Genomic DNA, 72089 nt, shown 5'->3' with positions numbered 1-72089 from the left:
CAGCATGAATAATTACTTACCACAATTTGTTGTGAGTATCCATCTTCTGCGTGATAAATAAAGTATGTCTTGTTTTTTAGTCTGCTGCTGTGTGTGTTCAGGTTTTGTAGCCTCGAGTCTTTATATCAGTTGAGAACATCCTCAATTCTTCTGGGAAATTCATGGGCACAGGACCTCTGATTCCTGGAAAAGAAAAAAAAAACAGGATAAATAAATAAATTGTGAAATCTCTGCTGTGGTCATTTTGGACACTGGCCTAAAGACTGACTAGCCTCGTACCCACCCTCTTCCGGAAACCATTTAATTTACTGGATTACGGAAGTTGGTCGTTTACTAGGCTAAAGCCTGACTGCATATAGCTAAAGAACTGTGACCTGTTATAGTTGAAAAGAAAAACACTTTACCCCTAAAGGGTTAGCACAAAAGAGCATTCAACTCATAGCTTGCCTTATATGACAAGGCAGTACAGTACCTACAGTACGTTTGCTGACAAGTCAGATCTGTTGTTGGATATTCAAGATTCATGATTCATCCCTATGATGAAGTACAAATATAGCAAGGTGAAAGTATGTACCCTCTATCTGCAGTGCTCGGAATGTCACACCACTTTGACACTTTGTTTTCAGTTGCGTTATCTTTGTTGATTACATGTAAGTAGTCATGGAGAGGTGAAGCCTAATGGAGTGTAAACATGGAGTGTAAACATCAGAAGATTCACACACAAGTTTCTGTGTGTGTGTGTGTGTGTGTGTGTGTGTGTGTGTGTGTGTGTGTGTGTGTGTGTGTGTGTGTGTGTGTGTGTGTGTGTCTGTCTGTGTTTGTCTGGAGCTAATCTCACATGTTTTGGTCAATGGTTCTGTATGGCCAAATAAAGGCTGGGTTTCCAAGGCTAAAGGTTCTGGGATTTACAGAATGATGACATTAGGGATTTACACCAGGTATTGCATAAGCAGAGGGGCATGTGTTCCCACTGGACATGGATCGGTGCCCACTGGGCATTACATTGGACACAGATAGACGTAGATTGTCGGTTTTGTCGTCCTCGAGTTACGCAGGGGACAGACAGCAGGGCTGTGCAGAGAATGTTAGAGGCAGGGGCTGAAAATAGCCTTTTGGTGGAAATATTGAAAATAGCAGACCTCCAAGCTCACAACGTGTCGCTCTGCGACGCGTTGTGAGCTTGGAGGTCGGATATTTTCGGTGCGTGATATCACACTAAACTAAGCATAATCAAGTGCTCAAATACTGGAGATGTGTCGTAACGGCATGGATTTCTACACAGGGAGGGCAATTCTTTCAACATAAGATGCTGCATTTAAATTCTCAATTCTTTCAGTTTGGACGAGGCTTCTTGAAGATCTTGAATGCTGCCTTCAGGTATGGCATGGAAAGAGGGCATTTGCATTTCTTTCACCATAGTAAAAACTGCATTCATGGTCTGGAGAGGGCACTTTTTACAGACGGATAAAAGGGCAGGGCTCAAGCCCCCTTTGATGTCTATGTGTACACGTGCCTGGCAGACAGACAGACAGACACACACACACACACACACACACACACACACACACACACACACACACACACACACACACACATACAGTACTATTGGCTGGTCTTCAGACAGACCTACACGTACGTGTTTGAACTGTCTGTACTGTAGCAACGTATGTAAGCAGAAAACTGTTGTTGTGATCTATTGACTGTAGCCTACTCTGTGACTCAACCTCTGTGATGCTGAGGGTGGGTGGCTATGGAGGGAGGCAGTTCTGCAAGGCTAGAATATAATGTCAGAACCTGCTGGAGGAGTCATGGGTCTTCAGATTCAACACACACCTGCCCCACATGTGAAAAAAAAAACATGTGGATCGCGAATAGCTCTTACTACACAGCCACATGACGTAGCATGAGCTGATAACCCCCGAACCCCTGGGAGGTATGAAGTCATCTTTGATAATGTTTTTAATTGATTGATTAAATCTCTTCTGTCGGGACGAAACCTCCTAAATCCATGTTCAAGTGGAGTGGAGTTAGGAGGTAGCAGAGAGATGGCCAATCGGGTGGAGTTAGCTGGTTTGGCAGAAAGTGTGGAGTTAGGAGGTTTTGTCCCAAGAACTTTTTACTACTTTCCATTGGTTCAATAAGGGTCCTCAATAGCCCTGATTCATGCCAAAAAATCCCAAACCTCCAAAATGGAGTTAAGAGGTTTTGGCTAGACAGTGACAAAATGGTAAATAAAATGGTAAATGGTGCATTTATATAGCGCCTTTATCCAAGGCGCTTTACAGAGATTGTGCATTACATTACATTCACCCATTCACACGCACATTCATACACCGATGTCAGGAAACCATGCAAGGCACCAACCCGCTCACCGGCAGCAACTAGGGGTTCAGAGTCTTGCTCAAGGACTCTGCGACACAAACTCTGGGGGAGCCCGGACTCGAACTGGGAACTCTTTGGGAACCCTCCGTGTTCTAATGACGGTTTCTCTACCCCTGAGCCACTGCCGCCCCCAAAAAGGTATTGATTGATGTGTGTAATCCCACATTACAGGTCACATTTGGAGTTAAGCGAGTGTGAGGTAATGGGAACTTTTGTGGTAAAACCACTGCTGGACCATGACCCTTCAAGCATGTTTCTTGCCCTCTTCTCGTTCACGGTTCACACAGCATTATTAACTTCATCCCTCAACAGAGGAAATGAGTCATTGGAGGAGGAAGCTAGTTGGTGTCGGGTCTGACGACAGCTCCTGTCAATGCCATGTACAGAATCCTTAAAGGTGAGCCAGTCTGTCAGTGTTTTTATTATTCATAACTTAAGCCTTAGCCACAAACGTCCTATACTGCAGTTTCCCGAAGCATTCAGCAGCACGCTATAGAAATTCGTTTAGCGAACCATGGCATAGAGCTATAGAAGACGGACTCTTGTCTTGGACAATGCACTGCTGTATGTCATCGACCAGAAGCCAGGTTGGGCTTTATTGAAAGGGACGGCTGTCATACAGTGTACTGCTTTAGCAGGTTCATGTACTGAGGATTATGTTATATAATGCTGCTACTAAAGCATATACAGACAGTATACTGTGTGTTTATATATATATATATATATATATATATATATATATATATATATATATATATTTCTCTTTTTTTATTCACTGTAACGTGAACTTCTGTTTCGGTCACCAATAACATGCAGATTATATCTGGGATCATGATCAAATATGGGCTTCTCTGGGGGCAGAACATTCACTGGAGCAGGCACATGCACACATAGACATCAAAGGGGACTTAGCCCCTGCCCTTTTACCCGTCTGTAAAAAGTGCCCTTTCCAGACCATGAATGTAGTTCTTACTATGGTCAGGTGAAAGTAATGCAAATGCTCTCTTTCCATGCCATGCAGCATTCAAGAGAATTGCCTTGTCCAAACTCTCCTGAACTTGAATGCAGCATCTTATGTTGAAAGAATTGCCCTCTCTGTGTAGAAATCCATGCCGTTACGCCACATCTCCAGTGTTGACTTGATTATGCTTAGTTCAGTGTGGTGTCAAGCACCGAAAATAGCCCAATAGCTCACAACGTGTCGCAGCACGACGCGTTATGAGCTTGGAGGTCTGCTATTTTCGATATTTTCACCAAAAGGCCCTTTTAGACATTTCAGACCATGCCTCTCTAACATTCTCTGCATGTCCCTGCACTGGAGGGCTGTTTCCTGGAGGCAAGAGAGAGGATGTGACCCGTGTGCCAGAAAGGATCAAAGATTGTGCACAACCCAGACCTCGAGGACAACACTGAACTCATGCCCGCTAGTGAATGTTCCTCTCTCTCTCTCTCTCTCTCTCTCTCTCTCTCTCTCTCTCTCTCTCACTAGTGGGCATCATCTTTTCAGGTTGTCTATCCGTCCATTTGTTTGTCCGACCCATTCTCATGAAAGCGTCATCTTAGGAACACCTTGAAGGGAATTCCATTACATTTGTCACAAACATCCTCTTGGACTCAAGGATGCACTGATCACAATTTGGTGGTCAAAGGCCAAGGTTGTGACCTAAATGATATAACTCAATAAAAGGAAAGTTAACGGTGAAGGTGATATGTCAGGAACGCTGGAGAGAATTTCATCTAACTCAAAGATTCACTTGGATTCTAGGAAGAAGAACGGATTAGAATTTAGTGGCCAAAGGTCAGGGTGACTCTCACAAAATATTACGCTTTAAAAGGAAATATACTTATACCTTTTGGTCTGGACAGAGATGGATGGTTGGCAGAGGCATAAAACAGCAATGCAGTATTTCTACTGCATTACAGTTTTTGCTTTGTTTTTCCTTGCCCAACTGAGAGTAAAAGCCCTTTGCAAATGAGAGAAATATAGTAAGAACACATACACGCACGCACACGCACACTAACGCACAATCACACTCCAAGCCATTTGGGGTGGGGGTGTAAGCGGGGAAGTGGAGCCTGAATCATCTGGAGTGAGAGAGAAAGAGAGAGTGAGATAGAGAGAGAGAGAGAGAGAGAGAGAGAGAGAGAGAGAGAGAGAGAGAGAGAGAGAGAGAGAGAATGAGAGAGGGGGGAAAGAGAAGGACAGTGAGGTGGAAAACAGAATCAGATTGATGAAGAACTAAGGTGTGACAGGCTTTAACATGGGGCTGTGTTGTGTGTGTGTGTGTGTGTGTGTGTGTGTGTGTGTGTGTGTGTGTGTGTGTGTGTGTGTCTGCAGGGATCTCCTCTATGCTCTACTCTTCATAGGATTCACATGAAAGGACATGGATGCGTTTTCATTCTCCACAGAGGCTCGTCTTGAACAGTGACCATGCCGGTAAGCATTCTAAATGGAACAGTGTGTTTACAATATGGTTTTATGTTATCATGCAGAAACTATTGTAAATAGATTGTGATGATGATGCTGATGACGACTCTGAACACATCATTTGAAAGGGGGCTTCTTTTTTTGCTTCTATTCACACACAGCAAAATCCTGTGTAAAAAAGAATCTGTAAAGTTGTATCTTAGGCACCATACTGATATACTGTAACAGTAATGTGTATAATGTGTAACATTAACATATTCAACAGTTAGGCTGGGTTCTTCTGAAATGACAATGGGTTGGCAAGTCATAACAGTGCTTTTATACTGTAAGTGCTTTAAAGAATCGGTCAACTTTATGAAATTAATTTAAATACACTGTACACTTTACAGTACAATTAGAACAGTAAGTTAGATAAAAGATAAAGGAGTATTTAGTCCTTTTTGATGTTATTCAGAAGAACACGAAGATGTCCTTGAAGATATACTGTATTTATACTGTATACTGTCTTCCTTTACAACCACACTGTGTTGAGTGCAGAGAAACCTTATAGCTGAACAAGATGAGTGTCACACATGTTCGTACGCACACTTGCATGTGCCCCCCCCCCCCCCCCCCCCCCCCCACACACACACACACACCTGCACAAACGAACATGCATGCTGCACACACAGACAATGCCACTAAAACCAATAAGACTCCCTCCTGCAAAAAGCAACCTCATGGTGGCGCTAGAAGAGGGGCATGTGAGAAATCAGGGCGGAGGTTGTGGCTTGCCAGCCAAGGAGTGTGTGTGCAAAGTTTGGCATGGATAGGGGCAACGGTGCCGGAAATAAGAGTAGGGCCAAAAGTGTGACATGACATGACATGACGTGACGTGACGGACAGACAGCCGGTGGAAGTTTTGATAGTAACTGCGACTTAACGGTCGCAACAATTGTATAGACCCGTTTCTTGTTTACCAGTAAGGCTCCCTAATCGGGAGATAAGCGACCGTAGGTCACTTATCTCCACAAATAGGGCAAAAATGTGTTTTGCCAAAATCTTCCTGATACATGTTGATGACATGAGTGTAGACATACTGTGTAGTGATTTTCGTGATTTTAGGGCAAAATCTGTAGGAGCAGTGTCCAAAAATGTGTTTTTAAAAATCGGCCTGGAGGTGGCGCTATATGGAAGAGATTCATGTTGATGGGATGAGTGTAGACATACTGTGTACCGATTTGCGTGATTTTAGGGCAAAAATTGTAGGAGCAGTGTCCAAAAATGTGTTTTGCAAGAATCGGCCTCATGGTGGCGCTAGAAGAGGGCCATGTGAGAAATGAGGGGTGGGGTCTCCGCGCCGGCAAGGCGGACGAATAGGTACCGGCCCCGGCTGTCCCGGTCGCTCCTAGCCGGAGTTACGGCATTTTATGTGAGCTGCAGTGTAGGGGGTCCTCCACTGGGGGCGCCAGCACTTTTGCATCCGTTCTGGAGCACCAGGAGTCGGTGGTCCCCGGGAATTCCCCGTGAGCAGCCCCGTTGGGGTGGTTATTTGGTCAGTTTAGCACATTTGGTCATTTTTTACATCTGGGGGTCCCCCAGGGACCTGGGGGTCCCTGGAGCTCCGGGGGTCCTTGGAGGTTGTAGTTTGGCAGGTAAGGAGTGTGTGTGCAAAATTTGGCATGGATCGGGGCAACGGTTGCGGAGATATGAGCAGGGCAAGAGTGTGACGTGTGAGGTGTGACAGACAGACTGACGGACGGACTGACGGACTCACTCACACTTTGTGCAGGGTTTGATAGTAAATGCGACCTACGGTCGCAACAAACGTTGAGACTAAATGCACAGGTGACTGTATCATGTAATCAATTCCCACCAATCCCCAAACCTGTTGTTTTGGGGAGCGCTGGTTTCATTGGCTAATTTTGGTACCGACCTCCGTGCGCATCTAGTTCTTATCAGTGTAACGTAGACCAGAAATGCATATTGCAATGCCTATTTCAACAACAAAGATTTCATTCATATCTGAAATGAGTTTGTGTATAAAACGGTTGCTAAGAGAGGATGTTATCATTCACATTAGTTCAATTCAAATGGTTTCATGGCTAAAAGGGCTCAGTCCTCACTCAAGGCCAGCAGTAATAGAAAACGTCAGAACGAAGTGTTGCTGTGTAAAAATATCAAAATGATTAAACATTTTCCTTTTGCTCGTAGCACGGCACAAAGTGGCACGCTGCAAGCTTATCTGATATTTTCATACAGCCAACTTATAAATGGATAAAATGGTGAAATGACTGTGACGCTATGTTAACTAATTTAGCTGGGGACCCCCTGGTACACCCCCCCACCCCAAGAACCCCACTTACTTTGAGAAGCAATGCTTTAGCTGGTACAGTAGGCCTATGTGTACATTATTGCTGCAGATGACCTCTCGCTGCTGACGCTTTAATGTTGTCCACACCACTACCACTACCGCCATCATCACCCCTCTGCCCACCTTTTCACACCTCAATGAGAACCGGTGCCTCGCAGAGAGCAACCAATTTAGAAAAGCCCTCTAGAGCAGTAGTTCTCAACCTTTTTACACCAAGTACCACCTCAGAAAATATCTGTCTCTCCAAGTACCACCATAATAACTGATGTTAAAGGTCCGCTGTCAGCCCCGAAATTATAATAGTATGATACAGTAGTTCATGTGGTCTCTCTCCAGTGTGGATCCTGAAACAGTCTGAAACTGTCACAGTGTAATCTGCCCAACAATGACCAGTACAGTAAGTAGTCATACAGTCAGGCTATACAGACAATTAATTTGTTTGGTTTATAATTGTGCATCTCCACAATGACATCATAAAAATATTAACTTGTTTTTTAAGATGATTCTTAAAGTGACAGCATAACCCTTTAATTTTCAGTTTTCGCCACCCAGTGGCGGAAAAAATTACCTCTGGGAACTCAGATTGCCCTTTAGGTGACAGGCCCCTTTTAAAATACAGGTGTGTCAACCTACCCCATACTATATAGCTGTGCACAGTAACACAGGAGGCCAATTTATTCCTTGAATTCATGGAGATTTTTTAGTGCTTTTGCATTCCTATGCTGCTGCCTAGACTCTGTTAGTCCGTCTGATCAACTGCACAACTGATGACATTTCTAATATGATTAATCAGTTCTCAAATGGCTAGGTGTGCTGTCATGCTCATTACAGCACGACTAGAGAGCGTATTTCAACAAATTGCTTGGTCAGAAGAACTACCTGTAGTATAATATAAATATTTCACTCCACTTATGTCTTTTTTCTTGTTTTTTTGGGAGACACCTCTGTGTACAACCACAAGGGGGCTCAAGTACCACCAGTGGTACATGTACCACAGGTTGAGAACCATTGCTCTAGAGCAAGGATCTTCAGCAGGGGGTCCGGGAGTCCGGGACCCCTAGTTACTACAGGAGGGTCCTCCAAATCTTTGTGTGATAAAAACATTTTTTCGAATTTTTTATATTACCTGTAACCATTTGAACCCTATAGCGTCCGTATTCTGAGAACTTTAGCCAAAAATAGCCGATCTACAAGCTCACAACTCCTCGCGCTTGTAGATCGGCTATTTTTGGCAAAAAGGTTTGGTGTAGAGGGGAAAAAGAACAGACTAAGTACAGAGTGAAAGGTCGAGTTTATTAAGTATTGACGGTTCAAGTGGTTAAATATCAGAAAACACAAATTGACATGAAAGCAAAATACACTGATGATCGCGCTGTCAAACGATGAAACTATGAAAAGGTAGTGGGGGTCCGTGCTTCATCTTTCTCTCAACTAAGGGGTCCTTGGCCTGAAAACGTTGAAGACCCCTGTTCTAGAGCATACAATTAATAGTAAAACATTTCTATAGATGCAATGGCTGAGTGGTTAATGAGCCCGCCTGGGTAGCCCTGGCTGTCACAGGTTCGATTCAAGGCCAGACCAGAAATGTGTCGATAAAGACTCCCCAATCACCGTAGAATGGCTGCTCACTGCTCCTAGTATAGTTATAGGATGGGTAAATGCAGAGGACACATTTCACCTTCTGTATGTGCATACAGAGACAAAAAAAACATAGGAGTGGGGGACTAAATTATTCTCATACCGGTATATTTATCTATTATTATTCTAATGTTTCAACACAGAGCATCTTCATCACAAAGACACTCTGTGATCAAAACTTTAGTTTATTATACCAGGGGTCTTCAACGTTTTCAGGCCAAGGACCCCTTAGCTGAGAGAGAGATGAAGCAGGGACGCCCACCTTTTCGTTGATTCCATACAGTTTCATCATTTTGACAGCACAATCATCAGTATATTTTGGATTCATGTCAATTTGTGTTTTCAGATATTTAACCACTTGAACGGTCAACACATAATAAACTTGACCTTTCACTCCGTACTTTGTCTGCTCTTTTTCCCCTCTGCACCAAACCTCTTTGCCGAAAATAGCTGATCTACAAGCTCGCGAGGCGTTGTGAGCTTGTAGATCTGCTATTTTTGGCTAAAGTTCTCTAAATATGCTAGGGTTCAAGAGGTTAATATAAAAAAGGAGAAATTTCTCTCACACAAAGATTTGGAGGACCCCCTGTAGTAACGCTGAGGACTCCCTAGGGGTCCCGGACCCCCTGTTGAAGAACCCTGCTTTAGTTTATTATACTTATACAAACATACCGAACTGTAAAACTGTGTGCTTTAAAGGAGTAGTTCACCCCCAAAATGACTTTTTTTCTACTGATTATTCACGCCATGGAGACTTGAGTTCAATAATATTTTTTGTTTTTTGTTGCATTCCTAGGACAAAAATGTGATTACCATAGATTTACCCCCATTCGTTCCGGATGGGGACCCAAATGGATTTGGGTCCCCATCCAGAATCAATTGGGGTAAATTTACTCTAATCACATTTTGTCCTAGGAATGTGACAAGTCTCCATGGCGTGAATAATCAATAGAAAAAAAGGCATTTTGGGGGTGAACTATTCTTAAGACCTCTTTCCTCCATCACTCAGTGAGCCAGCCAGCCCACTTACTGAAAATACATGATATTGTAGATGGTAATTTAGAGAACACTTGTCGGCACTTTGAACATCAGGGACAGATAGGGACAATTATCTGGAGCTCTGCACATCGACACCTCAGTCATATTATCAGTAAATAACGGTATGCCGTTTTTGTAAAGTGGCATACAGTACCAGGGTCGTCGCACCAAATTCTGGGCCCTGGGTACAAGGATTCACTGCGGAGTTTAACCCATTTAGACTGGATTATGCATTATTACGCATTATTTTGTGCTTTAACTATTGAACAATAGCAGATATACAAGCTCGCAGCGCGGCACTCGGCACTTGTAGATCTGTTAGTTTTGAAAAATCTTGAAAATTTGTGCAAGTCTTTGAATATTTCAAATCCTTCTAAGGTTTTTAAAAAAAATATATATATATGTTTCTATGTCAGTGGTGCTCAAACCTTTTCATGTGAAGGACCCCCCAGAAGCAAAATTTGAGTTACAAATACAGATATTCAAAGATTTGCACACATTTTCACGGCTTTTAAAAAAAAGCAGATCTACAAGCTCGCATCGCGGCACTCGGTGCCACGCTGTGAGCTTGTATATCTGCAATTTTTCAATACCTAAAGTCTAAAATAATTAACGCCCCTCCACTTTGGGCCCTAGTAACTCAGTCCCACTTTCCCCCCCCTTGTGACGCCCCTGTACAGTACCACATACTTTTGGAAGTATTTCCACTGGGAAATGTTTTCATAACTATTACACAATTCGAAGACAAAGCCCAGCTTGTCCTTTCCTATAACAATAATGCCTCCCTTCCTTTAAATGCTTTGTGGTATGTGATCAATACTCGTCCTTGAATGTGTGTGTTGCCTCAGGCATCGCTACAGGTGACCCTGACTACGTATGGGAAGGCTGAACCCCTTTCATGAACATTATCTTCTATCCTCCCCAAAAAAAAGGTTCTTTTGTTGTACCTGTACAACCAATGGTTAATCGAAAAGGATTCTCAGCACATTTCATTAGATATGTGACTGTAATACGGCTTGATTAATATTAATACTATTAACAATAATAATAATTATTATTATTAATATATGATTATTATTATAAAAGGTAGCACCATACAAACGAGTAAAATAAAAATAAGACTTAAAAAAGAAAATAGCCAAAACTGTTAAAGCACAAACAATCAATAATACAATTAAGTGAAAAAAAAAGAAGAAGAATAAATGCTTAAAATGTAGAGAAATGGTATTACTGTATAGACTATAAAGATATATTTTAAAAATGTTTTAAAAAAAAAAGAAAAATGTCTACAGCATGTCTTTACACCTTGGTCTTTATGAGGTGCTCCATAATTTGGGAACATAAATGAAGAAATCTGCTTCTCCAGTTTTCTTTGGGCTAGGGTGGGTTATGCATATTTAGGAAGCTTGCAGTAGAGGATCAAAAGGCTCATCAAACAGGCCTACGTCATATCACTCGTATGTGACCCTGGATTCTGGAAGACAAAGTGAACCAGTGAGTGCAGAGTGATGGGTTCACTCTGTCTTCTGAATAGAGACTGATTTATTCTGCTTCGTACTATGAAGCATACATTAAGCGTAAACTGCAACCTTGCAATGGACTTCTTAGGAAGACCAGTATCAGAACAGACCTTTAATGGTCCTGCAGGGGAAAATCAGGAGCCAGAGGCAGCACAGCAGTCCTGTTACAGATACAGTTTTGTGATGTATGACAGTGATATTCAAATTCGGCCCCAATGGAGTTTTCTTGTGGCCCTGTAACACATTCCAACTGGAACACATTCCATATTCCCAAAATATATTCTGGATGGTTGGTTTTACAGGATGACGTTTTCTTAAATACTTTTCATAACTGTTAACCAAAACTTGTGACATATAAGCATGTTGCCTGCTATTTTGTTGCAGTTGGCTACCATAATGCACATGGTGCATTACTGATTGCATCATACCGTACATTTACGCATGTGCCAGACCTTTTTAGTGCGCAGGCTTTGATATTGAATTTGAGAAAACAGGAAGTATGCATTTCAATGTGTTCTGTGTGAGGATCCCTGCCACGGAAGCGTCTTTGTGAGAAGAGTATAGTGAGGGGCAGGATGACATGGTTCTGGAGTGTTTCTATGTTTGTATGAATGAAATGTCTTTATATTTGAGTACCTGGCTGATAAAGGCACAGGATCTTATGATGTGATTCATGGACCAATATTTGGGAGTTAGTGCATCATGACATATGAGTCATCGTGTGCATTACGGTGTAAAAACTAATGGATGAGATGGAGAATTCTTTCTTTGATGTGTTGGACCAAAACCACTCAAAACTCAGAAGTACAGTAGCTACAAATGGAAGGAGGTGGTATGTAATGGACACACTGCATTCAAAACAAATTGTGTGCTCCCTGTTGATGTGTCACTGAAAATGTAGCGATGCAAATTTTGTCAAACTACCCTACCCTGCCCAGTTAACCTGTCAACCATGATTGTTTTTGGTGGCCCCTGGCTTCAAGTAATTTTACAACTGTGCCCCCCTGCCTAATCTAGTTGAATACCCTTGATGTATGAGGTACATGATCACAAAACAACACCAATGATGAATAAAGAGTGTACGACAGTATAAACCCTTTACAAATTGCCTGCTGCAGGACAAAAAAAATACACAGTCCCAGTGTCAAAAAATGTATCTCGCCTTTAGCAACAACAACTACTGTAAGCAGCACACAGTCAACAAATAACAGCCTGTACAATAGGAAAGAATCTGCAAAATCTGGCAACACGGGCCAATTGTAGACACTCGACAAAGCCAGATGCACAGTGGTGAATTAGAAACCCCAGACTCTGTGGTGGCAATGAGAACCCAGCCTCGATTTTGTCTTTTAAATTGCAGTTTTTATTTAACTTCAAGAGATCATTTAAGACTCATTCAGGGTCATGGATATTAAAGGTTACAGGTAGGGTAAATTATTTCATTTAATTCAAATAATGACAAAATGGGTCTATGTTCTGATTACTAGTTACTATAGAGTGTTGGTGCATATTTGGACTTCAGACTTATCCCCTGTGATGTGAGGAGAAAAAATCACACCCGTGTGAAGTGGAGCTGTGTGTGTGTGTGTGTGTGTGTGTGTGTGTGTGTGTGTGTGTGTGTGTGTGTGTGTGTGTGTGTGTGTGTGGATCATGTGTACCGATTTTTGTGACATTTGAAGAAAATATGTAGGAAAAGGAGCAAAAAGTGTGTTTTGGAGAAAATTCAAGATGGCGGAAAATCTATCATGGCGCAAATGGGCGTGGCCTATATGGGGAGATGCGTCATGACCCAAGGAATCCAGGGGAAAAATATTTTTAATTTTCCGACCTACGGTTCAAGAGTTACAGGCCAAAACGTAAAGTGGGGTGTTATGGCGCCACCATGCAGCCAAATGACACAATTATTTTTTATTTAATCCTTGAAATCATTATGAACCTCCTCTCCAAGTCTTGAAACTCTAGCCCCTATGGTTTGCGAGAGACAAATAATTGAATGTGAGTTTTTGCGATTCCCATTATAAGTCAATGGGGAAAATTAATTCACTAATAAATTAATATCAATTAAACTATTGAACCTTTCTCTTAGCAAGTTACTAGCCCACGATTCCCGAGTAAGCCGGTCGATTTGACATATGGCGCGAGTGTGTGGTGGCAAAACTGTGGGACTAGTAGCGTGCCGAAGTTTAGGAAGTTCAGGCTACATACAGACACACAGACAGACACACAGACAGACACACAGACAGACAGACCCACACGGCCACGTATAGGGAGCCTGTGCTTCACACAGCTCCAAAAACTGTTTCAGTATTGGTGGAGGAGGTTTTCCTCCAATCATGGTCGAGTGGGGGCACCCACTTGATCATGATTGGAGGAAGGCCCCTGCCGGTCGCCAGCAACAAAACTGAAACTGAAACGTAATTGAAACTAGCCCTTACCCGTTCAAAGATATGAGCTCCAAAATGATGTGCAGTGTGTGGGTTATGGGATGTGCACTGTGCATACAGTATATGAGGGATGGAAAGTAACTTTAACTGGTGCTTGCATGATAATATGTAGGAGCATCAATGTAAGAAATACCCGTTTCGTTTAATGGCTACCCCCCCCAGCCCGCCCGCCCACCCGCCTGCGCACACACCCGCCTGCCTGCACACACACACACACACACACACACACACACACACACACACACACACACACACACACACACACACACACACACACACACACACACACACACACACACACACACACACACACACAGAGAGAGCTGGTTAAACATGTTGCCTCATGCTAGATGCAGAATAGATGTGCCTCATGCTAGATGCAGAATAGATAGTAGATACACCATAAAAATGCTAATATACAGTATATGATTTGTGAAAGTGACAAACGGGCTTCACAGTTATGTTAGGTGTGTTCATATGCTAATGGTGATGCGATTTCAGATCAATTGCTCCAGCCACTGAGGAGAAACGCTGTTTCAGACAGACAGACAGACAGACAGACAGACAGACAGACAGACAGACAGACAGACAGACAGACAGACAGACACTCACTCACTCACTCAGACATTCGCAAAATTATAGTATAGATGGAATTTATAGACACAGATCTACTGTATCTGTCATCATTTCTCCACACTTGACTGCAGTGCTGCACCTGATTATTCATGCGTGTCATAATGAATAAACGTGTTCTCAACCCACGCTTTATCAGAAGGGTTGTACCTAAATAAATCAAAGACTACTCCTTGTCTAAATTTAACCATTTAGCCAGCAATGGCTCTATTGTAATGCAAGCCTACACCCTGCCCCAGTCTCTAGTGATCTCATTAAATGCAGCCCTATAGTCATCTACTGTATTCGCACATTCATATAGGGATCAGACATGAACGTTTAGAAATGATCATTTACAATTTAGGCATTTGGCAGACGCTCTTTATCCAGAGCAAGCAAGGTAAGCAAGGTACCTTGCTGTAAGCAAGATAAAAATCACACCCGTGTGAAGTGGAGCTGTGTGTGTGTGTGTGTGTGTGTGTGTGTGTGTGTGTGTGTGTGTGTGTGTGTGTGTGTGTGTGTGTGTGGATCATGTGTACCGATTTTTGTGACATTTGAAGAAAATATGTAGGAAAAGGAGCAAAAAGTGTGTTTTGGAGAAAATTCAAGATGGCGGAAAATCTATCATGGCGCAAATGGGCGTGGCCTATATGGGGAGATGCGTCATGACCCAAGGAATCCAGGGAAAAAATATTTTTAATTTTCCGACCTACGGTTCAAGAGTTACAGGCCAAAACGTAAAGTGGGGTGTTATGGCGCCACCATGTGGCCAAATGACACAATTATTTTTTATTTAATCCTTGAAATCATTATGAACCTCCTCTCCAAGTCTTGAAACTCTAGCCCCTATGGTTTGCGAGAGACAAATAATTGAATGTGAGTTTTTGCGATTCCCATTATAAGTCAATGGGGAAAATTAATTCACTAATAAATTAATATCAATTAAACTATTGAACCTTTCTCTTAGCAAGTTACTAGCCCACGATTCCCGAGTAAGCCGGTCGATTTGACATATGGCGCGAGTGTGTGGTGGCAAAACTGTGGGACTAGTAGCGTGCCGAAGTTTAGGAAGTTCAGGCTACATACAGACACACAGACAGACAGACACACAGACAGACACACAGACAGACCCACACGGCCACGTATAGGGAGCCTGTGCTTCACACAGCTCCAAAAACATATATAAATCATATAATATATACATTTTATTTCAACCCTTTGTAACTCACTATATATTTTGTATCTTCATTCCATATTCAAATGTATTTTCTCTGTGCACCGCTTACAATTCTCATGGGGAGTTTGTATTGCTTTTCTTTTCTTAAATATTTTGCTTAATGACCTAGCAGAATTTAAATTCTCTGGGAAGACTGACATTCAGTCATTCATTCTTTCAGAAACACCACTATGTGTGTCATAACAAGCTATGTATGACTGTAGGGGAGCAGCAATACTTCATTTGCCTGAAACCAATAAATCCCTCGCCATGCTGATGTCATTCAATTATAAACCCACACACTGGCTTTAGGCACCTTCTTTCAATGCTTTCATTATGCCACTGCTAATCCACTCTTTGTCAAATCCCGCCCCATTTTGCTCTGTTACTAGGTGGGACAAAAAAGCCAGGGCAGATTGTTTTTATAATGGAAGTGAATGGGGGGGGAAAGATTTTTCATAGCCTCATTATTGCTATTTAAAGTACCAAAAGAAAAACATCTACGTGATATTAATAAAAAATTAACAAAAAAGTACAGTAGTTACATTGCAAAACAGGGGTTTTCCCCTGAAAATACATGTTTTAAAGGAGCTATAGTCAACTTTTTCATTGTAGGGCCGACACTTTGTTTACATCCTAGTCTATAGACTAGAATGTAAACAAAGTTCTGACAATGGCCAAAATGATTATTTTATCATTATTTTACACTTTTTGTGGTCATCTTTGAATAGAAACACATATATGAAGCTTATTTTTTTATAAAATATTTTCGAAACATTTTTATTTTAGCATCCGTTTTTCAAGAACAAGTTGACTATAGCTCCTTTAATTAGTTTAAGATTCATATTTTAGCAAGAATGGTGCAGCAGAGCATTCTTGTCCATTCGTGTCCTCACTTAATTCCTTGAATGTGTGACCCCTCATGTTCTCTAGCTGAGTGAACAGTGCATGATTGAAGCATCAAGTGTTCCAACTGAGAGACTGAGCTTAGTGGGCCTAGTGTTCAGCTTGGGCATGGACAGTGATCCTCTGAGGGAGCGATACGGTGATTCCGATTTTTGCCTTCCTCTTTCACAATAATTGAGCTGATGCAATGATATTGCAATGTTCAGACACAAGGCAAGTGAATATAATTAATTTGCCTTGAGTCCAAATGGTCTGAACCCACGATTCACAGCTGCATAACTGTATGTGAACTGAGCCTTAAAAAATAAAAAATAGAAAGGTGCAATTCTGGGAAATTGTTTGGTTGCACTGTCGTGAGTTGCGAGGAATCCACTGGGAAGTGGGAACTGAAATCCATCTATAGCATTTATAGAAATTGTACAGGAAGATGGCATCACCTGCTAGGCATTGCTGCCGGTCGCACCTCCTCCAGTGCCCATGGGTCAGCTGCAGGGTCATCAGCCAGGAACCACCATTGACCAACGTTTCGCTCCTTTAATCCTGGAACGTCTCTCTTGGTGGCGGAGCAGTGACAGGGACAGCTCTCTGTCACCCCTGCAGCTGATAGGCTTGACTGATACAGTAGGTGTTACTCCTCCCTGCAGCTGCATGTTGTCGGGGTTAGTTGTTCTTTCCCCAGCGCTTATCCTTCCTCCTAACCCAGAGCCAAAAGCTCCCCTTTTCAGCCTCCTCTGCAAGCTCCTTAGTCGCCTTCCTTAGATCTCCTACGGTCAGCGGCCAGCTCTGAGTGCTTGGCCTTCTTGCGCTCAAAGGCGGCCTCGATCCTCTCCTCCATTGGTACTGTGAGCTCGATGAGGAATACATTTTTTGCTTTAGTGGACCGCACCACTATGTCAGGTCGGAGAGATGTGGTGGTGATCTCGACTGGAAAACGGAGCTGCCTGTCAAGGTCCACCCTCATGTCCCACTCCTGGTCAGGGGAAAACGGCCTTGCCTGGTGTTTTTCTTGGCCTGGTGTTTTTTCTTCCCCCACACTCCGTGACAAAGCTGATGCGGCTGTGGTTCCCTGCTGGTATATTATATAGGGTTTCACTTTTCTTTAGGTTAAAAAAAACTGGTTAACTTTGCTGGCAAAAGATTCTCTGACAGATATGGGACACGGCCAGGTCCGTCTGTGTCCCTTTTGATCCCTGACCATGACATCACTAATGTCAGACTAGCCTCTGTGTACCATGTAATGGCTACTGCACTGTACAAGCACTCTGACAATAATTACATTGCATAAACAAAAATTGCATAATTATTGTCAGTAGTTGTTGTTTGATAGCTGATGATTTATTTACACATCATGCAAACAAAACCACATTGTTTTGAGAGTACTGTAGGTGTAAAAAAAAAAAAGCCTAACTAAGCATGCAGTTAAGTTGCATTTGGATTTGTATATTGTGGTAATGGGTGAATTCAATGCCTCCATATGCTTTTATGTCTTAATAGGATTATTTAACTGCCCAGGCGACGCCGGTTTCCAGGAACTTCAGGCTCTCCTAAGAGACCTAGCCACCCACCCACCCATGCCAGGGAGAGACAACACTCCTGGGCCATGATGACTTCCCTGTTTGCTAATATCAGTGTTTCAGGAAGCACCACACTTCTGCAAGACAAGGTTATTATAGCTTTCTTATTCAAGGTTATTCCAGACATTCTATGAGACCCAGAAGGGCGGGGATACGAGCTGCTGAATCTCAGCGGCCAATTGCATTTGTTCACTCTGGTTTTTTTTTCAGCAGGAGCTCGCCAGAGCTCTTAATTGCTCCTTTCAACTTCAAAGGGGTTGTGAACTGAGGTCATTGATTGGGCCATAAAAGTGTCAAGGGTTCGTTAGTGATCTCTCTTATCAATGAAAGCATCAAAGACAATGACCTGTTTGAGTCTGTCATAGAGCGGAGGGGGAGGGGGGCCTAGACTCGCCTGATTGGCTGAACCACAGTTACTGGGGGCTTTACAGGCTTTTCTTTCTTGAATAAAATGCCTTGATCCCGAGGCTATAGCTTCTAAAGCTCATTTAGTTTATAATAAAAAAAAATGCTTAGTTTTAGTTTCTATTAGTTTTAGTGTTTTATTAATCAGGTTAGAGATTCAACAAGGTCAGGAAAATCTGCAAAAATTGCCAAACAGTTTTAGTCAGTTATCGTTTTTCTTTTTGTTTAAAGATTCATTTTTAGTTTCAGTTACCTAAAATGTTCTGTCAATTTCTTTAGTTTTAGTTAACTACTGTATAACAACCCTGTTGCAGGATACTACAGACACCCCCTTCAACCTGCTTCCATCTGCCCGGTCACTGGCTCCTCTCTGCAACGTGTGTTGCTGTGGTGTTGTCAGTCGTACCCTGGCAGTGGTGTTCATGGCCGGCCTGGCCTTCGCCATTGTGGTGGGAAATGTGGTCACCCTAACGGTCTTCATGCAAACAAGGCAATCCCGCACACCACAGGGATACCTGAAAGGTAAACGGTTTATATCGCCATAATATTGTCGGTCATCATCACTAATGCTCACTATAGCGGTGATTCTCAAACTTTTACATTTCAAGGGTCCCTAATTCAATATGCATTATGCCACAGACCCCCCATTTTATCCGATTTTTACAGACCCTTAAGGGTCAATTTGGAATAGACGTTGAGAAACAGTAGTGTACCATTTGTGTCTAGTCGCTCTGTGTCTCAGAGGAGAGCTGTGGACAGCTAGCCTGGCTCCAGCCAATAGACCCGCCCACTCTCTGAGTGAACTGCATCTCTTGGTCTGGATGTGTCATATGACGTGTCTCTTGCTACCGAAAGCTTCTCAAACCAACCGAAACCGACCAATGAAATCAATGCAATGCGGAGGAGGGGTGCGTCTAACTTTTGAAAATCAACAGAAACAGTGGAGGGAGGGGTGGCTGCGTGGCTCACCAGAGTTCTTAATTGCTCGAAAGGGCTCCGAACTGCAGTCATTGATTGAGCCATACAAGTGTCGAATAGCTCGTTAGTGATTCTCTCTAATCAATGAAACATCAAAGACAATGACCTGTTTGGTGCATGTCATTGAGGGGAGGGGGAGGAGGGAATGTTTTGTGTGCAAAAGTCAAACACAACCCCTCCCACCAGATCTCTTGTGATTGGGAATTTCAAATTTTAAATCCCCTCCCCTTTTCAATCAAATAGAATGACCACAACTTCAGAGTTCAGACTCAAGCCCCAGCGTAGAGTCTGAAATCAGGCTAGTGGACAGCTCCATCAGAATTCTACCTGCTGATGACATCGTCGCTAAATGGAAACTGAAGCCTCTCTTCCTGCATACTGCAGCCTACAGTAAAGTTGTGCAGTAAAATAATGGCCACGGATGTTGACAACAACGACAAGACAAGAAAAGAAATAACCCATCCACCCCCCTCCCCCGGACCAACATGGCATTTATAATAGTGCATGCTTGTGCCAGGCTATTACCACTACACTACAGTATGTAGTGACTTCTTGAATCATATCATTGAGCTTATTTGCAATGCCCAACCATATAATAATGTTTTCCTCTTTCGCTCTGTGTAATCTTGCTGTTGACTGCTCTAAATATACTTATACCCTATCTAAAAAGGTTAGAGCCCACTGGCGAAATGTTACGGTATGAAGAGGGTTCCACCGCGTAGCAACCATCTTCTTAGCCGCTGTTAATCCAGCAAAGAAGATGCGCTTGTGTATATTATTTAGATGCAACTGTGAGACGTCATTTAATAAACAAATAAAGGAGAAGACGTGATATTGACTCTAAAAGATTTGAGGCAACCATAATCCAAAATGAGGACACATTTGGGCATTCCCAAACCATGTGAAGGAATGTACAAATACTATATGAAGTGCAGAGAGTGCAGTTGGGATTATTCAAGATCCTCATAGCACATAATCTGCGGGGAGTTAAATATGTTCGATGTACAAAATGTAAATGAATTTGTTGGTGGTCTGGATTTCTATAAGATAGCCTAATATTAGACCAAACTGTGTCCCAACAAAAATCAGGGTCCACATTTAGTGCATCACTCCTCCAAACAGTATCCACACACAGATAGGGGCCCATAACTAGAGTAGAGTCTAATAAAAAATCATAAAGGGTGGAAACCAAACCTCTTGCTCTATTAACATCACAGATAAGCTCATGAAAAGGGTGCATTCTAAGGGGAGTTTGCCATGGGACCCCTATGGGGTCCTCATGGACGTTTTCAGTTGTAAGTAGAAAAAAAGGAATTTCCAGGTAGATTGAAAATATCACACAGATTCTGAAAAGATAATAAACCATTTCCATCAAATAAGTCCCCCAATGTGCGAATCCCCTTAGCTCTCCACCTTGGAAAGCGAATGGGGCGATCACCCAATAAACGTCTTGATTATTGAACACTGGGGAAAAGAGGTTCCATTTAAAATCAATTTTACACATCTTTTCAGCTGCTCTCCATACTGCCACTAACTGAGAAATGACTGGGCCAAAGCGAACTTTGCATTGACTTGTAGTTATGTTTGAATAGATAAGATCTCTCAATTCAACAGGCTGCACTAAACTCTCCTCAAGCTCTCTCCAAGAAACCTCATTCATTGAGTCAAAGGGGGCAGAGTGTGAAGGGCCAATAATAAAGTTGGTCAATGAAAGTCCGCCATCATCTCTGGCACGCTGTAACAGAGAAAGTTTAAGACGAGGGCGTTTCCCTTTCCACACAAACCTAGATATCGAGGAGTGAAGCTTTGTCCAATATTGCGGTGGCGGTGGCAAAGGGAGCATAGAACTTACAAAGTTGACCCTAGGGAGGACATTCATCTTTATGATTGAATCTCGAGCTTGGAGAGAGTTTTCTCCAGTATAAGGTTGAAGGGAAGGGAAGGTAAAAGCGACAACCTACTGTATTAGTAAAGAAATACGAGATAAAAGCAATAAGAGCAATACAACACTAAAAGCAAGGTCATTGACTACTGTATAAGGTGCATTGACTCTACATACAGTATGTCTTTGCAATATGTCACTCCACTGCATTCTCTATAATCAAGTTGAAATAACATGACATGTGCAGTGAAAATGAAATTGAAATACATAATTAATGCTCGAGTCATGACCTGAAATGAGCTGATGCGATAAGAACTTCAGTTCTGACATGTTCTCTAATCAATAGCACTGGATTCAAAGAGAGGATTACCATGTTGTAGAGACACTATACACTTTTAACCATTTAAACCCTATATACTTAGTTGACCGGAGTCCCCCAGGGCACTATACTTGGCCGCCTCCTTCCTTCTCTCCACAGGAAACCTCTTCAATGAAAATAGACGATCTACGTCGTACTGTGACTTACTGTGAAGTGAACTTGTAGTTCTGTTATTTTCGTTGATGGTTCAGAATAGGGTAGTAAGGGTTCAAGTGGCTAATTCCACAGTGAATTTAAATGAGTGAATAAACATAAATTGACACATCTCTCTCTCTCTCTCTCTCTCTTGCCACTCTCCTACTCTCTTCACAGTATCCCTGGCCATAGCGGACATGATGGTGGGGGTTGTTGTGGTACCATTCTCTGTCTACACTGAGGTCACCCTGTTGGTCACCAGCGCCCCTCCGGTTTGGTACCAGAGCAGTGATACTGCCTCCCCCTCCTCATTTGGAGGGTTGGTGGGCCCTTGGCAGCCCTGCATGCTTATCGGCCTAGTATTTGCTGGCTGCACCTTCGTCTCCATCATCACCATTTTCCTCATGACAGTAGAACGGTGTGTTGCCATCATGCGGCCGCTCCACAAGGACACCTTGGTGACGCGAAGACGAACCTTACACCTCATACTTCTGTCCTGGGCAGCGAGCTTCCTGTTGGCTCTGGCGCCACTCATTTTCAGCAACAGCTTTACTCTGGAATACAACGAGTGCAGCCGCATGTGTAACTACGCCCCACTGTGGTTGGGAGGGCAACTGCCATCCGACGCCAACATAATGCTGCTGTTCCCCGCCTTTGACTTCACGCTGCTGGGCGGGACGCTGGCTGTCAACATCTTGTCTTTCACCAGAATCCAACGCTACTCCCGCCAACGTAAGCTTCTCTCAGAGAGAAGCTTTGTTGATGGAGGGGCAGAGGGAGGTGGTCCCCAAAGGCCTTCCTTTTCAGACATCAAAGCTGCCAAAACAATTGGTATTCTAACGTTTGCCTTCACAGCGTCCTTCTCCCCTATCGCGGTGTTTGTGGTGGGGAACGTGGTGGGATACACCTGGTGTAACTTTTCCTTCTTTGCCTTCTGGATCCTGACGGGAAACAGCTGCTGTAATGTCATCATTTACAGTGTCAGGGACCAGCGCTTTAGGAGGGGAGTGACCCTGCTCTTCCAGAGGGAGCAGTCCCCCCAGCAGGGAGAGAAGTTCAAGTCACACAGTCACACACATTTAGTATCTGGTAAAATGACTTCGTGCGCCTTGACTTGACTTCTTGTGAGTTTCCATGTGTTATAAGTGGCTGAGTCTAAAAACCACAACATCTAACTATTCATTTACCTAATGTCTGTTCATCCGCCCTCTGACCGTCTGTCTGCATGCTGACATCACTGATACTAAACAGTGTCGCCAACATGGTAACAGCCGCATGCTGAAACAATGCCCAACCGACATCAACAGTGGTGGAAAAAGTACTCACATTCTTTACTTAAATAAAAGTATCAATGTAGAAGTACTCTGTTACAAGTAAAAGTCCAGAATTCAAAATGTACTTGAGTAAAAGTACGAGGTATTGGCATCAAAACATTAAAAATAGCAGATCTACAAGCTCAACGCTTCGCGATGCGAGGTGTTCTGAGCTTGTAGATCGGCTATTTTCAAACAACCTAGGTATACAACATGGCTAAAGTGGTTAATTTAATGTGTGTTTCAAAATATTATAACTTAAATCCGAAAAGTAACTAAATAAAGTTTTCATATAAATGTAGTGGAGTAAAAGTACAATATTTCAATCCGAGATGTAGTGGAGTAGAAGTAAAAGTGGGCCTATTGGAATTTGGAAATACTCAAGTAAAAGTACAAATACTTCAAAGGTGTACTTAAAGGAGTAGTTCACCCCCAAAATTACTTTTTTTTCTATTGATTACTCATGCCATGGAGAGTAGAGTTCAATAATATTTTTTGGTTTTTGTCACATTCCTAAGACAAAAATTTGATTCGAGTAAATTTACCCCCCATTGATTCCGGATGGTGACCCGTTTCGAAACGGGTCACCATCCGGAACGAATGGGGGTAAATTTATTGTTATCACATTTTTGTCTTAGGAATGCGACAAAAAACAAAAAATATTATTGAACTCTACTCTCCATGGCATGAGTAATCAATAGAAAAAAAGTCATTTTGGGGGTGAACTACTCCTTTAAATACAGTACTTAAAGGAGTAGTTCACCCCTAAAATTATTTTTTTCTATTGATTACTCAGGCCATGGAGAGTAGAGTATAATAATATTTTTTGGTTTTTGTCACATTCCTAATATAAGACAAAAATGTGATAACAATAAATTTACCCCCACTGATTCCGGATGGTGACCCGTTTCGAAACGGGTCACCATCCGGAATCAATGGGGGTAAATTTACTCGAATCAAAATTTTGTCTTAGGAATGAGACAAAAACCAAAAAATATTATTGAACTCTACTCTCCATGGCATGAGTAATCAATAGAAAAAAAATCATTTTGGGGGTGAACTACTCCTTTAAGTAAATGTACTTAGATACTTTACACCACTGGACATCAACAATGCCCAACATGCGGCTGTTACCATGGTGGTGACACTGTATCAGTGGTGTCGCATGCTCATCTCCAAATTTGGGCATTGTTTCAGCAAGAGCATGCGGCTGTTACTCAACTCCAAGTTTGGGCATTGTTTCAACATGTGGCTGGACATCAACAAAGCCCAACTGACATCACTGACTGACATCACTACAGTATCCAAATATGGAGATGACATCACAGACTGGCCTGGACACGGAACAGAACACCAAGAGAGCCAGACAGACGGATACGAGTATTGCACAACTGTATACCAGCTTGTCTCCGTCTGTGTCTGTCAGTCAGTCAGTACACATTTTTACAGTCTATGGTTCTATGGGTTTGTGTATGGTTCATTGGGTTTGTCGACATCACATTGTTGACTATCATGCAGGAATCTACATATATGGGTAACTGGTCCGATATACGTATATCACTGGCCAGATGGTCAAGAATTGGCACAACCTCGTCACATGTCGCCCTGAGGCGTCTTACTAGTGATTATTCTCAGTATTCTGCTCAACGGGTCTGGGTTCTCCAACATTACTTCTGAGACTCCTACATTCAACATACTGTGCACACCCCCGGGCACAGGACTAGTGAATAAATATTTAATGAATAATGTTTACGTTCCAGTTCACCACATATAGTGTTTATCTCTGTCAGTGATCTGTTACCTTGACTTTCATCCTATGTTCTTAATGATATTTTATCAAGGAGCATAAGAACTGTATAAAATATCCGTCAGCTGCATTGTATTACCGTATAGTTCCAATTAATGGCCCTTAATTCGCAAGATCGATTTGAACCCCGCCGGGTATTTGTTGCCCTGCGACTGTTTGCAATACTTAATTACATCCATTTGAATGGTGGTCGATGGGCAAAACGGTGTCAGACCCCCGGCGGGTAGCCTATTTGGTGCCCGGCGGCTGTTTGCCCATGGGTATGTGTCAGACACATTGTTAATTTTGGGGGAAGGCGACAAAATTGCTACGGTTTAGTTCATGGTGTTACTATAATATTATTGTGGCTTATATTTTGTAATTGCAAATGAAAGAATGGTTATTTTTTGTATTTCTTTTGAGGGAAAGATTCAAGTTAAAAGGTTGACACACGGAATTTGACCATATGCAGTATAGTTTACCAGGTAACGACATTGCTATATGAACTGAATAAGGTATTTTTTTATCATCACACTGACACAGTTCTGTGGAGTTCTGTATTTAAAGGGCACAGTTTGACATGATAAATGAATTCACATAAATTGATTAACATTTCCAGTCATATCTAGATCATATCTACATAGTAGGCCTAATTCCCATTGATATTATAGTAAATTCTGATGTATACACAAATGTATGTACCATAAGTGCCCTTTAAAACCCATTGATAAGAGAATTGAAAGAACACTAACATACTGCATACCAACAACCTATCTAGGGAAGAGTCAGTGTATATTGTGGGCTAAAATTATAGTTTTTGCATTTGTCATCATAGTTTTTATTTTTATTTCCTTTTGTGTTGAGTGCAATTAATGTGCCACAATGCATTGTGAGGTGAAGAAATGTCCTCATGACCACACAGTTTGAAATCTATTCCTTGCTTATACGCTGTAAATAATTGTAAATAAATGTATTTGGGAACATTTCATTTCATTGAATAATTTGAATAATTTCACAAGTTAAGTGAGTCGCAGGTTCACTAGCCCAGTGGTTCTCAAAGTGGATTCCAGGGACTCTGTGGGTTCCTTTAGGGGGGTCTAAATTGACCCGTACAAGTCTGTAACTCTGACAGTGTACAAATGGAACCGTTCATTTGGTTCCGTTCATTTGGTTCCATTTGTACTATGTCAGAGTTAAGGGGAGAACTTGAAATTCGAAATTTTGAGAAACACTGCCCTAGCCCTACTATCTTTGCTACTTGTCACTCACCGTCTCTCCATTTCCTGTTTTTAGAAACACGCGGGAGGAAGTTGAATAGCTTGGAGGGAAGTCGCCAAAGATCATCAAGATTGTGCACTTGATGACAAGTTTTAGATTTTTGGCATAGTGTTAGTGTGGGCGTAAGGTTTTCGCAAACAAGTTGGGCTCGCCCCTTTGTGGTCTGTTTGCAATGAAACCAATATTAGATAAGTCAGGTTGAAACCCCAGATAATTGATGGAAGAGATCTTTTAATGGACACCAACACCATGGACGGGTGTTTTCGATGAATATATCATGGTTAAAATAGAGTTTGGAGTTAAAATGGGTTTGTGAAGTAGGGATGGGACGATAAGCGATATTATCATTTATCGTGATAAAAAACACTCACGATAATCGTATCGTGGAGATTTAACATATCGTGATATCGTCCTCCGCCATGCACTGGGATCAATTCACCTTTTATTTGCCAAGCTGCATATCCGGCACCACTTAAATCCTCTACTGGTAAAAGGTACTTATAATATACATACGTTCTTGATACAGTCTTTTTGTGAGCTTGTAGATCTTCTATTTTTTGGCATATGTTCCAACCTAGTCGGGGGCGTTAGGGAGATTACATGGTAATTTCGTGCTAATTAGTCTAAAAGCGCCAAATTTTGCACAGATGTATCCCAGGGCATGCTCTAATGATTTAGCTAGGGCGCCCGAGTCTGCAACATTCGGGGTCGCCACAGCGGACAGATCAAGTTGGGCTCCCATCGACTTTCAATACAGGAGGAAAATACCCAGAAAAACACTTTTTTTCTGGGTATTTAAGTAGGATGTGAGGGGTCTAACTAGGGGTTTGTAACTCAGTCCCACTTTCCCTCCACTTGTGACACCCCTGCACACATCACTGCTGCAGGCAGCCGCTAATAATACAGTCATTTATGTGTTGTAACCTGCACTGGTCTTCATCAGGGTTAGTTTTGTTCACATCTATGTATGAATTTGACAGTGCTATCTATTACTTATGCAGTACAGGCACTGTCAAATCACAGATCTAGATCAAGTATAGTAGACTATAAGTGTATCTTTAGCCTATAGTATTACTTTTAAGTGTTGTTTTTCTGGTTAACAGGTCTCCATGCATGGACCATCTGCCTTTGCTGTTCTTTGACCATTATGAGAAACAGGCAAAACAAGGGTGTTGCAGACATACTATATGCTGTGTTTAATACATGTGCCATTAAACATACATGTTTAATGATTTATTATTTTATTGAGAAAATGGCACAAAACATTTCACATTATTGCGCAGTTTTCCAAAGAATAAATATGCCATTAGTTTCAATTAAGGATTGTATTTGTGTATAGGAGAGTGAAGATATTAGAAAAGATTAGAGCAGGAGTCTTCAACGTTTTCAGGCCAAAGACCCCTTAGTTGAGGGAGAGATGAAGCAGGGACCCCCCACAACCTTTTCATAGATAGATTCCATATAGTCCAGATAGTTTCATTGTTTGACAGCACAATCGTCAGTGTATTTTGGATTCATGTCAATTTGTGTTTTCAGATATTTAACCAATTTAACCGACCATAATTAATAAACGTGACATTTCACTCTGTACTTTGTCTGCTCTTTTTCCCCTCTACACCAAACCTCTTTGCCGAAAATAGCTGATCTACAAGCTCACAACGCCTCGCAGCGTGAGGCGTTGTGAGCTTGTAGATCTGCTATTTTTGGCTAAAGTTCTCAGATATGGACACTAGGGTTCAGGTGGTTAAAATAAAAAAGGAGAAAAAAAGGTTGCTATCACATAAAGATTTGGAGGACCCCCTGTAGTAACTCTGAGGACCCCCAAGGGGTCCCGGACCCCCTGTTGAAGACCCCTGGATTAGAGTCCTAAAGCGAGGGGGAGAGAGGCTGACAGCAAACGTCAGCAGCACAGCGATGTGATAAAAGCATATTCCTCCCCCAGCCCCTCAATGAAACGAAAACGATCTGACACTTGTATGGTCATGTGCCCCTCTAACACACAGTAAATGTGTACTTCCATAGTGAGTGAGAAAGAGAAAGAGAGAGAGAAAGTGTGACAGTACTAATGCATGGCCTGGGAGGCTCGAGGCGGAGGCCTGACATGAATCTGAGATTTCTGACTCACTCACAAATTGGTCATTAATTATTCCGCGCAAGGGAATTGATCTGAAGAAACATCTCAGATACTATCGTCGCTGTTGGGTGGAAACCTTGTATGTCCAAAACTGAAGAAAGAAGAAGAAAGAAGAAGAAAAAAGAAAAGAACCTGTGTTCAACTTCAAATGGACGCAATTTAGATCCTATTATTCAAAAGCTGCCATTAATACTTTTCATTGGTTCAATATAAAAGTCCAACACACCACTTTAATTAAACTAGCTAAAATTTCAATTCAGTTTTATTAAAGTGTCAAATCGTAGCAGATCTACAAGTGCATAATGCTCAAGATATACGTGTTGTGAGCAATTTTTGCTACTTTTGTGTGACACTATAGTTTGACAAAGTAGGGCATTTACCAAAGATATTGAAATATGGAGATACAAGGTTTCTGACAGCAATGCTATTCATAAGATCATGCCCATGGTGCTTTTATATAACTCTGTCTCTGTATCTGTTGAATTGAGTTTATGGGTGGATTAGTCACTTCCTGAGGCAACAGCCTTGGTAGTGTTAGTGTATCCCTTTGGGCATCTATTATCTCCAATTACAGTATGCACTGTATGGATGAAAAGGGTGATAATAAAAACACATTTTGAGAGATTATTTCTCCCGAAAGGCCCTGAAGCCCTTTCTGCTCGCATGCAGCAGCAGAACCCAGCAATGTACATGTCTCCGCCAGGCCGAAGGTGTGGCTGAGACTATGTTTTTCCCCCTGGCCCTATTTGTCTTTGTATGTGTCCGTCTGTCCGTCTGTCCATCCGTCTGTTAACAGTTAATCTCCTGCACATTTTTGGCTATAACTCTTACAGATTGTGTCCAAACATCACACAAATCAGTACACAGCATCTGTGTACTGTGTACTGTGTACTGTAGTGATTAAGACAGCTCTGTCATCCTTCCTGATTGGCTAAGATTGCTTTCCAAAGTTTGCACAGTGGTCCATTTTAAACAAAATGCGTTGATTGCTGTGATTGCTGCATACGCATTCCCACTGGGCAGAGGAAGAATTGCCACTCCCAAGTTGCTAATCCTGTTCCTCATTCTAAAATGAAAAGAACAACAATTTTGCTAAATTACTGACTATGACAACAAGCTACAAACAAGAAGGAACCATTTCTGTCTTGTGAAAGAATTATTTGCAAGTAAGAAAAAGGCTCTTGGTCATTTGCTTCTCAGACATTCATTTGAATCTTTTTTGCATGTTTGGAACAAGTGTCTCTCAATCATTCTGCATTAGCTTTGGATTTGGAGTGGTTTTATATGCAGACCATGTTGCTATGAAGGCCATGCACCCAGAATTATAAGCTAAAAATAAAACTCAATATGCCAATGAGACCTTTTATTTATTTATAACTTCACATTCTAATTCAAATTAATTCGATGTAGTAGACACCACATGATGCTTAGTCTGACAAGTTCTCAACCTTTTCTGAGCACTGAACCTCTTCTGTCTCAAAGGTTCAGGTGAAGTATACCTCCTATGATTTAACTAGAATTGTAATATTTCAATATTAAGCTGTTTCGCTTGTCGTTTTCTTTAGCATAACAAAGAATATTAAATTCGGCTACACCAATGTACTTGACTGTTTTGCATTTCTGTCTAATAAATTATTCAATCAGTCAATTTACTATGCTAAAGGCCTAATCACGACCCACTCGTGGGTCAAACATTTTGTACTTTTACTTGTAACTAAATGTTGATGCCAACACTTTTGTACTTTTACTCATATACATTTTGAATTCTGGACTTTCACTTGTTTTCTATATATTTCTATATTGCAGTGTTGATACTTGTTGGTCAAGTAGCCTATTATTGCTATCAAAATATCAATGGCGATCATTAGTAGGCTATGATACCCTTAATTTTACATAAGGACAAAACATCTATTGTTTATAAAGTACCCGGAATGCAAGTACTTGCCTCATATTTTTTTTAACCATAAAACAACCATTTCTCTTGTGAAAACCAGGAAAATTGTTCTCTCATACGTATAGCAATACACACAAGAAAAGGCCATTTTACTCATCGCATAATGGTGTTGCTCACCGAAAATAAGAAGCTACACTGTCAGGCTAGGAAGTATAAATGAGCTTATAGCTGATTGGTGCTGCCAGGGTTTTGTGCCCGGGCCCGCCGGAGCTTTGGGCCCCAGGCTGCATCCCTGTGAGCCTGTGGGTTAATCCGGGCCTGCCTGTGGAGCTGACCACGTGCTCTGGCGTCTCTATTCTGGGGCAAACATTCTGTGAAAATAGTTGATCTGCAAACTCACAACCATTTGTGTTGAAGAGATTTGTTATGTAGGAGGGGTAGTATATTAGATATCAAGGTTAATATTGAAATTTGTTAGTTTTTGTTTTGTTTGTTTTTTGTAAACTCTAGTGTTTTGTTGTTCAGTCTTTGTTTTCTTTTGTAAACTCTAGTGTTTTGTTGTATGATATTTAATTTGGTTTTGTTTGTATTATTTTGTCTCGTTCTGTTTTGTCTGTTTTGTCTTTTGTTTTCTGTGTGTGTTTATTTTGTGTTATGTTAGTATGTTTGTTCTGTTTATATTATTCTTTCTAGTGTGAAGTTTATTTACACATTTAAAGGGTAGGCACAATAAGCTTAGGCTTCAGCCTTACTCCTTTTGGTCTGATTTCTTTTTTGTCTTGTTTTAATAACTATACTGCATTGTTTAATTTACCAAAGACCAAATAAACTACTACTACTAAATTCAGTATATTTTTTTAATCGTTGGCATATTGATTTCTGATTGGTTGCATGGTCTTCAGAGCAACTGGACCACACCACACAAACCACCCCAAGGCCAAAATATTGCAGAATGACTGAGAGACACCTGTTCCAAACATGCAAAGAGATTTTCTGAGAAGCAAATGAACAAGAGCCTTGAGTTTGTTTACTTGCAAATGAATCCACAAGAAATAGAAATGGTTCCGTCATTGGTGGTAGCCTACAGACTTTTTGAGTGGTGCAAGGGCTCCCATGCTTGACCGAGTTTGTATTTATCTCTTTGTCCCTATGTCTCTTTATTTGCAGTACTATACTCACATGCCTCGTATGAGTAGCAACAGCTGCAATAATGCTGGGTGGTGCTGTTGAGCAGCCATTAATGGACAACAGAAGAATTCATATAGTAATGGACAACGTGTGCGCGCGCACACACACACACACACACACACACACACACACACACACACACACACACACACACACACACACACACACACACACACACACACACACACACACACACACACACAGAGAGTGAAGTGGAGCGAGGAGCAGCGCGACCATAACAAACCCTTGCCTTGCGCATGGGTTTGCGCAAACACCGATATCATTAATTACAAAAATAAATAGAACTTTGTGTCTTCTGCACAAAACCGGATTTGAGGTAGCTTGAATGGCGCATATATGTATGTTCGAAATTTGTGAGTGAAATGTAAAGCCCAAAGAATATCCTTTCTCAGATGGCTTTCATGAAAGCCAGTGGGGATAAAGCAGATTCTGGCTTTTGGCAGTCACTGCAGATGTGACAAACAGGCTGAGCCATGGTAGATACCCTGTTTCCAAAACCTATTACAGCTCTATTGATGGCAAGATGTGTGTAATCACACACAAAGTGCCACTCTGCCCTCTCACATGGCCTACTGATGCATGTTGTGAACTGTATCATCTGTATGTCAGCGATAAGCAAAAAAAGAAAAGCATAAACATACACATAGATTTCTTTTAGCACTTATGACATTTGTGTAGGCCTATATATTCTACATACAATCTGAGAACCCATTCAGAGGAAGAAAAACAAAGCCTCTGAAACAGGAACTCGGTTTGGCTCCTCCCCTGTATTAGTCCACTTCCGACCGAGTGCTTCTGCGTTTATTTCCTACTAATTAAACTACAAGACTTCAGGGCAGTGGTGCTTATAGATTCTGCAGTTAGCAGAGATTAGTGATAAAAGAAACTTATGACAGTCTTGATCCAAGGCTAACAGACACCCCCAGACCTAGTGACTCTCAGTATGATACAGTAAGCCTATCTTGGACACTGAGTGAATCCAATTGTCCAATGTAATTCTTCCTACCGATCGTGAAACTGCCATCCAGATTGCAAATACCCCGCAGCACCGCTCCCACAATTTTTGTTGTTGACCAGATTGCGTGTCTCGTATACCATCGTATACTGTATGAAAATACAGCTCAGGCCCTAACAATACAGTGAATCATAATTCATCAGTTAATGAATAGCTTATATTGTTATTTTCTAAATCTTCAAAGTATCGAGTAACTGTTGCAGTGAGTAAAAAGTACAATATTTGCCTTTGAGATGGTTTTGTAGAAGTACACAGTATCAAAGAAATTGAGCTACACAGTGACAGTACAAGTACTCAACATTTTACTAACTACAGTACTTGAGAAGTTACTTACTATCACATTTTCTAAATTATGTTGCCAAGTTGCCAATCCCAAATTAAGTAATGATTAGAAATAAGTGGACACTGAAAATGGAGAGAAACAAGAAATCAGGACACCAAACTGTGAACCGATTTAGAGAATTGGAACAGAAAGACAAATGACAAAATAGCATATTTCTTTAAATTATTTTCTTCAAACCATTCCACAATATTGTATACAGAACATTTATAACATTACATGGTTTATCACACTGACTAGAACCATGTCATCTATGCATGGCGTGAGCTATATTCATTCCAATTGTAATCTGAAGAACAAAGTAATTTATAAACTTGATAATACACCAAATAAGTGCCGCAACAGAGTGGGTGTCACTATAAATCTACATACACTACGGAAGGAATCAAAACTACTGTATTGCGCGCAGTGTCACTCAGTAGGTACCTCCATGCAAAATTTGGACTTGCAAGTAAGTCAAAGAGAAGTCACAAATCTACATGGACTTGGGAGCCACGCCGTTCCCATGTGAATTCAAGAGCCACATTATCCGATTTTTATGGCGTGGCTCTTAGATTTTATAATGGAAGTCAATGAGGCTTGAATGGCGAAACCTTGTCATACGTCAGAAATACTGAACGTCATAAGCAGACTGAGGTCAAAGGCTTGTTCACTGAGCTTGGAGATCTGAAGATCCACAAGATTTTTATTTTTTTTCCTCTCAGCACAACCGGAGACTATGATCCCTGGAATTGTGTAGTTGTCATTGGCCATTTCGTACCTGCGTACCGAGACCTAGGATTTTGTATGGTAGTTTGTACGCAAAATGCATACTAGCTGAACAAATCAGTGCCTAATGAGCTGTGTACAGAGCCAAAGAAGTACCTCCGTTTTATCACATTTCTTTTAAATATGTAATTTAATTTTAAAATGGAATTAATAGGACTTGGGCCAGGCTTTTGGATCCCGAGATCCACATGATTAGAAGTATTTTTTAATCAGAATAGGCAACCTCTATTACTGGTGAATGTCACCAACGAATACACACAAAAACTGTTCAAATGATTACAAATGGTTTTTAAGATTTACAGTATTAAATTTGGCATATCTTTCCAGCAATCATGAAATGAGTATTTATTTTACACATAAATCATACTTAGTTTGTGATGCTACATGTATGTTTGGATGGACTTGAGCAATTATGTAACAATTGCTACAGTATAATACTGTACATAATAAACAATAAACATCTGAAATAAAAGCTGCAACCACAGGGCAGCTTCCAAATAACAATTCATACATTCTGAGTCAAATACGGCAAGCAATCAACATTACACAACAAGTGTGGTAATAAAACTACCAGAAAAGGATTTGTAGTTACCTTGTCATGATGATTATATGAGATATATCTCATCATCATGACAAGGTAAATACACAACTCAAATCTTTACCAAGTATCCTAATCCTATTGCTTTAAGTTAAGGCAGGACGTTTCGTTATTGTACAGTATCCCTTTGTACAGTATACAACTTTGAGTGAGTTGCGAGTTTGGCTCAGCACCAAAGAAACAGAGGATGCGTGTTATATTCTTTCGGACCTCTGAACTCTTCACCTTGGGATTCTAAAAGAATGTATTCAACTAAAGGGAGCTGGGAACACATCTTTGAAACATCCCAACGGACAAAGGTTGATAGGTTCAGGATTTGTAGTGTGCCCCCCAACCAGTTGTTACATTGGCCCAGGGCAGTCCCAAAAAAAAAAAAAAACATAGGACAAGACAAAGAAGACTACAATAGGACAACAAAAACTCGGACACAACAGGAGTAGGGCTGCATTTTAAAGATTCCAGTTCTATAACGATTCTTTCTTAACGGTCCGATGCCTTAGCGGTTACCTTTAATGATTCCTATAGTAGGGGGTTCCAAATGAACCCTTACAGGTCTGTAATTCCTAGTGTACAAGTGAGTGTACAAATGGAACCAAATGGACCCATAAGTACACTCTCAGAGTTATGGTGGTCCTTGAAATGGAAATGGAAAACCATCGGTATTGTAATTGTATAGCAGACGTGGAGACCACATGCCAGCACTGAGAGTGAAATAAAACCGTTTCCAGAAATGGTTCCAAATGCGACGGAACCGATTCCGGTTCCTCAATGTTGGATCTGGTTCTTTCGATTCCGGATCCCAACCCAGAACAGGAGGGAGTAGGAACTAAAGACAACCCCCCCCCCCCCCCCCCACACACACACACACACACACACACACACACACACAGACAGACAGACAGACAGACAGACAGACAGAGAAGTGAAATGGTGATCTCTGGGCAATGGGCATACTTCCCAGAGATTGGCAGAAAGAGATTGGTACTCCAGTCTAATTACTAGTGCTGGCAGCCAGAGCGACTGGTTCTGCAGTGATCCCAATGTCTGTGTTGACATGTTCCTTGTCCCTGTGTAGACTGTGTTCATGTGCAGTCCCATCTGCTGCCCTGTGGTCAGCTCCTACTGCCTGCGATACACTGCTGAAACCCTGATCCCTGTGAAAAGATGGGTGATATGAAAGGCGAGAAGAATATAAATAGGCTACTATGATGTGAAACTGTTTTGAAGGTTGTTGAACCATATGTGACCCCAGAATTCATATTTTGGAGGGGGAACATTAGCCAAAACTAACAGATCTGATTTTTACATTTCTGGCTCTATTTCTGGCTCTAAAGAGATTTAGTGTACACAGAAAAAAAGTGGTCCTAATACAGAGCCAACTCAGGTCCAGTTTAGAGAGTTTAAGATGTCAAAAGGAAGCTGTACAGTGATGTGTACCATAGGTCTGAACCTTCTTGTAGATCTGCTATTTTTGAAAAGTTGTGAAAATGTGTGAAAATCTTTAATGTATTTTTTTTAAGCAAACATTTGTAACTCAAATTTTGCTTCTGGGGGGTCCCCGGAACTTAATATTTTGAGATGGGGGTCGGTGGCCAAATACATATCATTTTAGGGGTCCTTCACATGAAAAGGTTTGAGAACCACTGACATAGATTTCTCAAAAATAGCAGATCTACAAGCTTGCAGCGCGGCACTCTGTGAGCTTGTATATCTGCTATTTTTCAATAGTTAAAGCAAAAAATATTGCGTAATAATGCGTTCCCAGTCTAAATGGGTTAAACCCCCTCCCCCTATGAAGAACATTCAAGGGGGGCCCACAGTGAATCCTTGTACCCAGGGCCCAGAATTTGGTGCGACACCCCTGCTGTCTGCATCCTGGATATGTGGTAGGAGAGACGGTACCAGTAACTCCCACGCATTAACACTCACTTGAGAAGCTGTCCCAACTCCCGCTTTATCCGCCTCACAATGGGTGGTCCTTGATAGGTGAATGCGGTGTAAAGCTGAACCAATGAGGCACCAGCGCGGATCTTGTCCATGGCATCCTGTCCACTGGCTACACCGCCTATTCCCACAATCGTTACCCTACCTAGAACCACACACAAGGGATAAGTTGGTGTACTGTATACAGTATAATATACCAAGCTCATATGCACTTGTACATACAATGATGTTCTCAAGTCTCCATGGTGTGACTAATCAATAGAAAAAGTCATTTTGGGGGTGAACTACTCCTTTAACTCTTAACTCTCTCTTTTACTCTTATTTACTTGTACACAAAATGTAACAATAAAGCACAACTTGGAGAGTATAGGATCCCAGGACAAACTCCATTATTACTGGTAGCAGTGTTATTCACAGAATCAATGATGTAAATTAATGAAGGCAAACACATTTGAGCCAGTAAATGAGGTCCGTACCTTTGGTGAGGCTGTACATTTCACTGATGGCGTGCGTGGAGAGCTCCTTGAGAGGCTGACCACTTAGCCCACCCACCTCAGTCTGACGAGGGTCCTGCAGTGTCTCTGGTCTGGACACTGTGGTATTAGAGACCATAAGACCGTCCACGCCCAGCTACAAAACACAAACACAGATAGACCAGTAAGACTCCCTGATTGGGAGAAAAGCAACCGTCAGGTCGGCAACCTCATGGTGGCGCTAGAAGAGGGGCATGTGAGAAATGAGGGGCGGAGGTTGTGGTTTGCCAGCCAAGGAGTGTGTGTGCAAAGTTTGGCATGGATAGGGCCAACGGTGGCGGAGATAAGAGTAGGGCCAAAAGTGTAACGTGAAGTGATGGACAGACTGACTTACTGAGAGTTGGTGGAGATTTTCATAGTAACTTGTGACCTGACGGTCGCAATAAAGAGAGAGGAAGAGAAATAGGAATAGATTGGACCCCCATCTGAAAATAATTTTGCCAGTGAACGGAATTGCCAGCTTCCGTTATCCAGCTTTTGGGAGGTGTAGTTCCAGACTCTATATAGCAGGGGTCTTCAACGTTTTCAGGCCAAGGACCCCTTAGTCGAGAGAGAGATGAAGCAGGGACCCCCCACAACCCATAGATACCATATAGTTGCATTGTTTGACAGCACAATCATCAGTGTAATTTGGGTTCATGTAAATTTGTGTTTTCAGATATTTAACAACTTGAACCGTCAATACTTAATAAACTTGACCTTTCACTCTGTACTTATGTCTGCTCTTTTTCCCTCTCTACACGAAACCTCTTTGCGCTTCGAGGCGTTGTGAGCTTGTAGATCGGCTATTTTTGGCTAAAGTTCTCAGAATATGGACGCTAGGGTTCAAGCGGTTAATATAGAAAAGAAGAAAACAGCTATCACACAAAGATTTGGTGGACCCCCTGTAGTAACTCTGAGGACCCCCCAGGGGTCCCGGACCCCCTGTTGAAGACCCCTGCTACAGTATATAGCATTCGGGGGTTGTGGAATAGTTGTCTGGCTATGTGAGCTACAGCTACAGTAGTTCGACAGTACATGTCAAACACACAAATGCACGCTGTTGACGGGCTAATCAACTGCAGGCGTGATTATCTGCTGGTGGAGAAGTGGCGAGCATGGGAGGATGTGAGACGTACGTCTAGCCTCGTCAAGCCTGCGTTATGACGTGTGCCGTGCGGGGGGTAAACAGAAAGAGCCCTCTTAATGTTTGACTTTCTTTGGCTTTCTGTCTATTTCATCCATTCCATTAACTCCTCGTCTCTGTCGTGAACACACAAATACAAACCCTGCCTCAGGTTCTCTAACTGCAGAGTCAATTAAATGAACGAGGAGAGGAGAATACTGAAAGGAGAGAACTTAAAATAATCTATATAATTCATTTTCAAAAAAAACTTTTGGCATTTTATCGTCTAATCAGGCTTTTGGGAACACCCTGGACAGATTTTGAGTTTCTTCATTCAGTATTTAGATATTTGATATTCATTTCCCCCCTTCCAGAACCTTCCTATACAAACCCATTATAACTTCAAACTCCATTTTAACCATGATAGATTACATTTTTTATTGTTTTCTATTAATCTTTTGGGGAAATTAAAATTATTAAATACAATAAAAGATTATAAAAAATAAATGAAAAACACGGCCTGCTCACGTAATTGGAGGGTGTTAGGAGTCACCAGAAAAAAGGACAGGTGTTTTAATTGAATCTATCATGGTTAAAATGGAGTTTGAAGTTATAATGGGTTTGTATGGGAAGGTCCTGGAAGGGGGGAAAATGGGGGGAAATGAATATCAAATATCTAATTACCGAATGAAGAAATTAAAAAACTGTCCTGGGTGTTCCCAAAAGCCTGATTAGACGATAGAATGACAAAACGTTTTTTTGAAAGTGAAATATCCCTTTAAAAAATGGATGAGCTGAATAATGTTTGTGGCTGAGAGAGGCTGGGGTAAAGCCTGAAGCACTGCTGTGATGAGGGTTGAAAAAATATATATATTTTTTATATGAAAGCAGGTCTGCGAATTATACTTGCTATATACCAATATATAAGACTACCCTCCTCTTTTCAACACCCGTTTTTAGAAAAAGATTGAAGACCAAATCTTGTAAATTTGCATTGCAAATACTGTACGTTAGGAATACATGTTGCTACAGGCCAAAAGCAAATATTAGATCTAGAAATCATCAACCATTAATGTATGCTTGCTGACCTCAGTGACAACATCAGCAATGTCCTGTTTGTCCTGGGAAGTGAGGTCAGGGGCAATCTTCACCAAGACGGGGGGTTTATTGTTTCCTGGTAATGCATCACGCTCCTTCAGCACCTGAGGAAAACGTATTGGAGATGGAGTTAAATGGAGCGGTAGCAACATACAGAGTAAACAACATGAATGGAGATGAACCTGATGTACAGAACATCCAGTACAACGGAGACAGCTCAAATGGCAAAATTAACTGAATAGCGAATACCTGGCTGATCCAATCAAAAAAAAAAGAGAGAGGGAGAGAGAGAGAACTAACGCAACACAACAAGGACTCAATCTCCCCGACAGTCTCATTAAAAATGTCCATTTGCACACATAGGGGCATCACAAGGGAGGGAAAAGTGTGACTGAGTTACTAGGGCCCAAGGTGGGGGGACCTTAATTATTTTATACTTTAGCTATTGAAAAATAGCAGATATACAAGCTCACAGCGCGTGAGCTTGTAGATCTGCCATTTTTCAAAAGTCGTGAAAATGTGTGCAAATCTTTGAATGCATATGTACCCTTTATATGTATGTATTCTTTATTAACACAGTGGTTGCCACTAGGTATCTATACTATAATTTTGCGAATGTCTGAGTGAGTGAGTGAGTGTCTGTCTGTATGAAACAGCGTTTCTCCTCAGTGGCTGGAGCAATTGATCTGAAATCGCATCACAATTAGCATATGAACACACCTAACATAACTGTGAAGCCCGTTTGTCACTTTCACAAATCGTATGCTGTATAATAGCATTTTTATGGTGTATCTATATCTATTTAGCCTACAGTACCTTTTGTGACCACACATGTTAAGGGAGGGGCGCTGTTGTTCAGGCCATGCACAATCACACACAAACCCACACACACACACACACACACACACACACGGGGGGGGGGGGGGGGGGGGGGGGGGAGTGTGTGTGTGTGTGTGTGTGCAGGCGGGCAGGCGGGCGGGGCGGGGGGGGGCAGGTTAGCCATTAAACGAAACGGGTATTTCTTACATTGATGCTCCTACATATTATCATGCAAGCACCAGTTAAAGTTACTTTCCATCCCTCATATACTGTATGCACAGTGCACATCCCATAACCCACACACTGCACATCATTTTGGAGCTCATATCTTTGAACGGGTAAGGGCTAGTATCATTAATTCAGTAGCTTCCCCCGGGTTTTTTACCAGATTTTTGAGACTCCATGAACGCACCACTGGTCCCAGAAGTAATCCGATTAAATTTGGACGAACAGCGATTTGTCTTTTTTCACACGGTAAAGAAAAATTATAACCGTGGCTTTTGTTAAGGTCCATAGAGAAGGGATAGTTTTAAACAAGATGTTCAACTCTATGGCTGAGTCCAGGCCATGGTATCTGTATCTGTGTATCTCTCTCTCTGGGTGCGTTTGATGTTTTTTTAACTGTCTCATCTTCCAACGGGTATGGAATAACTATGTGGAAGCAAGCGCATACATAATCCCCATACTTCTATTCAACAAATTTGGCTGTTAAATTATTTGTATTCATCATAAATATACACTCCTCCATGGGCTGCGCCTTACATTATGATGCTCCCACATATTCTCATGCATGCACCAGTTACAATTACTTTCCCCATAACCCACACTCTGCACATATTTTGGAGCACATATCTTCGAACGGGTAAGGTCTTGTAAATTAAATTAAGCTGGACGAACCAGGGCCCACGGCCAAAACAAACAGAGTTAAAAACTCTACCCTGTACGCTGCAGTTAGGCTGTACAATGACACTTTATAGAAGCACAAACATATGGTCACCATGAACTGACACATGTTTCTTACTTCTGCTGCCATGGAATATTTTGTAAACTTTATAAATTGCTTGTTTAGTACATATCATTATTGTTGTATTTTGTAAAGTTCTGCCGTTTTTCAGTGGGGCCCTGGCGCCACTGCAAGCATGAATTAAATAAACTCAAATCAAATCAAATCAAAATGTTAGTCTTTATACTTAAAGAATACTGTCATAAAGTTGAAGTAACCAATTACATATTTATTCATTATTCAAACAAACTGTCTTTATACTTGATATTGTTGTCCTGAAATTGACATTATCACATGCATGGAATGCATTTCATGATGTCTAACCCACCAGTAAGACTCTCTAATCGGGAGATAAGTGCCCGTCAGGTCACATGTATGATCGGCTACTTTTGACTATTTTCCCATATTTTTTTCCCAGCGGCGCGGGGGTCCCCGGCGGTGGCTGGGCCCCCAGGGACCCCCTGGGTGCCGGACCCGTAGTACAGTCATTGTAGCATACTGTATAGACAAGCCATTATCCTTAAGATTTACTTGGAATGAGGCAGATAGGTTGACAATATAAATAGGTATTTGTTTAATGCAGTTTGAACTTGATGCCACCCGAACATAAGACCACTTACTGACAGTAAATTAACACTTGGCCTGTGTGTGCTGGAGAGTCCTTATGAAGATCTTTTGGGAAGAAATCCTACCTTATGCAGGAGCTCATGGAGCTCAGCCTTTCCCTGTAGACTCCTGAGACCTGGGGTATTAGGACTGCTCACGTTTACAACCAAGTAGTCGGCTAGAGGGCCTAGCACTTTCACTCCTTCCAGGTAGTCTGCCCCAGCATCCTGAGACAGCTTGTTTTTCCCCAGGTTGATGCCCAGGGGCAGTCCAGCTATGAATAAACACACACACTGCATCAGAGACATGACTCATTGGAGTTGAGTCAGTACAAGTGCTAATTGGGCAGTATAAATAGGAAAAATACATGAAACAAGGGCAGGTCAAGATCACCAGACAAGAGAAGTACAGAATAAAACAAGTATTTTTCCATGTATTCACGTTGGAAAAACAAAGCACACTAGAGGCATAGTAATTCTTTAAAGATGCAGTCCCACGATTTGAGTACGGTTTGTGTTTTTCATTTGTCTAGAAAACTTGAAGTCTTGCGTATAATTTTCCTTGTGTCTGTATTTTCTGGCATCTTTTTGTAAGCTTCTTTGTTGCATTGTGGTTGAGAAGTCGTTATTATTAATAAAGTTTGTAAAAAGATAGCTATTTTCACTTGACAAAGGAGAAATTTTTTGTCTAAAACACATCTAAACGGCTAGGCTAAAACTGAAGTTTTTTAGACGGCTGGGCGTAGCTTAGACGTTGATTAGCAGTTTTTTAACTGTGTATATATAGACCGTCTACATATAACCATTGAAATGACGTTTCAACATAGCCATCTAAAAGACTTTCACTTTTAGACCAGTTATAACCCAGTTTGGCTTCTATGGGTGTTGCAAGCCGATTTTTGCGGCGTTTTGAGCCAAACTACAAGCTCTCAACGCCTCGCTCTAGGCGTTGAGAGCTTGTAGATCCGCTATTTTCTGCAAATAGGTTTGGTGTAGAGGTTAAAAAAGAGCAGACTTATTACATAGTGAAAGGTCAAGTTTACAAAATATTGACGATTTAAGTGGTAAAATGTCTGAAAATAAACATTAACATGAATCATAGACAGTGTCTATGAATCTATGAAAATCTGCATCACACATTTATACAATATGTAGAGGGGGTCCCTGCTTCATCTCTCTCCCAGCTAAGGGGTCCCTGGCCTTATATATAGGACATTATATAGGATAAAGCCTTCAGAGTCTACAGAAAGCCAAGATACTGTATAATCCTTACCTTTGCTCAGCTCCACCTGGGCTGCTTCTCTAGCCTTCAGCCTCACCTGCACATCCTCCAAACCACAGCTGTTGAATCCATACCTGATCTCACACACACACACACACACACACACACACACACACACACACACACACACACACACACACACACACACACACACACACACACACACACACACACACACACACACACACACACACACACACACACACACACACACACACACACACACTAATATCATCCTCAGCACCTTATTTGGCCTCTGAAGGGAAATCGTGCTCAGTAAATCCCAATCCACACCAATTATTCGCAAAAGGGTGTAAAAAGATTTTTACATAACAAAAAGGAGTGCTAGAGAGAGTAATGCTTTGGTAAGATTACGACTGCAACGATGGCTTCTATATGCATTAAATGTACCGTAAGTTATCATTTATTATAACAACCATATTAATATTCATGAGGATGCCTGTCAGATTGCAGAAAATAAGCACAACACAAAAGGCTTATAAAGGCCTGGCAAGTAAGTACAAAGTGGCATTACAAGCCATATCCTCAGGCCTTTTACCATAGCAATTTCAAAAGGCTTCAGAGATGCAGCATGTAGGCAGCATATTCTCTTTGAAGATGGTAAAATGTAGTTTCATAAATGTTGCTCTTCGGATTGTGCCTCCATTAGATTTTGCTGAAACTAGTCTTTAGCTTAAGCTACAGTACTGAGGCTGATGAGATTATCTTGTGTTTATGCAAATGGTATAATCTCACTGTTGCTTACAGCATGCTGACGGTTGCTGTTTTCCATAGAGAAGCTGCAATATAGATTTTACACTTTCCATTCAATACCAATCCGATACCGATCCGATATAGTGCATATCTTGATATATTTATATATGAAATATGATATATACCCGTAATTGCCGGACTATAAGCTGCGACTTTTTTCCCATGTTTTGAACCCGGCGGCTTATACAGCGGTGCAGCTTATATAGAGATTTTTACAGCTAACGGCCAGTTAGTTCGTTTTACAATGGTCTTTAACCCTTTAAGTGCCTATCCCGAACATGTTCGGGATATTCGGGATCAAAAACAATTTTTTATTTGCTATTTTACTTACCCCGAGCTGCTTGGAGCAACGTGGGTGGTCCCGGCTCGCCCAGCGCTCACCAACGAGACGCTAGATGCTCCGACGATTTATTCCATTGAAAATGGTTTAAAATAAAGTTTAGACCCCCCCCAATGTTTACCGAATGTTCATTGTAGGCGGCGCGACGTATTCCAGGGTGCCTATCCCGAACATGTCCGGGATATTTAATAAAATGAATTCTTTTATCGGAGGCCTCAACGAAGCCCCGGTCTAGACGTCCATCCTTGGCCGGGACTTAGACTCGGCCATCCACGGGCCGTATTCGCGCTAACGGCCAAATCGCGCCTCCCACTCCAATAATAAATCACATCTTTAGACAGGATTTTCTCCGGATTGTGTCCCCAGACCCAAAGAGAAAGTTTTTTGCGGCTGAAATAGCTTTAGATCGGGCTTCTAAATGGGTTAGCATTTTGGCTACGTGTCAGCTAGCTTCCTCCTCTCGACACCCATAGCATTGACTGGAGTGAAAACACAAGCCAGTTGGGAGAGGGTCGACGAAAGCTATAAAGAAGGTCTATGGAGAAATTTCTGGCACTCTAGCACCCCTTGTGGCCGGATGGCACTGTATGAGTTAACAAGGATTTATATATAGATTTTTACAGCTAACGGCCACCAGGGGCACTCTAGCAGGAAGCACATCTGCGTCTTATATTCAGGTGCAGCTTTCCAGCAATTACGGTAAATAATTACAATAAAATAAAATACAAATAAATGCACACATTGATCGGTTATTTTCGCTGCGATTCGATCATTCTGCTGATATCGATTGGATCGGTGGCATCCCTAGTTAATCTGGCATCAAGACCCTCCTTCTGGCCATGTTGAAGAAATCGTAGAAATGGTAAACATTAATCTCTAGAGTCTGCTTAATTAGAAGGGCTTATACATGTAGCACTCACTAACATAATTGAATATAGGAATACTCAATTATTAAGATGTCTCAATAAGTGTCAAACACAACAGTATTATGTATTATTATACTAAAGTCAGTCTTCTGTTGTCTCAGACAAGGTTTCTTTTAAGACTACACAGCCGGGATTCCCACCAGTGGACACATGGTTAAATCTCAAGTAAGATAGAGATATGATTTCTTACATTGCATTACACTGACACAGAAGCATTTCTTCATTGTATTTGTATTTTTCTTGAGCATTTTCAAGCCTTTAGCTACAGTGGAGAAAGAAAGAAAATGGCTGGCAAATAGATGTGGAAGGACATGCAGCAAGAGCCTCAGGTGGGATTTGAACCTGGGTCGGCTGAGCAAGGTCTGAGCTTTAATAGTATGAATTCTGCTTCTAACAGGTTAGTTCAGGTTTAGGTTTAGGTTGTAGATCTGCTATTTTTGAAAAGTCGTGAGAATGTGTGCAAATCTTTGAATATGTGTATTTTTTAAGCGAACATTTGTAACTCAAATTTTGCTTCTGGGGGGTCCCTGGAACCAAATATTTTGAGATGGGGGTCTGTGGCCAAAAACATATCATTTTGTGGGTCCTTCACATGAAAATGTTTGAGCACCACTGAAACATAGAAGGATTTGAAATATTCAAAGACTTGGACAATTTTCAAGATTTTTCAAAAATAGCAGATCTACAAGCTTGCAGTGTGAGCTTGTAGATCTGCTATTTTTCAATAGTTAAAGCACAAAATAATGCATAATAATGCGTTCCCAGTCTAAATGGGAGAACATTCATGGGGGGCCCGCAGTGAATCCTTGTACCCAGGGCCCAGAATTTGGTGTGACACCCCTGGCTACTACACAGTGGTAACAAAACAACAAAACTAAAAGGGAGTAAATGTGAGTGATTTGACTATGATGGGGATTCGACTTTGATCGAATCCCCTTTATTTCACTCCACTGTCAATTAACCCCACACAGCTTCCTCAAGGCCCACCTGTTAATGACTGCTTGGTCGGCTGGCAGACGGAACACGCGCGGCTTGGGGTTCCCCGGCTGAGGTTGGGGGGTGACGGTCCCTACCTCGACAAAGCCAAAACCCACTTTGTACAGTCCATCTATAGCCTCTCCATGCTTGTCAAAGCCTGCTGCAATCCCAATAGGGTTCTTGAACCTCTGTCCCAGGACATTCATTTCCTGTTGACACAACAACAGGGACGTGCAGAGAATGTTAGAGGCAGGGGCTGAAATTTCCAAAAGGGCCTTTTGGTGAAAATATCGAAAATAGCAGACCTCCAAGTTCACAACACGTTGCAGCGCGAGACGCGTTGTGAGCTTGGAGGTCAGCTTTTTACAGACAGCTAAAAAGGGCAGGGGCTCAAGCCCCCTTTGATGTATATGTGTGCACGTGCCTGCACAACAACAATTTAGTCACACAAGGTCCAATATTGACTAATGTATCAGCGGGGGAGTTTGTTTACTGCAGCAATAGCTGTATGGACAAAAACTCCAATGTTAGACATTGTACGATTGTGTAAATCGCCGGAAACAGTAGAACTACAAGTTGTGCGCTTGCAGATCACAACTTGTGGTTATGCCATTTCTGCATATATTATATTTTTAAAAATATAAGGCGTTATTGAGTTTGACCGTTTTAACCCAATATAGATCAGCTATTTGAAAGTACAGTAGCTGAAGCTCTGCAATTTTCAAAAAGTTCTTCAAAAGAAATTTGAAAAATGTGGTATGAAACATTTTTACAACACAAATCTTGTATGGAGGTCCCTGCTGCCACAAAATATTGTCTGATGGGGGTCCGCAGTCTAATACATAAATTTGGGGGTTCTTGACAGGAAAAGGTTTGCGGTATACACATTATGCAATAGACTGGGTGAGATGCCCCCTCACACTCACCAGAGAGGCAGGGTCCTGGTAACGGTTTAGAGGTACCAGACCCAGACCTATCGCCTTCACCGCCATAACGTGGGCTGTCTCTGCACCCACAATCCTCTGCAGCAAGGGCATGAGATGGTTGGCATAGAAGTGCTCATCTCCAACCACAGTGAGGTAGGACGCAAACAAGACAGTGCCGGAGCTGAGGATTTTCACCGCATCCTTTAGTTGCTTCTGCAATGAATGGAGCAAAATAGATGTCCTCAAAACAAAGGTTTACAGCAGGGGTCTTAAACAGGGGGTCCGGGACCCCTAGGGGTCCTCTGAGTTACTACAGGGGGTCCTCCAAATCTTCCAATCCTTTTTATATTAACAACTTGAACCCTAGTGTCCATATCCTGAGAACTGTAGCCACAAATAGCAGATCTACAATGCCTCGCAGCGCAAGGCGTTGTGAGCTTGTAGCTCGGCTATTTTCGGCAAAGAGCTTTGGTGTAGAGGGGAAAAAGAAGAGACTATGAACAGAGTGAAAGTTTATTAGGTAATGACGGCTCAAGTGGTTAAATATCTCAAAACACAAATTGACATGAATCCAAACTACACTGATGATTGTGCTGTCAAACGATGAAACTAGATGGAATCTATGAAAAGGTTGTGGGGGTCCCTGGACTCCCTGCTTCATCTCTCTCTCAACTAAGGGGTCCTTGTCCTGAAAAAGTTGAAGACCCCTGGTTTACAGTGTCAAAGTCAACAAATCCAGCATGTGCATACATAATCTCTCTCATCACTGTCTGGCTCTGTCTCACCACATGGAACATGTATTATTCTATGTATAATACACTGTCTTAAACCCTTTCTAGAGTCACTTTAGTAAATTGGCTCTGTACATGGACCACTTTTTACAGTTTACAAAAGTCTAAGATTTTGATATTTAGTCGACTAATAAGACTAGACAATTTTAGAAGAAGACTAAAACTAAATGTGTTATTCAAAAGACTATGACTAAATCAGAATTTGCTTTCAAAATGAACACTGGTCTACACCACATTATCTTCTCCAAAAATAGCCGATCTCGGATCTAGCTTGTGACCTTGTAGATTAGAATGTAGATATGCTATTTTTTGTTTTCCCCAAGACATGAATATTATGGATTTTGGGTAAGTGGTCTGGCACCGGTTATAAAGGAGGTAGGACTAGCCTGGTGTAGCAAACACTCAAACTGCAACTACTGAATAAGGTAACCTTACTGTCATTGACGATTTAACAGAGCTGATCATCACATATATGATACAATACAGTCAGATTACCTTGAGTACCGCCATGGGGAAGGTTTATGTCACCGCACTAAGGACATTGGAAACGTTTACACAACAGCAACTCGACATGCATGTATTGTATGTACACTTCCTGGATATCATCTCGCGAGGTTTCTCTCTCTCTCTGTGTGTGTGTGTGTGTGTGTGTGTGTGTGTGCGCGCGCGTGTGTGTGTGTGTGTGTGTGTGTGTGTGTGTGTGTGTGTGTGTGTGTGTGTGTGTGTGTGTGTGTGTGTGCGTGTGTGTGTGTGTGCGGCGCGCGCTCGCGCGCAATACTCTTGCAAATGTGTGTGTATCTATGGAGCGAATATAGTGGATTAATTACTCACACGTGATCATATTACCATGTGCCTATTTTGTCTATTTAAATGCCAAATGTAGACCTATCATGTTAGAGCAGCTAGCTGTCACAACTTGTTGTCAAATTATGATGGTAAATGCTGCTTGACTTGACATTGATCAATAGAATTAGTTTGCAAAGAAAAGCACAAGTTGTGACAGCTAGCTGCTCTAACTGCTATTACATTTGGCATTTAAATAGACAAATAGGCACATGTCATCTGTGTTTGAATTTGTGGAGCTTCACATGTGCTAGGCCTACATAGAGGCAGGAGAGACCAAATGTTTTCCTACCATAGCATTTGGCAACCATCTGCCATGATGACTTGTGTCAGGGATCAAATGGATTCTATGGAAGTAATGGAATGGAATCCCCTGTGGAGGTCTGCAATCATGATCCATGGAAGCTATAATTACAGTCCACAGCTATTCCATGGAAACCCTTGATCCACAGGTCGGTCTTTAACTTTAATGACTCAGTCAGATCCTCTCAACATTGTATTTAGTAGGCCTAGTTGAACAGGAAGGCCAGGATGTATGTGGGGAAGGCTGACAGACAGAAAGATTGTCAGGCAGAAAATTACAGTTGACTAAAGAAGGTGTCAAGAATTGAAAGCTATAGCCTATGTCAAAGATTGACAGCTATTATCTGAACAGGAAGTCAGACACATACTGTGATGGCACACGTTGTAGCACACATTTAAATTTCTCTGATGTTCTCTAGAATATCTTGTCAGTTTCCCGAGCCTGTTTAGTTCATAAACCCAAAACCGAAATCTCAATCCAAGTCTCCTAACAAATATTGTTCTATAAAAATAGCAAAACAAGTTGCATACAGTACAACAGAGCTGGAAATAAGATGTTCAGCCTCTGAACTTGGAAAAGCGAGTTTTTCATTTGCATCTTGTTTGAGTGTCAGCTGTGATTTTCCTAACGTAGTATGATTATATGCACAGTTTTTCTTGAGAAAGCTCTCTAATTTGCATGAGACGGACAGAAGTTAACCTGGTTAATATGCAGTTGCCATCTCAGCCTCGGTGCCTGCTGCAGTATGTGTTTTTGCTTTAGACACTATAATAATCATGGACCTGTTCATTCAAACATGTTTCATCATGGGAATGGCTCTTGGACTATCTGTGGCAGAAAGGTTTGCACCCTGTACAGATTACGGAGATGAGGCAATTTACAATATTTCTGCTCTACAGTTCAGACATGTTTTCAGAGATCTGTGTTATGAATTTACGCATGGACCCAAGACCTGGCCTCAAGCCCGGAGTGCCTGCAGACAACGAGGGGGAGAGCTCCTGAAACTGATGGACTGTCCCGTGAAACGTTTCCTCCAGGAGTTCACACAAGAAAGGAACACCACCGACTTGACCTGGTGGCTGGGGGAGGGGGTTCTGGGGGTGTACGAGCAGTCCAGCACTGGTAAGTGTACATAGTCAGGGGATATCTTCAGAAATAGTGTCAAATCCAGGAATAAATTCCTTACCAAAACATTTCTTCACCAATGTGTTTGTAAAGGTGTCTAGTAACACATCTCACAAAGACTGAAATTCAGTTTCCCTAGGAGAATCCGTTACAGCTGATGAAAGTTGGAGTCCATTAAATTAACTATACAGGATAAAACACACCAACTTAAATATGCTTTAAGTATAGTTTATCCTGTATAGTTAATTTAATGGGACTCCAACTTTCATCAGTTGTAACGGATTCTCCTATAGGGAAACTGAATTTCAGTCTTTGTGAGATGTGTTACTAGACAACTTTACAAACACATTGGTGAAGAAATGTTTTGGTAAGGAATTTATTCCAGGACTTTTTAAGATATCACCTGACTAACAGCAAATTCAATGTAATGCGATTATGATTGCAACCTGTTTATCCTATTCATTGATCCTATTCATTGATCAGTGGTGGACTAAGTACTCAACCCCAGTACTTGAGTCAAAAAGTAGATGCTCCTGGTCAAGTGAAGTGAAGTCAAGTTGCTCAGTAAAAAATGTACTTGAGTTAAATTATTGTCTGGAGTACTTGCTTTTTACAATTCATGAGTATTTGAAACTAAAAATGTCAAAGTACATTTTCTTTTTAATTATCAATGTATTTCTGTATGTATATCAATAGTTGTGAAAATAGCGGTTCTACGAGCTCACATGTCTATCTGTTATTGGGCTTACATGGTTAATCCATAATGTACCTTTTCCCATTCCTAGAAATGTAGAAAAGTACACTATTTGTCTTTGAAATGTAGTGGAGTGAAGTATCCAGTCTTAAGTCCTCAAATAAATGTACTTATGTGTCGTTACTCTCCACCCCTCTAATCAGACACCGTCTTAATGGACTCCATCTCACCACTAACTGCAGTGAATCTAATCTACATGTAGGTTATTAGTTAAAGCAGCCTGATCTTATTTATAAAGTGTTTATAAGTATCACTGTCAGGGGCGTCACAAGGGGGGGGGGGGGAGTGGGACTGAGTTATAGGGCCCAAGGTGGAGGGGCACCCCTGATCCCTGTCACATGTTGTCATTGTATTCAATATTATAACAATAAAAACTGGAAGAAGTGCTCCTCGGAGCACAGGTCTACGCCACGTCAGGTTGGTTATTGTGGGCCAGCAATGTTCGGAATTTGCCAATCAGGATGGAATAGGAAAAGATAATGTTTACCGATTTGTGTGATGTTTGAACAAAATTTGTAGTTATAAAGTAGCCTAAAATGTTTTGCAAAAATTGGCCTACTGGTGGCACTATAATAGGGCAATGTTAAAATGGTGGCATTTGTTCCAAGGAGCAGTGTCCACATTTTTGGACACTGCTCCTATACAGATTTTGCCCCTAAAATCACACAAATCGGTACACAGTATGTCTACACTCATCTCATCAACATGAATCTGTCCCATATAGCGCCACCATCAGGCCGAATTTTTCAAACTCATTTTTGGACGCTGCTCCTACACATTTTGCCCTGAAATCACACTGCGACCTGACGGTCGCTTATCTCCCGATTAGGGAGTCTTACTGGTTAATTAACCTTAATTTGTGTGTGTGTCTGTGTGTGTGTGTGTGTGTGTGTGTGTGTGTGTGTGTGTGTGTGTGTGTGTGTGTGTGTGTGTGTGTGTGTGTGTGTGTGTGTGTGTTTTTAGAGGTTGAAAACACAACAGAAAATGATGAAAATGTTCCAGTCCTCTGCACATACATGAAGCTGAAGCGCCTTCAGCTTGTCACCACTTCTAATTGTAGCCAGCAACATGGCTATATCTGCACCCTGGGTATGCAATACCCTTTTCCTTAATCCTTCAACATTCTTTTGTATACAGTACATCTGTAAGATATTTTACTGCACTGGTTCCCCATGTGGAGTACGGGCAGGGACCCCCATTGGTCCTTGAGGAGGTTCCAGGGGGTCCCCAGCTAAATTATTGATAGCTACTGTAGGAAAATAAATGGAAATTATATAATTAAATTAACAAAAGATTGTACCGTTTAGGTTGAGAATCATTGTTGTAATGTATTTCATGATTCACCACTTCCTAAGAAGTGATCAATTATCCATGTCCCAAGTAATGGATTGCATTTTTAACACTAATTAATAAGGTATATGTTACCTTACCTAGAGCTGACTGTGATACATCCAACCCGCTACTTAAAGGCACTGTATTGCTTTTTTATTTTTACAGACTTCCGTTTCTCCTCAAACAAAGAGGTAAGTGACATTACAAAATAGTTATACTAGAACATCAGGCAGAATAATTCCACCAGAATTATTACAGAATTTGCTTGTAAAATGCAGATCGACATTTCTGTACTGCCACACAGCAGATGCTGATGCAGTGATGTATATTATGCTAACAGTAGGAAACAAATAAATAGCTGCATTAAAAGACAAAAGTACATGTTAAAACGTGGCATTTAGTCTGTCACCATCTAGTAGGCTACTCATTGTAGAGTATCTAATACAATTTTATCTAATTTCTCATAAATGTAGTGCATTTTAATGTTTAAATAGATCAATAACCCCCTACTCACTGATGAGGAGTAAATTAACAAAATATTTAAGATTTAGGGAGTGACACGCAGCAAAGGCTATCAGGCTCGGGACTCAAACCCACGACACGCTGTCAGGCTACACTGAGCCCAGGTACCTGGAACGCTATGCCAGCAGTCCAGGCCATCTACAGATACTGTAAATCTAACTACATGTCAAGCCTTAAGATTCGTTTTTCCACAAATCACGGACACAGAAGTCAAGGAGAGAAGGATGAGGCTGGATGGGCACTGTGTCAGGCACCCGGAACTCGTGGCGAGCAAACTGAAGGAGCCAACCCAAGGCATAGCTAGGAGGGGAAAGAGGCACAAATCGTGATCACAATTCTGACATTTTGCTAATGAGATGCACTGAAGTGAATACTGCACAAACACTATTTCAGTCTGCGGAATGTGTTAATTACCGGTAGCATGAATGTGGCACAAGGTAAATGTGAAAGCAATGTTCCTTTTTTTTGTTAGGATTGGGGAATTTTTCTAAGATGCACAGAATATAGGCAAATAAGCTGAGGACCATAGTCGTGGAATTCATGGTGAAACAAAATGATGAAAAATGTTCACAGCTTACTTTTTATTCACATTCACAGGGTATAAATCAGCCCAAACATGCATTGAAACGTCGTAAGTTAGAGTTTGTCCCTATCAATCTATTTCATCTTATGATCCACCATAGACTTTATGACTTTTTGTTATTAATGCCTCTGTGTGTCTGTCTGTGTTTCCCTCCATACACATACTGTATATTCCACAGGCTTTGCAAGGAGTTCTGGCACTTCTGATCAATCACTTCTGAACATGAGTATGCTAGTAGATGACATTGACAAACTTCTTCAGGTTAGTGATATGCTAATCATTTCAACCAGTGGTTCTCAAAACTTTTCATTTCAAGGACCCCCAGTTTGATATGTATTAGAGTCCATTTGGTTCCATTCGTACACTCTCAAAGTTACAGATCTGTCAATTTGGTTCCTAACTATCAGTCATTTAGCTGAGAACCCCCTCAAAGACCCCAAGACTGGTATAGATCACATGAACCCTAGCATCCCTATTCATCATAATAGGTGAACATTTGGTAAAAATGGACAATCATTCTGCAAAAATAGCTCATAATGTGTCGCAGTGCAACATGTTGTGAGCTTGCACAGTAGGCTATTGTTGGCAAAGAGATTTGGAATGGAATGAAAAACGAGGAGACCACGTATAGATCCCTAGAGAGCCCTTACTAACCTTACTGTCAGACTGAATACAGAGGCTGTTGTGTTGTATACATTATGAGTCATGGGTGTATGTCAATGTTTGTACACTGGTAATGTTTTTTGACACAGGCAGCCGATAAAGAATTGTTGCGCATGGAAATGAATGCAGGCGAGCCCACAGACGCAAGCAGGGTGAGTAACATTATATAAGTATATATTTTTGGACGGAACCCCTTTTAGGGTTTTTACCTTTCAATCTGGGTTTATAGCAAAACATTTTATTATTTTTTTTAAATTTATGAATAAATGTTCAAAGTTTTTTCAGAAAAAAAGGATTCAGAAGGCATTTTTTGAATCGGCCTCAGGTCTAAATGGGTTTAGTCAAAGTGCCACCTCACGGCAAACACATTGTTGTTGTCAAGACAAGAGAGAGACACTAATCTTTCCTACTTTATCCATAACAGGATGACTTCATTAAATACCTGCTTGAAGGCACAAGGAAAGTTCCTCCACAATCTATTATACAAAACAATGACACAATAGGCCATATTATCAACTGCACAGGTGGCATCTTTACCCTCTCAATAAAGAAATGTGGCGAAGCAACAAACCCTAACTCCGGGGTAAGTTCAGGCAAAAATGTATGCAAGAACTTAAAGAAACACAAACTCAAATCACACTCAAAGGTTATTTGATGTTTTTGTTCAATTGTTCCTTTCCAGACATTGTTTGAACAAGTATTTGAGATTTACAAGGCAATCAGCATACTGGTGGCTACAGCAACTAACAAGCCAATTGTTATAAAACATGCAATGGGAAGCTTTTATCAGAGCAGGTCAGTATTTTTTATTCCATTCTCAAAATGGGAACATGCAATTTTAGCCAGAAAACCTTGCTTAGATAAATTGGGCGAAAGGTTCTGTTCCTCTGCATAATCTTTCATATGTATGCTGTCGGGTCCATTTGGTTCCATTTGTAAACTCTCTGGAGTTAAAGGGATATTCCACTTTAAAAAAAACTCTGCCTTGCATGGGTCTGCCTCCCCAGGCTCAGGGCCTCTCCCCACACACACCCATTGTAACTTCAAACTCCATTTTAACCATGATAGATTCATTAAAAACACCCAATATTTTTTCCCCAGTACCCTCCTAATACGTGACCTTTTTCATTTATTTAAAAAAAATAGTTTTGTATTTAATCTTTTATAATTTTCCCAAAGAATTATTAAAAATAAATAAAAAAGGTTATTGAGAAAACACAGCCTGCTCACGTATTAGGAGGGTAGTAACCAGATGGGTGTTTTTAATGAATCTATCATGGTTCAAATGAAGTTTGAAGTTACAATGGGTATCAAATATCTAAATATTGAATCAAGCAAATTAAAATCTGTTCAGGGTGTTCATAAAAGCCTGATTAGATGATAAAGTGACCAAAAGTTTTTTTGAAAGTGGGATATCCCTTTAAGTTACTGAAACACTGTATTTTTGCGACCGTCAGGTCGCAGTTACTATCAAAACCTCCACCGCCTGTCCATCAGTTCGTCAGTCCGTCAGTCAGTCTGTCTGCCACGTCACATCACGTCACGTCACGTCACGTCACGCCACGCCACGCCACGTCACGTCACGTCACGTCACGTCACGTCACGTCACGTCACGTCACACTTTTGGCTCTACTCTTATCTCCGCCACGGTTGCCCCTATCCATGCCAAAGTTTGCACACACACTCCTTGGCTGGCAAACCACAACCTCCGCCCCTGATTTCTCACATGCCCCTCTTCTAGCGCCACCATGCAGACAACATACATACGACTTGACGCTTATCTCCCGATTAGGGAGTCTTACTGGTAACATGTTTCATCCTGCCAGCCACACACCAGCTGATATGGACCATCTGGTGTTGGGCTCAGAAGAGGATGGTGTGCGCATCAAGCTCCCTGCATACTCTGCACTCCAGTCCCAGCTGGGAGGGTACGAGACTGTCAATGCCCAGGTCTGTACAGTACTGTACATGCAGTGGTTCTTGTATTTCTTTTGTATTATGTATTTGTCCGTGGACCCCCATCTGGAAAGATTTTGTATCGGGAAGCCCATACAAGATGTGTTCTTAAATTAGTCCAAATGTTTCATATTTTCAAGATTGAAAGAAAACGGTGTGACATTTTGAGCTTGTTGTTCAGCATGCATGTGTGAGTGTGTGAGTGTTTGTGTGATAGAGAGAGCAATAGAGAGAGAGAGAGAGAGAGAGAGAGAGAGAGAGAGAGAGAGAGAGAGAGAGAGAGAGAGAGAGAGAGAGAGGTATTTTGGATCACTTGACTGCTGTTTGCTCCTCTTACTGTAGGTGACTACCTTTACAAACAATCCCCATCCATCAGATGACAACATCACAGGAATCCTCATCAGTCTCTTACTTAACGACGGCTCCTCAGAAATCCGTCTGACCAACTTGCCAGAGGAGATAGAGGTACAGAAATGACTCGAAATAATGATATTTCCAGGAACATGTCCCACGGCGGTACGAATATGTGTTAGCAAACACAGAGGGTATTGTCAATCATAACGCTGTATCAATAAAATTTTAGAATATAGCCGGAAAGCAACATTAGAAAGAAAATGTTTTAAAGTTTAAAATGTTTTTAAACTGTTATAACGATTTTGGGCCCTTATTGTCTCCACCAGGCCGAGGCGTGGCCGAGACTATGATTTCGCCCATGTCCGTCGGTGTGTGTGTGTGTGTGTGTGTGTGTGTCTGTCTGTGTACAGCTAATCTCCGGCACCGTTGGCTTGATCGACGTGAAATTGTACACACACTCCCTGGAGGCCAAAGCAGAACCTCTATCTGCCCCAATTGTTTCACATCAGCCTGTTATAGCGTGACCAGGAGGATAATTTTTGCAAAACATATTTTTGGATATTTCTCCTGCAGATTGTCCAAACATCACCCAAATCAGTACACATTATCTCTAGTCATGTGATCAAGACGGCTCTGTTGACATTTTCATATTCCATCCTGATCGGCTAAGATTGGCTTCCAAAGTTTGTAGGAGTGGCTCGTATTGAACAAAATGCACCAAATCATAAACGCAGCACCCGATTGCTGTGAAACTTAGCAGGCACATTCCCACCTGGCTGAGGAAGAAATGCCACCCTTTTCACATTTTCCTGTTACACCACCATCACCACCAGGAGGCTGATTTATGCTAAACAAATGTATTGATATCACTCCTACAGATTTTGTCCAAAAATCATTTTTTTCAATGATGTTATCAATTGTTGGTTGATAACATTTTGATTCTATAATGAAACCATATTTTCCAAATCTATCCTCAGACTGCGAACATTAGGCTAATGGATAATTCCTGATGCTATAAGCCTGCATTTCTTCTCTTCCACAGATCTTCCTGCCACGTACAGGTCCTCCATCACTTACCAACAGTACTGCTGTGTTGAAGGACGGCAGTCCACCAGTACTGACAGCATTTAATATCACAGACGCTAACGTGACGCTCTTCTTCAGTGTGGAACCCAGTTTCAATGTGTCACTGCTGATGCTACTGTCCCCAGGGGCTCCAGCTAATGAGACCAACTACACCAGCAGAATCATGCTCAATAACACGGGTAACTATACAATAGGGAAAACCAGTGAGCGTGGTTTACTGGTGCCACTAAATCTTTCCCAAAGACTTTTACAAAAATATTTAAATCAGTTATTTTAAGCCTAAAATCAAGCCATTCAGGATCCTGGATAGATAATGATCACGAAACCTTTGATTCTGTGAAAAGAGAAAATTAAATAAAATCGTTAAGAATAGGGTATTTATTAAATGTAGTATATCATGCAATTTCACGGTTTTATGGCCATGATTCACCAGGACACTGGATGACTTGATTCTAGGCTTAAAATAATTGATTTTTGTAAAAGTATTTTTTGTGGCACCAGTACCACTTCTGTGCCCTATACAACAGAAGCAGTCTCCAGTACTCTATTACATCACCTCATTCATTCAATTATTCACGGTCACTGCAGTGTGCCATAATAGATTTGATTTTGTACTGTTGCTCTCTGTAACAGGAGGTCATCGATGGATGGTGACCCCTGAGATGTTACGACAGACCACGGGAACGTGGTACATTAAGACCACCGTCCTCAATTACACCTGGGAGCAAGATGTGACCCTGAACTTCACCTCCTACACCAGCAAGTGCTTGTACTGGGACACAGAGCGGAGGGTCTGGAGCAACGCAGGCTGCAGGGTGAGGGGGAAGCCTGTACAGTTAAATGTCTGTTGTGCATTTTATTTTATTGTTCTACTTTGCCTGTAATCTGCACGTGGTGGAAGAAGTACTCAGATGTATTGCATAAGTATATGTTACCAATAACACAATGCAGACATTCTCCTGAAAATAGTAGATCTACAGGATCACAACACACGGAGTTCAACATGTGAGCTTGTAGATTGACACATAAACCTGTACATAAGGTTGCGTAGTACAGCAGAGCAGGTGGGAACCCCGACACTGACAAACATCTGGCTCGCGCTGGAGCTTATATATATTATATTGCATTATATTATAATAATATAATACATATCGTATCGATATCGACAGATATGAACCTGTAAAATATCGGTTATCGGATATCGGCCATCATTTCACGATCGTGCATCTATAATAATTGTTGTATTTTAATTTTTGATGATTTGTTTTAATTTTTTAGTAGAGCGGTCCTCTTGTTTTATTGATCTGAACTGTAAGAAACATCAAAATTCATACTGTTATGCTATGATGTTTTCTAATAAAACTTGAACTTGAAGTATAAGTATAAGTAAAAGTACCTCACGAATGTTATGCTAATTAACTATGGTATATTGTTTCAGGTGGGGGAGAAAACCAGTCCAAACCAGACCCAGTGCCTGTGTAACCATCTCACACTGTTCGGAAGTTCTTTCTTCGTGATGCCCAACTACGTGGACCTGTCCCGCACGACGGAGCTGTTCTCCACTGTGTCTGACAACTATGTGGTGCTGGCCCTGCTGTGTGCTTTCTTTGGCCTGTACCTGATCACTCTGCTGTGGGCCTGTTATGCTGACCGCAGGGCTCTGATCAGGGTGAGGGTTTTTAATATTACTGTTTTTCTTTGTGTTCTTTACTTTAATGTGTATACCAGGCGTCTTCAACGTTTTCAGGCCAAGGACCCCTTAGTTGAGAGAGATGAACCTTTTCATAGATTCCATATAGTTTCATCGTTTGACATCACAATCTTCAGTGTATTTTGGATTCATGTCAATTTGTGTTTTCAGATATTTAACCACGTCATTACCTAATAAACTTGACCTTTTACTCTGTACTTAGTCTGCTCTTTTTCCCCTCTACACCAAAGCTCTTTGCCAAAAATAGACAATCTACAAGCTTGTAGATCTGCTCAGTTCTCAGAATATGGACGGTAGGGTTCAAATAAAAAAGGTGAAAAAAGATTTCTATCACTCAAAGATTTGGAGGACCCCCTGTAGTAACTCTGAGGACACCCTAGGGGTCCCGTACCCCCTGTTGAAGACCCCTGGTATACTATTGTGTATTATCATCACTGTCGGCCAGTGTCGGGTGGAAACCTATAGCCTATGTCCAAAACCATCACTTTTCAGGAAATTGAAAAAGGAACCAGTTCAAATGAATCCAATGTAGTTATTATTTAGTCACAAGCTTACTTTTCATTGGTTAAATATTTAAAAAACCCACAGACACACTTAAACACTTCCACTTTCACTTTTGTCCCTTCAAAAAATAAGCAGGTATACAAGCTCCTAACGTGTCGCATTGCAAGCAAGCAATAGCTTGTTATTAATAGCTGTTATTTTAGCTACTTTTGAGTGACACTGTAGTATGATGAATTGGGCCAAGGTTTCTGCCCGACAGCAGCAATATAACTGGAACATATTCAGTGTTTCAAGGGATGACGCTCTGACTCTCTTGTATCATAGCCTATGACGTGAGAGAAAGATGGATTTCCATGTAAAAACGGTCAATGTCACCCAGCACTCATGTTTCTAATGCATTGAAAATGCTCTCCTGTTGCACTCTTAGAGAAAGATTACGCTGCTGACGGACAACCATCCATGTGCTCAGTATAACTACCTGCTGTGGGTTCAGACGGGCCACAGGAAGAACGCTGGTACATCTGCCAACGTAAGAGGCTTCACGTATGGAGCAGAATCAGACCATGGTTCATCAGTTGACCATTGTGTACCATGATTTATTTCACACTGGTAAAACCTCAGTGTTTATTTATCAATTTGTAACTCTGAGAGTGTACAAATGTGACCAAATTGATCTGTAAGTGTCCATTTGGTTACATTTGTATAAGTAACTTAAGGGCCTTTGCTTTCACACTAAGCACAATAACTACATGTATAATGATAACTATAAAGATATAATTTTAATGATCATTTTAACTCAATTGGCGGGCATAGTACACTCCACAAGTTCACAACTATAACTAATCCAATGGTATACAGTAGTTATATCTATCATAGTGCTTGGTGCGAATGTAAGACTGGTGATTTTACTGTGTACGGTATGTCGCCGTCAGGATGCTCACTGAATGGGGGAATTTAGCCACCATCCTTGCGTCCTTTAGGTCACGGTGAGGCTGATAGGCTCGGAGGGAGAGAGCAGGACGCATAACCTGGCAGACCCCGACAAGCCTGTGTTTGAGAGGGGAGCAGTTGACATGTTCCTGCTGAACACACCTTTCCCATTGGGGGATCTGCACAACATCAGACTACAGCACAATGGCTCTGGAGGCCATCCCTCATGGTACTGTAAACAAAGCATAACTGAATAGCAAGGGAAACACAGTGGGTCAGTAGTTTCAGTCAGTAGCAGGGGTGTCACACCAAATTCTGGGCCCTGGGTACAAGGATTCACTGCGGGCCCCCCATGAATGTTCTTCATAGGGGGAGGGGGTTTGACCCATTTAGACTGGGAACGCATTATTACGCTTTATTTTCTGCTTTAACACAGCGCGGCACCGAGTGCCGTGCTGCGAGCTTGTATATATATCTACTATTTTTGAAAAAGTCTTTGAATATTTCAAATCCTTCTAAGATTTTTAGAAAAACCTATGTTTCTATGTCAGTGGTGCTCAAACTTTTTCATGTGAAGGACCCCCAAAATGATATGTATTTGGCCACAGACCCCCATCTCAAAATATTTAGTTCCAGGGACCCCCCAGAATCAAAAATGGAGTTACAAAAGTTAGAAAATATAAGTAAAACAATACATACAGTATATTCAAAGATTGTGAGCTTGTATATCTGCTATTTTTCAATAGCTAAAGTATAAAATAATGATGATTAATCTGAAGGAGTAATATATATATTTCTTTTTTAAATAAGTCGGCCTCCTGGTGGCACTATAAAAGGCAGAGGTTTTTCCATAAATAGTGTGCATAAAAAGGTTGTTTTGATCAGTGGAGTTATAAGTAAAAACACATATCGGCCTGTTATAGCGCCACAATGAGTCTGATTTGGAAAACTTCAAGTGACATTCTTCCTCAGCCTAGTGGGAAAGGAATGTGCGTGCACAATTAAGGCAAAATTGCACACTGTGTTCATGATTTGAGGCATTATGTTCAAAACTGACCTATCCTGCAAAGTTTGGAAGCCAATCTTAGCCAATCAGGATGGAATATAGAAAATCGGCCTCACAGTATTTTTTGGGGTGGGCCGCAAACACTTTCAAGATGTTCAATTGGGCCCTGATCCAGAACAGGTTGGGAACTGCTCTTACATTATACATTTGATGTGTGGTGATGGTGTCTTCCTTTGTCAGGTAACAGGCACGTGCACACATAGACATCAAAGGGGGCTTGAGCTTCATACCTGAAGGCAGCATTCAGAATTGCCTTTTCCAAACTCTCCTGAACTTGAATGCAGCATCTTATGTTGAAAGAATTGCCCTCTCTGTGTAGAAATCCATGCTGTATGCCACATTGTCTTTTTTATGCTTAGTTTAGTGTGGTATCAACTTCAAGTACTGAAAATAGCCAACCTCCAAGCTCACAACGCAATTTTCAATATTTTCACCAAAAGGCCCTTTTACATATTTCAGCCCCTGCCTCTCTAACATTCTCTGCACGTCCCTGTCAGGTACATCAACAAGGTGACAGTGCAGAACCTCCAGACCAGACAGGTGTGGCACTTCCTGTGTGACTGCTGGCTGAGTGCTGACCGGGGCGAAGGCGTGACCAAGAAGAACTTCAACGCTGCCAAGCAGAACGAGATCCGGAGCTTCAGGTTGTGTCATGTGTGCACCAGTTTAACAATCAGAAGCAACTCTTGTAGAAGTGGAAATGAAAAGAAAGTTATATCACCATAGTAGTTGTTATCGGGCAGAGACCTTGTATCTCTATATTTCAATTTATTTTTATGATTTTTGTATAAGTTCAAGCAAAAGTAGCATAAATAGCAGATCTACAAGCTCACAATGCCTTATGCGTTATGAGCTTGTAGATCTGCTATTTTGCTTTTTTTTGTGAAAGAGTTCAAGTTTGTGGGTTTTACAAATCCTGAACCAATAAAAAGTATTACAAAGAGGTTGTGACTAAATAATAACTACACTTGGCCTATTGCAGGGGTCTTCAACAGGGGGTCCAGGACCCCTAGGGGGTCCTCAGAGTTACTACAGGGTGTCTAATTCTGAGAACATTAGCCAAAAATAACAGATCTACAAGCTCACAACGCCTCGCGCTGCGAGGCATTGTGAGCTTGTAGATCGGCTATTTTTGGCAAAGAGGTTTGTGTAGAGGGGAAAAAGAGCAGACTAAGTACAGAGTGAAAGGTCAAGTTTTTTTTAAGTATTGACGGTTAAAGTGGTTAAATATCTGAAAACACAAATTTACATGAATCCAAAATACACTGATGATTGTGCTGTCAAACAATATGGAATCTATGAGAAGGTTGTGGGGGTCCCTGCTTCATCTCTCTCTCAACTAAGGGGTCCTTGGCCTGAAAACTATGAAGACCCCTGGCTTATTGGAACATTGGTTCCACCAGGCAGTGGCGATATTCAACAGAAGTCCGTTCTGGTATTGAGCATCCCCTTCTTTTCAATCAGGAACATCTTCCATAGTAGAACGTCGAGCGGCTTCAGGGACGAACACATCTGGCTGTCCATCGTGGACCCTCCGTGGCGGAGTCCGTTCACGCGTGCCCAGAGGGTGTCCTGCTGCATGAGCCTGCTGCTCTGCACCATGGCCATCAACATCGCCTTCTGGAACATTCCTGTAGACTCCACCGCCCCAGTCATCTTCTCCATCGGTGAGCGAACAACCAAATTAAAGATGATAAATGAACGACTTTGCCGAATTACAAATGAAACATGTTGACCTGCTGAAGAGTTAGTATAGTGTAACTCTGGTAACTCTGTAATGATAAGTAATGCTGTTGTAATACAGTATATCTATATATACACTATATATATAGCATATTTTCTATGTGTGGTTGTGTGTGTGTGCGTGTGTGTGTGTGTGTGTGTGTGCGTGCCTGCATCTGTGTGTGCACGTGCGCGTGTGTCTGTGCGGTGTGTGTGTGTGTGTGTGTGTACTTACTACACTTGAAAAGTGTGAAATAATATAAAGTAAAGATCACAATATCATAAATAATAATGAGAAACACCACACAGACAAATATGGAGCGCGACGCTGACTGAGATTCATGGTAAAGATGATGTTTTTCCAAGGATTCACTCTGAGCTTACAGTGGAAATGACAGGCTGCTTTATGCTGAAACGTTTATCTCTGGAGGTACATCATGGTCACATACGTCACATACGTCATTGGTCAAATCTACACATCTTTATTGGTCAAACTGACTGAAGTGTGTGTCTAATGTAGTCGCTGAGGCAGGAAGCCTGAGTCAGCCGTAGATAATACAAAACATTACATCATCATCACACATTTGGATACAGGGGCGTCACAAGGTGGGGGAAAAGTAGGACTGATGGGGCCCAAGGTGGAGGGGCCTTAATTATTTGATACTTTAGATATTGAAAAATAGCAGATCTACAAGCTCACAGCGCGGCACTCGGTGCCGCGCTGTGAGCTTGTAGATCTGCTATTTTTTAAAAGTCGTTAAAATCTTTGAATATGTATTTTTTAAGCGAACGTTTGTAACTTTTGCTTCTGGGGGGGTCCCTGGAACGAAATATTTTGAGATGGGGGTCCGTGGCCAAATACATATCATTTTGGGGGTCCTTCACATGAAAATGATTGAGCACCACTGACATAGAAACATGGGTTTTCTCAAAAAACCTTAGAAGGATTTGAAAGACAAAATTCCAAGATTTTTCACCATTCTCTCAAATATAGTATTACAATACAATACTAACCCCAATGACAGCAGGGCAGTGTCAATGTGACCTAGTACGTAGTGCAGGGGTCTTCAACAGGGGGTCCACCAAATCCTTGGGTGGTAGGATCATTCTTTTACATTAAAGGAGTAGTTCACCCCCAAAATGACTTTTTTTCTATTGATTACTCATGCCATGGAGAGTAGAGTTCAATCATATTTTTAGTTTTTTGTCACATTCCTAAGACATAAATGTGATAACAATAAATTTACCCCCATTCATTTCGGATGGTGACCCGTTTCGAAACGGGTCACCATCCGGAATCAATGGGGGTAAATTTACTCAAATCAAATTTATGTCTTAGGAATGTGACAAAAACCAAAAAATATTATTGAACTCTACTCTCCATGGCATGAGTAATCAATAGAAAAAAAGTCATTTTGGGGGTGAACTACTCCTTTAACAACTTGAACCCTCACATCCCTATTCTGAGGAGAACTTTAGACAAAAATAGCAGATCTACAAGCTCTCAACGCCTCGCGCTGTGAGGCGTTGAGAGCTTGTAGATCGGCTATTTTCGGTAAAAAAGAGCAGACCAAGTACATAGTGAAAGGTCAAGTTTATAAAATATCGACGATTTAAGTGGTTAACATGAATCCAACATAGACCGATGACAGTGCTGTCAAACAAGATCTATGAATCTATCTATGAAATCGATGAAAATCTGCATCACACATTTATACAATATGTAGAGGGGTCCCTGCTTCATCTCTCTCTCAGCTAAGGGGTCCTTGGCCTGAAAACGTTGAAGACCCCTGACATAGAGCATTAATCATAGTCACACTGAACAATTGTGGACATACGGTATCCATGTGTTTGCGTGCCTCCACAGGCTCGCTGCGCATCACCTGGCAGGAGATCATGGTAGGGGTGGAGAGTGGACTTCTCATGTTCCCCATCAACATCCTCATCGTCACCATCTTTCGCAGCATCAGACCTCGCCTCTCCTCGCCGCTTAAAAAGAACAACGAAGAACACAACCTGAAAACCGGCACTGTTACCATATCAACCATTCTGAAGGTCTGTATGTACAGTATGTATGTACACTGTACACTACAGTATGTGTGTTTGTAGAGAGCAGATACTGTACACACCTACAGTACTGAACCACTTAAGCACTTACAAGTAAATAAAGAACGCAGTGCTCTTCCGAGCACAGGTCTCCGCAGTTATTGTGGCCTCCTGGTGGAGCTATAATAGGCCAATGTGAAAAGGGTGCCATGTGTTCTTGGGCCTTTCACGGCAACCGGAGGCATGCATGCTTGATTTGAGGCATTTTGTTTCAAAAATGAGTTTAGCAAAGGTTTACCTTGCTGTGAAAAGAGTGGCATTTGTTCCTTGAGCTATTGGGAATGGGGGTGCAAATTTCACACAAATCGCAGGCTGTGTTCATGATTTGAGGCATATTGTTCAAAACGGACCAATACTGCAAACTTTGGAAGCCAATATTAGCCAATCAGGATGGAATATGGAAAATCGGACAGATCCATGTCGATCACATGACTGTAGAGAAACTGTATATATCGATTTGCGTGAGTTGTGGACATAATCTGTAGGAGTACTGTCAAAAAATCTGCCTCATGGTGGCGCTAGAACAGGGCCATGTGAGAAATGTGGGGCAGAGGTTCTGAATTGGCATCAATTCAGAACCTCTGGCATAATTGTCGGCCTGGCGGAGACAATTATATACAGTATACAGTATATAAAAAGCTGAGCCACAATCAGATCAGAGAGATCAGCTATTTTTTAAATATTTTCAAAACGGTTCACATTTTTTAAGTGCCCAAAATTGAGTTTAGTATTATGTATTGTGACAAATTGCATTTGTATCCTCCCGTGTCCTCTATACAAGCTGAAGTAGTAGCCCAGTGTGACTTTTATGTAACTTATGTTTCTTCACCTTACATTTTATATTACCGGTAAGTGTACTCCCACAGCCCTTTGGCATTGTGTTGTATCTTGTTGTGCAGGAAACTGAGGAGCTTGTAGGCTTGCTCAGTGTCAGTCAGAGGAACAAGGTGTTGGAGGTGAAGGGCAGACTGGAGTCAGCCTCTGACCTCTTCCCCGCACTGGACAAGGTCCACGAGCTCATCCGCTTAATGCAAGGTACTCACTGCAGGCCATGAAGTTTCCTTCTTTTATTGGCTGTATTATTTATGTATGTCTATGTTCTCTATTTGAAGTCTCTGTCTTTATTGTATTCAGTGGTGGAAAAAGTACTAACATTTTGTACTTTTGTAAAAGTACCAGTAAGACTCCCTATTAACGGGAGATAAGCGACCGTCTCAGATCGCATACACAAACTTTAGAAGGCAATCGTAGCCAATCAGGAGGGAATATAGGAAATGGGACAGATCCATGTTGATGACATGACATGAAGAGATACTGTGTACCGCTTTGCGTGATTTCTGTTACAAGTAAAAGTCTGGAATTACTTGAGTGAAAGTACCCAAAGTATTGGTATCAAAATGTACTTAAAGTACCAAATGTAGAGAGTACTCATTATGCAGAATGTCCCTTTTCCAAGTTTTCAAATGTATAACAATCTACAAGCTCACAATGCGTGGCATCGTGACAAAATAACAATTACAATTTACAAAGTAACTAGTAACTAAACTTTTTAAATATTTGTAGAGGAGTAGAAGTATTTGCATCTGAGATGGAGTAGAAGCAAATGTACTGAAAATACTACTGCAATACTCCAGTAAAGAAAAAATACCTCCAAATAGTACCGTTGTGAAGGTTGCTAGAATTTCAATAAATCAAATCAAAACTAAATAAACCAAATCAAATGAAAGGCATGCTTTTATTAGTGTACCGGTAGCACATGAAAGACATGACCCTGTTCTATGTGTATTATAGTCTTCATTATGTCATGTAATGGGCAGTTTCAATAACTAGAGTGAACATCGATTAACTGACTATAACCCTGGCGAGCACTAAGAGTTGCAGCATTATTTTTTGTATACTACGGTTCTATTGTGAGAATAGCAGATCTACATGCTCACAACGCCTCGCGTTGCGAGGCGTTGTGAGCATGTAGATCGTCTATTTTCACAATTTCTGGCTCTAATATTTGATAATTTGAGCAATGTTTAATTTGTCATTTTAGAGGTATTAAAAAGTCCTTAAATTGTCCACTTTAGAAATGTGCAGATAGATACCCTCCATACACTTAAACTTCATGTTGGTTTGTTTACTGTTGAGAGAGAAAACAATGTTGCACATTAAGTTAATCATCTGGGGACGCCCCCAAAATAATGTGGCGACCCCCCTGGGGGTCCCGACCCACAGTTTGAGAACCACTGGTCTGTACTACCGTACTTTACTGTTGTTTCAGGGGAGGCTGAGAGTGACCCCCATTGGGTGTACTGTAGCCAGTTCATCCTTTACTGTCTCTCACACCTGTTGCTGTGCCTGGAGAAGCTGGATGTGAAGGCCTTCCCCAGTCCAGAGGAGCATCAGCAGGCGCTCAACCTCACCAACCTGATGCTTCGCAAAGCTGAGATGGTCTTCAGCAGTCACATGGCCTACTGGTCTGACGTGCCATATGCATGCTGCACAGCTCATTCTATAGCAGGGGTCTTCAACGTTTTCAGGCCAAGGACCCCCCACAACCTTTTCATACAGTAGATTCCATATACTGTAGTTTCATCCTTTGACAGCACAATCATCAGAGTATTTTGGATTCATGTAAATTTGTGTTTCCAGATATTTAAACCACTTGAACTGTCAATACTTAATAAACTTGACCTTTCACTCTCGAAAATAGCCGATCTACAAGCTCACAAGGCCTCGCAGCGCTTGTGGATCTGCTATTTTTGGCTAAAGTTCTGAATATGGGCGCTAGGGTTCAAGTGGTTAATATAAAAAAGGAGAACAAAGGTTTCTATCACACAAAGATTTGGGAGGACCCCCTGTAGTAACTCTGAAGGACCTCCTAGGGGTCCCGGACCCCCTGTTGAAGACCCCTGTTCTATACAGTCATTTAAGCCAGTGGTTCCCAACCGGCCCACTTGAAAATCTCAAAAGGGATTTTCGGCCCACCCATCTGATCACTTAACACAGCTCGTGGGCTTCACGGCCCAACCATCTGACAGTGTTAAGTGGTCAAGATTGGTGGGCCGTGTGCATTTTCAGAGCATGTTTATTTTAATGACAAATCAATCAATTCACCCTTTGTCAGCCTTCTGATTGGTCCCTGACTGACCAACCAGCAGGCTCTTTCTGCCTTGTCCCGCCCCGGTTCTGCCTTTTTTATTTCCTAAAACATAATTTTTGGAGGAATAAAAACATTTAAAATCATGCTTTTTAAGTTTAAAATGAGAATTGAATACACAAAATAACAATAAGAAGCAACTGAATTTCAATGGTAGAGGATGGAGAGAAAGGACTTTTGTCCCACCAAGACACAGCAACCAATGGGTGCAATGAGGGGCGGGACAACGGGCGGGACTTGACAAAGGGTGAATTGTGTTCCGACTTTGATCAGTGGAATTAACATAAATTATTTTTACATTACGTTTTATTTGTATTTGTTATATTATAATTCAAATCGTAGTATTTTGCCAATTATTTTGGAGGCCCCATAGAATATCCTCACAGTTGGAAATCACTGACTTAAAGGAGTAGTTCACCCCCAAAAGGCCTTTTTTTCTATTGAATACTCATGCCATAGAGACTTGAGTTCAATAATACTTTGTTGTATTCGTCGCATTCCTAAAAATTTGATTATAGTAAATTTACCCCATTTGATTCCGGATGGGGACCCAAATGCATGGCACTGGATGGGGAAACCGTAAGGGTAAGTTTACTATAATGACATTTTTGTCTTAGGAATGCAACAAAAAACAAAAAAATATTATTGAGTCTCCATGGCGTGAGTAATCAATGGTAAAAAAGTCATTTTGGGGGTGAACTACTCTTTTAAGCATATCTGACGCATTGGTCCTTCAACCCTGAATCTTCTCTCTTTCCTTCTCCTCTCTCCATCACTTCAGCCCCTCTCCTGTGAGTAAGAAGAAAAGGACTTCGGGTTGCTCGCTGCCATGGTGGTGTGTGTTCCTGGGTTGGTTCCTGCTGCTGTCAATCAGCGGAGTGTCCACGTTTTTCACCCTGCTCTACGGCTTCCAGTATGGCAAGGAGAAGTCCATCCAGTGGGTCATCTCTCTGGGCCTCTCCCTCTTCCAGAGCATCTTCATCCTGCAGCCACTCAAGGTAGGCATGGTAGACACATCAATTAGAAGCATTTTATGTGCACTCGGGGTAAAGTCCTCCTTTAGTCTAGGGCAGTGGTTCTCAACCTTTTCAGGCCCCGACCCCCAAAATATTCATATTTTAACTGGGGACCGCCTCACCCTGCACAAGCACTAAGAGTTGAGGCATTACATTTTGTATAACATGGTTCTATTGTGAAAATAGCCGATCTACATGCGTTGTGAGGCGTTGTGAGCATGTAGATCAGCTATTTTCACAATGTCTGTCTCTAATATTTGAATACCTTAGAAAAATGAAATACAAATAGAAAATAAAAATACAAATATTTTTAAGAAATCCACAAAACAGGTATATTACACCAACATGCTCCTTCTATCAGAGTCGCTGTCTGAACTTGAGCCACTGGAACTGCTGCTGCCAAATTAACCCTAACCCATACGAACACAGTAGGCTTGTGTTCGGGGAGTAAAGTCTCTGTACGTACTCCTACGACCTGGTCTGGCTCCTGTCAGTCAGCAGGGAGTGTTGAGTGGGAGGAGTAGGACAAAGGCTCTACATCCTCCTGGTGGGGGCTCGATCCTCACTGGCAGTGGAGCCAGTAGGTTACAGCAATGGCAAGCAGTGGGGGGAATTAATTGGTATGATGACAACATTTTGGGAGGAAAACAATAGGAATTTTACGTTCTTTGAATAGCCCTGGTTTCATTCACTTCATTCACTTTTGCTTGTTTGCCACTTACAGTGTAGCTTGGAAAGGCTATTCTACTCTACGTATGATAGCCTGCCTTGAGTACATAGTGGTTCTGCTGTTTTTTTGTTTTTTTTTTCTCGTTTTTTTTTTTTATTAAAATACTGGAATACAATGTTGTGTTACAGAATTGCACCTGTTTGTCTCATAGGTGATAGGTGTGGCCATCTTCTTTGCCCTGCTGCTGAAGCCTGTGGCAGTAGAGGATACTGAAGAGGCAGAGCAAGTGCTGTTAGGTAAAAACACAGCACATTCAAAGAGAAAACATCAAACAAAGTAGGCCTGTCACAATTATTACATAATCGCCTAATGACAATTATTTCAGATAATCACAATTATTTTTCAAACATTTTCAAAAATAGGGGAAATAGCAGATCATAACGCACCACGTTATGAGCTTGATTGGCTACTTCCACAATTTTCTTTATTTTGAAGGTATAAAATTATTTATTATGGCCCATTTTGGATATTGAAGTTATTTATCTTATCTTATCTGCCATGTGCTTTTTTTGTTTACAAGGCCTAAAAGGCTTCCATTGTCCAATTCTCAAAACACAATACATCTTTAATCGCAATTATTTGTATGACGATTGAGCGTCAAGCTAAATCTCATGATGGTGACAGCCCTATTGCTCTTTGCTGGGAGTTCCTTAAGAGGAATACGAATCGTTTCGCCCGCTTGGCCGTTCGCCCCGAAAGTCGGATGTTTCACCAAGTCCGTTCACCCAGTGCTGCTTGACTTTCGCCCAGATTTTCGCCTTTTCGCGGAGTCCGTTCACCCGCCCTTTCAACCAGACGGTCCAGTCCTTTCACCCACCGTGTGTGTGTGTGTGTGTGTGTGTATGTGTGTGGAGAGTTTGAAAACATAACCATTGATGAAAAATCCCATACCTGCTGGGTGAAGTAAAACAATGTGTAAACACAGCTGCAAGATTCGTGAGCTACTTTAATTCCAAACTTTTTTCTTATCAGTCATTCATTCTTGGCAAGTGTGATTTTTGTGCTATTGGAAAAAGAAAAAGAAAAAACTAAATATTACTTGTTTATATGTACATTTTAATTACCTTTTTGCAGCTTTGATAACGTGTTATTCTTCTATTATTATGACAGTTCAGATACATTTGGCACTATTGTTTTTTCCTATACAGACAATGTGTGACATTTTTTACTCTGCCCATTTGTCAAATAAACTTTTATATTCCTACATTTGACATCTTACGTGTGGCCATCATCTTCAGTTTCAAAGTGCTTTATTTATAAAGCAGATAACCCTAAATGCAGTAAATACTATTAGGCTATACAAGCCTAAATAAATAGCCTAAGTAAGTTCTCATAAACCCCATTATCAAACTAGGATGCAACTGCTTATAATAATCAGACGTGGCAACAACAGTGGGCAGGCTGGCATACAAGCTCACAACCGCAACTGGCGTGAGAGAGCGCTAATGGTGGGTGAAAGGACTGGGCGAACGTGCAGGTCTTAAAGGCGAAAATTCACCTCCCGGGTGAACGGACTAGGCGAACGGGTGGGCCAACGGCCAGGCGGGCGAAACGATCTGTTATGAATATGAATATTCTGCTTTAAAATATCAATATTATTTGACTGTGGATCACACTTTTCAAGAGCTGTTCCTATTTGTAATTATTGATTCTTAACTAGAGGAAAGAAAACAGTCTGAAGGCCGGCACAAACGTTTGTGCGGGCCTTCAGACTGTTTTTTTCAGCCTGTTTGTTTCAGCCTGTTTTTTTCAGCCTGCTTTTTTTTCAGACTGTTTTTTTCAGACTGTTTTTTTCAGCCTTCAACCCATTTATTTGCCTCTAGTTAAGAATCAATAATTAATAGAAACCATGTTACTTTCCACCACTGCTTAATTTGTTCAAAGAAATAATAACACAGCTCATTAATGTCAGCTGCTTTCATCCTCTCTATGTTAAAAGAAAGCGCATCCCCTTGTGGAAATGTCAGTGATGCATAATATCATTAACCCATGCTTTAAAAGTTGGTGGGAATCTTTCTTTCTATTTAATTACGCAGTATCAGTCGCCTAGCCCAAAGGGAAGCAAAGCTTCTATCTTATTTATAATTTTTTTCTGGCGACTAAGATGTATTTCTTGTGAAACAACTCCAAACACTGTTTAGTTTAGTTTAGTTTAGTTTAGCTTAGTTTAGTTTATTAAGGATCCCCATTAGTCGACCCCATAGTGGAGACTATTCTTCCTGGGGTCCAGGTATAAAACATCACAGTACAAATCATAAAATGCAGTACAGTATTATTTCATATAC

At 41.4% G+C, this 72089-nt stretch overlaps 3 protein-coding genes across 3 annotated transcripts in view; 1 reads left to right on the top strand and 2 right to left on the bottom strand.

Moving 5' to 3' along the window:
* Window positions 1-175, bottom strand: part of hp (haptoglobin) — an 8340-nt gene extending 8165 nt beyond the window's left edge. The window contains exon 1 of the mRNA XM_080730464.1: window positions 21-175. Within this exon, the coding sequence (XP_080586590.1) occupies window positions 21-43 (23 nt within the window). The 5' untranslated portion in view covers window positions 44-175. The remainder of the gene's footprint in view (window positions 1-20) is intronic.
* Window positions 176-18140: 17965 nt separating this feature from the next.
* On the top strand, window positions 18141-23464 carry LOC308288749 (trace amine-associated receptor 9; the record flags this gene model as incomplete). The annotated part of the gene is made up of 3 exons (XM_080730219.1): window positions 18141-18200; window positions 18831-19038; window positions 22068-23464. The coding sequence occupies 3 exons, from the start codon at window positions 18141-18143 to the stop codon at window positions 23006-23008; spliced, it is 1209 nt and encodes a 402-aa protein (XP_080586345.1). The 3' UTR covers window positions 23009-23464.
* Window positions 23465-34262: 10798 nt separating this feature from the next.
* On the bottom strand, window positions 34263-47938 carry dhodh (dihydroorotate dehydrogenase). Its single transcript, XM_080730462.1, has 9 exons — window positions 47845-47938; window positions 46559-46771; window positions 45642-45841; window positions 42606-42688; window positions 41420-41607; window positions 38896-39009; window positions 36646-36799; window positions 36155-36314; window positions 34263-35379 (listed from the first exon to the last, which is right to left on the bottom strand). The coding sequence occupies exons 1-9, from the start codon at window positions 47857-47859 to the stop codon at window positions 35217-35219; spliced, it is 1290 nt and encodes a 429-aa protein (XP_080586588.1). The 5' UTR covers window positions 47860-47938; the 3' UTR covers window positions 34263-35216.
* Window positions 47939-72089: the final 24151 nt, after the last annotated feature.

This window comes from Nannobrachium achirus, assembly GCF_963921795.1.
Source record: "Nannobrachium achirus genome assembly, chromosome: 7".
NCBI lineage: Eukaryota > Metazoa > Chordata > Actinopteri > Myctophiformes > Myctophidae > Nannobrachium > Nannobrachium achirus.
The sequence above is the reverse complement of the archived record's forward strand: the minus strand, read 5'-3'. Positions and strand labels throughout refer to the sequence as shown.

Coding starts and splice junctions, on each gene's coding strand:
- dhodh (XM_080730462.1), bottom strand. Junction 45,842..46,558: donor ACCAGGACCCTGCCTCTCTG/GTGAGTGTGAGG, acceptor TTGTGTCAACAG/GAAATGAATGTCCTGGGACA. Junction 36,800..38,895: donor TTGCTGATGTTGTCACTGAG/GTCAGCAAGCAT, acceptor TGTGTTTTGTAG/CTGGGCGTGGACGGTCTTAT.